Source organism: Triticum urartu, chromosome 5A, assembly GCF_056163025.1.
Source record: "Triticum urartu cultivar PI428250 chromosome 5A, HENAU_Tu73, whole genome shotgun sequence".
NCBI lineage: Eukaryota > Viridiplantae > Streptophyta > Magnoliopsida > Poales > Poaceae > Triticum > Triticum urartu.
In genome coordinates, this window is record NC_141877.1 from 93,716,996 (window position 1) to 93,788,818 (window position 71,823).

At 49.7% G+C, this 71,823-nt stretch overlaps 1 protein-coding gene and 1 pseudogene across 2 annotated transcripts; both read left to right on the forward strand.

Moving 5' to 3' along the window:
* The first annotated feature begins 7,586 nt into the window (after positions 1 to 7,586).
* DCL2 (dicer-like 2) lies at positions 7,587 to 46,100 on the forward strand. 2 transcript variants are annotated; one of them, XM_048672562.2, is made up of 20 exons: positions 7,587 to 7,877; positions 7,954 to 8,380; positions 8,827 to 8,914; positions 9,024 to 9,085; positions 9,187 to 9,327; positions 28,779 to 28,904; positions 29,068 to 29,203; positions 29,647 to 29,737; positions 30,457 to 30,649; positions 30,734 to 30,894; positions 31,739 to 31,957; positions 32,062 to 32,285; positions 32,974 to 33,248; positions 33,366 to 33,784; positions 33,857 to 33,960; positions 38,678 to 38,874; positions 39,299 to 39,508; positions 42,347 to 42,760; positions 44,437 to 44,715; positions 45,393 to 46,100. In XM_048672562.2, the coding sequence occupies exons 1-20, from the start codon at positions 7,789 to 7,791 to the stop codon at positions 45,732 to 45,734; spliced, it is 4,197 nt and encodes a 1,398-aa protein (XP_048528519.2). In that variant the 5' UTR covers positions 7,587 to 7,788; the 3' UTR covers positions 45,735 to 46,100. The 2 variants fall into 2 exon arrangements, with proteins under 2 accessions (XP_048528519.2, XP_048528520.2); XM_048672563.2 differs by lacking the exon at positions 42,347 to 42,760.
* Positions 46,101 to 47,468: 1,368 nt separating this feature from the next.
* LOC147970442 (uncharacterized) lies at positions 47,469 to 49,912 on the forward strand (annotated as a pseudogene).
* Positions 49,913 to 71,823: the final 21,911 nt, after the last annotated feature.

A 71,823-nucleotide genomic window follows, 5' to 3' on the forward strand; every position in this document is an offset into this window, starting at 1 on the left:
ATCCCCCAAGCGCCGTAATCGATGGCGCGGTTGGGTTACCCACACCCGTATTGATGAGAATCCCGTGGTAAGGGGACACGATCTCTGCTTTGACAAGACGTGTCAAAAAACTGCCTCGCATTATGTGCGGGGCTAGTTAAAGGAAACGGTTCAAATAATTACCGGGCCATGGCATAATGTCGTGTTGCCGAAACAAGTCAGCAAATAAGATTTGTGGAAATATTATTCTCTCTACGGTGGTATGTGGAACTTATTTTGCAGAGTCGGACACTATCCTTGTATTCAAATTCTTCCATGGTGTATTCGGAGGAGGAACCCGCCTTGCAATGCCGAAGACAATACTGCGCGCCGAACTCATTGTCATTGAAGCCTGGTTCAGGGGCTACTGAGGGAGTCCTGGATTAGGGGGTCTCCGGATAGTCGGACTATATCCTTTGGCCGGACTGTTAGACTATGAAGATACAAGATTGAAGACTTCGTCTCCTGTTCGGATGGGACTCTACTTGGCGTGGAAGGCAAGCTAGGCAATATGGATATGTGTATCTCCTCCTTTGTAACCGACCTTATGTAACCCTAACCCCCTCCGGTGTCTATATAAACCGGAGGGTTTTACTCTGTAGAAGAACATACAATCATACCATAGGCTAGCTTCTAGGGTTTAGCCTCTTCGATCTCGTGGTAGATCAACTCTTGTAATACTCATATCATCAAGAATAAATCAAGCAGGACATAGGGTTTTACCTCCATCAAGAGGGCCCGAACCTGGGTAAAACATCGTGTTCCCTGCCTCCTATTACCATCCGCCTTAGACGCACAGTTCGGGACCCCCTACCTGAGATCCGCCGGTTTTGACACCGACAGGCACCGAAGGTGGGCATGGGTGAGCACAACCCACCAGGGCGTGCCTGGGCTCCCTGGCGCGCCCAGGTGGGTTGTGCCCACCTGGTGGTCCCCCTATGGTACCTATTGGCTCCAATATTCCTCATATATTCCATAAAAATTCTCCGTGAAGTTTCAGCTCATTTGGAGTTGTGCAGAATAGGTGGCCTGACGTAGTTTTTCCAGGTCCAGATTTCTAGTTGCCGAAATTCTCCCTCTTTGTGTATACCTTGCATAATATGAGAGAAAAAGGCATTAGAATTACTCCAAAAAGCATTATTATGGATAAAAACATCATAAATAACAGTAATAAAACATGATGCAAAATGGACGTATCATGTCCCTCCCCGCCAGATCCACATCCCCTACTCTAGAGAGTCGCAGCCTAAGCCCGACCATGTATCCCGGGGAGTCTGACGAGCGTTCGGCCAAAAAGAGGTTTATCATGGCTTCTCCGACAGACGTTGGGCCGTTCGTCCCGACCTGTCGATTCCGAAGCAACACTTCATTGCGGAAGCCGACGAGGATGTTGACTATGTTGCCATGTCGAAGGCTTCACGTCAGCGGGCTAGCGTATTACTGTATCTCGGGAAAGCTGACTACGACATCAAGCTTGTCAACAGCGATGGCTTCACGTGGGCCATGTCACAGGTTAAGTGATCCATCCCCAAACCCTCTGGTTCAACCGCCGTCGATTTCTTCGAAGGCCCTGCCACTGATCTCCTCCGCCACATGGTCAAGGATTTGCGATCCTTGTACTCCATCGATCCTATTTTGTCATTTCTAAAAGACACATTCTACAGCGGCGGCTTGGGATCCTCAATTGCCAAGCCAGATCTCATCGACCACGACCACGAGGAGGGCACCCACAAAGGGTCTTCCAAGGTGAAACAACCCATCTGCAACATCAGAGAGTGATGACCCACAAGTATAGGGGATCAATTGTAGCTCTTTTTGATAAGTAAAAGTGTCGAACCAAGGAGCAAAAGGAAGTGACAAGTGGTTTTCAGCAAGGTAATGTCTGCAAGTGCTAAAACTGTAAGTAGCAGACTAGTTTGATAGCAAGATAATTTGTAACGAGAAAGTAACGATAGTAGTAGCAAAAGTGAAGCAAGGTAGCCCAATCCTTTTGAGGCAAATGACATGCCAAACGGTCTCTTATGATAAGCAAAGCGTTCCTGAGGGTACACGGGAATTTCATCTAGTCACTTCACCATGTTGGTTTGATTTGTGTTCGCTACTTTGATAATTTGATATGTGGGTGGACCGGTGCTTAGGTGATGTTCTTACTTGAACAACCCTCCTACTTATGATTAACCCTCCCGAAAGCATCCGCAACTACGAGAAAAGTATTAAGAATAAATTCTAAACATAGCATTAAACTTTTGGGTCCAATCGGTCCCTTACGGAATAACGCATAAACTGGGGTTTAAGCTTCTGTCACTCTCGCAACCCATCATCTAATTGCTGCTCCACAATGCATTCCCTTAGGCCCAAATATGGTGAAGTGTCATGTAGTCGACATTCACATGACACCACTAAGGGAATCACAACATACATACTATCAAAATATCGAACACATATCAAGTTCACATGATTACTTGCAACATGATTTCTCCCGTGACCTCAAGAACAGAAGTAACTACTCACAAATGATAATCATGCTCAAGATCAGAGGGGTATTAAATAGCATATTGGATCTGGACATATAATCTTTCACCAAATATACCATATAGTAATCAACTACAAGATGTAATCAACACTACTAGTCACCCACAAGCACCAATCTATAGTTCCAGTAACAAGGTTGAACACAAGAGATGAACTAGGGTTTGAGATGAGATGGTGCTATTGAAGATGTTGATGAAGATAGCCCTCCCCGAGATGGGAGAGTTGTTGGTGATGATGAGGACGATGATTTCCCCCTCCGGGAGGAAAGTTCCCCCGGCGGAATCGCTCCACCGAAGGGCAAAAGTGCTCCTGCCCAAGTTCCGCCTTGAGACGACGACGCTCCATCCCGAAAGTCCTCTCCTTATTTTTTCTAGGTCAAAATTGACATATATACCAGAAGATGGGCACCGGAGGTGGGCCTGGGTGAGCACAACCCACCAGGGCGCGCCCAGGTGGGTTGTGCCCACCTGGTGGGCCCCCTCTGGTAGTTATTTGCTCTAATATTCCTCATATATTTGATACAAAATCTCCGTGAAGTTTCAGCTTGTTTGGAGTTGTGCAGAATAGGTGACATGACGTAGCTTTTCCAGGTCCAGATTTCCGGCTGCCGGAATTCCCCCTCTTTGTGTATACCTTGCATATTATGAGAGAAAAGGCATTAGAATTACTCCAAAAAGCATTATTATGAATAAAAACATCATAAATAACAGTAAGAAAACATGATGCAAAATGGACGTATCAAAGAGCGCACCATGGGTCTTTGCTCTTCCAACTGGAAGGATACCGTCCACGACAAGTGAGGCAACATCCTATTAACAAATCTTACTTTTTTCTAGCTAGCCAACATGTACCCTTTGTTGTAGTAGCTTTTGCCATGCGGTGTTTTAACTATGTCGTGTTTAATTATTTCAGTTATGCAGAAATGTAATGTTCAATAGGGCTATGTGATGTTTAAGTATGAATTATCCACTTCAGTTTCATGAATGGCTATATTTGGTTGTTTATAGTGAGTAGATGCCTTATTTATCTATATTTGGTTGTTAGGTTGGTTGTAGTGAGCATTTGTCCAGTTATCAAGCAGATGCCTTGTTTATCTGTATTTGGTTGTTAGGTTGGTTGTAGTAAGCATTTGTCTAGTTTTCAAGCAGATGCCTTGTGTTATCTCTATTTGCTTGTTAGGTTGGTTGTAGTGAGTATTTGTCCAGTTTTCAAGCATATGCACTGTTTATCTATATTTGCTTGTTTGATTGGTTATAGTGAGCCTCTGTCCAGTTTTCAATGACTATATTTGGTTGTTACACCAATCATTTATGCCTTGTTTATTCAGTCATTCACAATGTGATGTTCATTATGTGCAAGTCGAAACTGTGCAGCTCGATTTCATCAATACCAGTTTGAACGGCTATATTTGGTTCCCGTTATGCCTGGTGTAGTTAACACATGCTCTTTATTTCAGTTTTACACATTTATCTACTGTGATGTTTAAGCATGAGGTACATTATATTCATTTTCAACAATACCTGTTTGAATTGCAATATTTGGTGGCTGTTAAGCCTGTTGTAGGTACATTCCCTTCCATTTTATATCCGCATTAACAGCATGCTGAAACCAACACATTCAAGCTATCATTTGGAGATGATGTTGTCTACCTTGGCTATATTTGTTTAATGTTAAGGTTGTTGTGCTTATCATGCCTTTACACTACTTATGCAGGACAACAATGGGAGTGGCCAGCATTTTCAGACGAGGTTAGTTCCACCGCTCGGCTTGTACTCTCCCCGTCGTTCCTTAATGTAGTACATATAGATCTAGGCCTGGACACTTTTTAGTTTCTAATATTGACTTTTGCTTGTAGGTACATATGTCTTTGGCAAAGATCCACGCATCAACCCTTTCAGCGTATGGGGCAATGAGATATTTACGAACCAATATCAAGTAAGGAAACTGATAAGGATTATTAGCAAAAAGATATGAACGGTGGCAATCAAATTATTTGTTTACACTCTAACCAATACAACAGTGAGCCGTAGGATGGTAACTACAAACTCTGTAGCCTTCTCTTTTTACTGTCCATAATGAGTTGTTAGATAACAATGTCTGAATCTTTTTTTCATTTGCAGTGGTTCCCAAAGCAGTTTACTCAAGATTACCTCACAAAGTACATGATTGGTGGACACGCAATGAAGGTTAAAGTATTTCATTGAGACTACAATGAGCATCGAGAAGTCCTAATAAAGACAATGAAGGATGGGCGGACAACCATCACAAGGGTTTGCCTAGAGTCGTGCGCGCATTACGCATGAGGAGGGCATAATATGGGCATTCCACTTCACCTTCTCCAGCAATCGGAATGTCTTTCGCCTCGCTCTTTACAGTCTTTAGTACAACTGTGGTTCATCATTGTTTAGTTGGTGCTTATGTAGTTCTTCAGTATATGTACTTGTGCATCAAATTATGCGTTTGTGTTTGAACCTATATTTATAATAAAGATGGTTCGATATGAAATAAGTGATTGCCTATTTTCAAATCAAAATTTGTGATTTTTAAATGCAGAGATTAAATTAGCGATAAATTAGGTTCTGCAGGCCAGTACACTGCATACGGTTTGTGAAAAACGTGGGGATCAGACACGTTTCTCAAACCCACTATGTGTGCGATGAATCTCTACTGCACATACGATCAGCCAAGGAAAATACGTGTGAGATTAACAACAACAACGCACATAGTTCCTTATTATTAAATGTTTGCGAAAGTCACCTTATCACACACGCTTTGCAATTATGGATTGTTTATGATGTCGTGCACATCATAAATGTTTCCTCATAGAAGAACGTGTGCAATAGATCCTCATCCAACATGGGTACGACAGATGAATCGTGTGGGATATATTCAAACTTCGCATACAGTTTTATAGGGATAATTGTATGCACTCTTACATCGAATTGCATACAGTCGAGAAAAAGTAAATGTGTGTGATTGTCTGCTTACCATACATGTTCTATAATGATGAATTGTTTGTGATGTGGTGCGCATCATAAACGTATTACCACGGAAGACCGATTGCAATGGTAATGCAAGCACAAACGGGTAGCAAGGATGGAGCGTTTGGGATATGCGAGATATCATAAATAGTTGTCTGAAGACTCGTGTTTGGGATACATGCTCGCAATGCATACGCTTAGTTATGCAAAACGTATGCATCGCTACTCCCTATCCCGACGGTTTCTGGGTCATGTGGGAAGGACCCCCATATCGCCCACACTGTCCCGATGACGGTTTAAAACTCCATCGCGAAAAAGGGGTTAAAAACCGTTTGTATAGCAGCTCATTGTACCAGTGATATCTTTGGTTTACATCGTGACCCGGAGCTGACATGTACTCATATCCATGAATACGGTCTTAGGTGGGTCCCCTACGTGTACGTGCCTCCTATCCCATGCTACACGCGACCTGTGGTGTATTATTTTTACCAGACAAGGGAACCGAAGACGTAGAATGAAGGGATGGAGGCGACAGTTGCTCCAGAAGGACGTCTAAATAGCACCAAAGTCCCTCGGCTTCTCCGGTGCACGACGGTTGCGATGCAGGGTGCCACCGCCGGCAGAGCCAACTCGTCAAAGACCGTGTCCAATGGCACAAATGGATTCCTGTGACGAAGCCCCGGAGAGGATTCACCTGACAACGATGACGACCGCCCTCACCTCCTCCTTGTCCAGCGCCGCCCCACCACCGCGTGGAGACGGTTCAGCTCCTCGGAGATATAGGTGAATAAGAAGACCAGGTCAGAAAGCCACAGCTCGTTGAAGTCGACAGGTGATCGAATCGTGTTTAGCCCGATGGCCGGCATGATCGCGTTGGCACGTCGGTAGGCATCCCGTAGTCGTAACATGTGCGTGCCAGTATGGTCCAACAAGCAGTTGAGACGATCCTGGACATCGTCACGATCGGCCCGCTCGCGCTCCAGCCGGCTCGCCATCACGACAACCTGACCGCCTAGCATATCCGCTGCTTTCTGCGACAACGCCGCCGACACCTCAAGCATCTTTGTGGTGGATTCCTGCCGCTTTTGAAACTTCGTGAACTCCCGCTCATAACGGAGGAGCATGTCACTCTTCTCCTCCCCGAGCTCACGAAACTCTACGTCCTTGGCTTGGAGCTCCTCTGCTAGGCGCCTCACCTCAGACTCGGTGATCTGTTACACCGTCATGGAACCCGGTAGAAGCAATAAGGAAAGGAAGTAAGGGGGCGAAACGGTTGAAATACAATGCAATCTACGAGAAGGCGGAAGAAGCTAACGAAGTACCCTTAATGAAGTACCCTCTAGTTTTTAAAGTTTGGTTACCAACTATGGACAAGTTAACACTCGTGATTACTCCCTCTGTCCGAAAATACTTGTCATCAAAATGTATAAGACTAATCATAGTGGGGAGTAACTTACAGTAGTAACATGCATATGTTACTAGTCTATGTTACTACCTCCATAGTGGGTAGTAACATATGTGTTGTGTCATGCATCACTTCATTTATTACGTTGTAGACTCATCTTTTTTTGATGTGTGTGTTGTTACAGTAACTAGCTATGTTACCATATGCCTCTTTTTTTCCATTAATTACATGCCACATCATCTATTTTGCCTAGATAAGTGTGATGTTACCACCTATATTACTCCCACTGTGGGTAGTCTAAACAGACACGTATCTAGAAATAATAAACGGAGGGGGTACTATTTAACTCTACAATAAAGTAGGAATATTCTTAAAAAAATAACTATTGGCTATTACCCATGGGGAATGCACAATTTCCAAGAGAAGGAAAATGCCAAGGAAAGTGAAAAATACGGAGGAACAGATGGAATCGGAAAAGATGAAAAACAGCCCCACCGTGACCGGAGAAGGACGACGCCACTATTCCCACCCGTGAAAGCGAGATTCCCTCCCCTGCCGCTTCGTCTGACGCCGAACGGCAATGGTCCCGAGCAGGTCTCCTCCGTTCCTCCCCCCCCGCCCCCCCCCCCCCCCCCCGCCCCCCCCCCCGTTCGAGTCAAAAAGAGCACCCGAAGCGGCCAAGCAGCCAAGCAGCAAAACCTTCGCCCCTAAGCCTCGCCCCGCCTCGCCAAATCAAACCCCACGGGCGCACGACACAGATTCACCCCTGCGCCTCCGCCGCAGCCAAGCGCCGCCGCCGCCTTGCCCCCGATTTCGTTCTCGCGCCACCCCAGAATCTCACCAGTCATCACCATGGGTGACGCCGCCGCCGTCGCCGTCGCCGCCGTCGCCGCCGCGACAGAGGAAGCACATAAGGAGGATCCGGAGATTGTAGCGAGATGGTGAGTGTTGGTCCACCGCGCGGGTATGAACTGCGACAGGAAACGCCACTGAATGTGCGTGCGTGCGTGCGTGCAGGTACCAGCTGGAGGCGCTGGAGCGGGCCATGAGCGGGAACACGGTGGCTTTCCTGGACACGGGGGCCGGGAAGACGCTCATCGCGGGGCTGCTGCTGCGCGCCTACGCGCACCGCGTGCGGAAGCCGGCGCGGGACTACGCCGTCTTCCTCGTCCCCACCCGCGTGCTCGTGGAGCAGCAGGCACGGGTTATCGAGGCGCATACCGACCTCCGCGTGTCCAAGTTCACCGGCGACATGGGCGTCGACTTCTGGAACGCCGCAATCTGGCGCCGCGTGGTGGACGACGCCGAGGTGCTTGTCATGACGCCGCAGATCCTCCTGGACAACCTCCGCCACAGCTTCTTCAGCCTCCAGGACATCGCCCTGCTCATCTTCGACGAGTGCCACCGCGCCAAGGGCAACTCCCCGTATGCGTGCATTCTCAAGGTCCCAATAGTTACAACCGCTTTGTTCCCTTCTCGTTTTGTTAATTTAGAAGCTTTCTCTTTTCTGTCGCACCCACCAACACACTCCGTCCGTTTCTAAATATACAGAGCAGTATTTTACTGTCCAAATCTAAACGACCGGGACTTTTCATACAATACTCCGTTACTGGTTGCAAAATCACAATCATAAGAAAGCTCTACTGGGTACGAATCCAACAATGTCAGTTTTCTGTAACCATAACTCACATTAGATTAATTGTATGTCAAATCACGATTTTGGACAGTTAAAAACACCCTACGATTTTATACTGAGTATGTAATAGTCAGTTTGAAACGATTTTATACTGCTCATTTTACCACCTGTATATTGGCCACATTTACTGTTCCAGTTGAAGTCTTGGTCCACTAACCAATTTAGTAAAATCCTTCAGTTTACTTTCATTGTAGGAATTCTACCACCCTGTAATGAATTCTAGACCACGGGGCCCTCTGCCGAGGATATTTGGGATGACTGCTTCGCCCACAGATTCAAAAAGTAAGGACGAAGCTGTGAACTTGTATATGTGTTTTACATCCTCAAATATTATTTTTTGAACAAACATCCTCTCAGTTCGACCAAATCTGTCACACTATTCCTTGCATAGATCTGCTGCAAGAGAGCTATTCGAAACGAATCGTCGAACTGGAGAATCTATTGAATTCAAAGGTCAGGCCATGTATAGATTCACATGTACCCTTTACCTATGATAATCATCATTCCTAATTTTTTCACGCATGAGGAATACTTTTGTGTATTTTCTGTTGAAGGTGTACACGGTTGACAATGAATCGGCTTTATCGGAATACATACCATTTGCCACTACGAGGATTGTGCAGTACGATGATTATATCATCCCATCCAACTCACATAACCATATTAAGAGTTGTTTGGACAAGTTGCAAGAAAAGGTATGCTGTTTGTCCCTTTCTTTCTTTGAATTAAGGGGTTTCCGCCGCCCAATTCCATTTCTCAATGAAATTGATAATGCGGAAGTCAGGGTGGACCGTTCCTTCAGGATGGTTCCAAACTTTTAACACAATCCACATGCTGAAAATATAACAGGAAACCACCAGGCAAAATTCTACCACAAAGTTTCTCAAGGCATCATTACAAAACATCTACGTAAAAGCATAAAAAACCGCCACAGTTCAGCAACCTCCTTGTGTTCACCCAGCTGGCCTCACGACCGCCGGCGCCCAACCTTTATTTCTACTAAAAACTTTAGCTGCCACCTGCAGTAGCGTTCTTGCACCTTTGGCTTGCATTCCTCATAGTTCTCGTCTTGTAAGCCAGACCAATATTACAGTGGTTGGATCATAAGAGAAAACGTTCTCAAAGGATGCCTTATTCCTAGTTTTCCATATAGCCCCCAAAATTGCAGCTAACCCTACTGCAACCACACTCCTAATCTTACCAGGAACCCCAATAATATAGCTACAGATCCTTGCACAGGAGGAAGTCCGTTTTTAAACAAAGCCACTGTCCACCACCCCCAAGACATATCTTGCCACCGAGCAGTGTATGAACAGATGGTCAACTGTCACATTAGCATTACAGAACCTACATTTCGGACTTCCAGTACACCCCCCTTTTAGCAAATTGTTTCTAGTAAGAGCATCTCCAATAGAAAATGCAAATTTGGAGATGTAAAAATTTACATCTCCCAAAAGTGCTTTTTGCATCTCCAAAAAAGTGCCAACTCCAACAGAAGATGCAAAACGGAGATGTAAAAGAGTAACTCCAATAGAAGATGCAAACTAGAGATGTAAAATTGGCCGCCGGCCGCGCGGCTGCTGTTCAGCTGCCGCCGGCCGCATTTGCACATCAAAATTTCGTAATTATAGCAACATAAGTGCATCATTGACCATAGTTTTAAATCCTACAAGCAAAAGTCAATTGTCTCAAACGAAGTTGTTGGTCCAATAAATGAAAATGCACATGGACATCACTCAATTTGCGTCCTCTCCGTTGTCACTAGTGCCATTGTCGACGGTGGTATGACCATCATCAATGGCTTCTTTCTCGACGTTTTCTTGCGTTGAAGTCTCATTGCCGCGAACTCCATCGGAAGCGCCTTCATTGCCATCTCCCATGCCGCCCATGTTGCCACCGAAGCCACCTCCCATGCCACTCATCATGTTGCCGCCGAAGCCACCTCCCATGCCACTCATCATGTTGCCGCCGAAGCCACCTCCCATGCCGGTCATGTTGCCGCCGAAGCCACTTCCCATTCCACCTCCCATTACTCCGAAGCCACCATCCATGTTTCCACCAAATGCACCATTCATGGCACCACCCATCATGTTCATGTACCCTCCCATTCCTCCTCCCATGGCACCTCCCATTCCTCATCCCATCATGCTTCTAATGAGCATTTGCTTCTTCATGAGCATTTCATCGCGACAAAGTTTGACATACGCCTTTACCTTGGCATCAAGAGTAGATGTGTCCATGAACATAAACTTGAGTGCCTTCTCCTCGACTATCTTCATCTCCTCGGCCGCCGCCTTTCTCTCCTCAAGCACAACCTTTCTCTCCTCGGCCGCTGCCAATCTCTCTTCGGCCGTCGCCCTCTTCTCCTCGGCTGTCGCCCTCCATCGCTCGGCTTCACTGCTCTCATCAATTTCTTTGAGCTTCAACAATTTTTTTCTTCCGCATACCCTTTCCTTGCCATGACAATGGCATCAAATCCATCCTTGAGATCATTGTCTCCGGCCTTGGATCCCTTCACTTTCTTAGTTCCATCGGGCCTATAGGATTTAGTCGCTGAGTGAGGAATGGGGCTCCTTCTCTCCTCACCCGAGTCATCTTCTTCATCCTCCGCCACCACACTTTCCTTCTTCGAAGCATCGAAAACTTCTCTAGTTTTCCACTTCTCATCCTCCACCACCACACTTTTCTTCTTCGAAGCATCGAAAACTTCTCTAGTTTTCCACTTCTCCTCATCCTTGAGCTCTTCCATTCTTCTTCCTCTTCTCTCCTTTGTTGTTCCTCTCTTGAAATAATCCTTGCGCAATCATTTTCTACAAGAAAACAATCAAGATGTCATCATCAAATTAGTGAACATTTCAATATTTGCGGAAAGTGGAGAAAGCACACATGAATAGCAAATGATTATTACCGGGTCACTTTCACCGCAACCACTTGGGTTCATGCGATTAACATTTGCAAGCAACCCGCTCACTTTTGACATTCGGCATTGATGGTGCCCCAACGTTGACGAAGGGAGTCACTTGAGCGATAGTGGCCGCTAGTGTTGCGCGCATGGAAGAAATCCTTGATGCGTTGCCAATATGTGACGGCGGATTGGTTGGTCCCAACGGTTGCATCTTGAGAGACTTTCTTCCAAGCGATGCAAATCAACACATCTTCGGCGTTGGTATAATTTGCGGTTATTCCCTTCAAAACGAAGCCCTCATCATCCATGTCAAGATTGTCATTACCATATTGTGGAGTTTCATATTCTTGTGATGCATACTCATGTGAATAATCATCATTTGCGGTTATTCCCTTCAAAACGAAGCCCTCATCATACCAAGACCCTCATCGACGGCGGCGGCCTCAACATCCTCTCCGTCGAGACCTTCGAGACGCTCCAAGTGCCCTATGACCAGCTCGTGCCCACCAGGCCCTTCTCAGAGGTGACCGACGGCTCTATCGCTCCCCTGCGGCAGGTACGCCTCGCCGTCACCTTTGGCACCATCGATAATTACCGCATCGAGCTCATTGACTTCGATGTGGCCCGCATCGGCCTTCCGTTCAACGCCATCCTGGGATACCCCGCGCTTGCCAAGTTCATGGCGGTGAGCCACCCCGGCTACAACGTAATCAAGATGCCCGGCAGCAGAGGCGTTATTACTGTCGCCGAAAGCAAGGAGGATGCGGTCCGGGCCCTCAAGCGCGCCTACAGGGCTGCGGCAGCCTCGCCTGGGCTTCGCAGATGGGGGTCGGGCCTTCGGAGGTTGCTCCTGCGAGGAAGAAGCAACTGTTCTCTCAGGACCGCGCCGAAACAAAGAAGGAATTGGTTGACGGCAGCGGCGCAGGTCCTACCTTCACCATCGGCGCCGATCTTCCTCCTGAGCAGGAGGACGCGCTCGTCGCTTTCCTCTGGGCGAACAAGGATGTGTTCGCCTGGAAGGCGTCTGATCTGACCGGTGTCCCGATGAAGTAATTGAGCACCATTTGGCGGTGTCCTAACGCTCGTCCCATCAAGCAGAAGGCGCGGCGCCAAGCGCCGGAGAAGCAGGCATTCATCATCCAAGAGGTGCACAAGCTGCAGGAAGCTGGGGTCATTCAAGAGGTGCGTCATCCCGAATGGCTCGCCAACCCAGTCATCGTCCCCAAGAAAGATGGAAAGGAGTGCATGTGCGTCGACTTCACGAGCCTTAACAAGCCCCGACATTGAGCACAAGAAAGCCCCGACATCAAGGGACTCCAGGTGAAGAGACACCCCCCAGGACCCTTCCCGCTCCCACGCATCGACCAGATCATGGACTCCACCATTGAATATGACCCGTTGTGCTTCCTGGACGCATTCTTGGGCTACCACCAAATCAAGATGGCAACGGAAGATGCGGAAAAGACAGCCTTCATCTCCCTGTGCGGCGTGTTTTGCTACACCTGCATGACGTTCGATTTGAGGAGCGTCGGTGCTACCTTCCGGCGGCTGATGCGCATCACGCTGGGGCCACAGCTAGGGAGGAACGCGGAGGCCTACATCGACGACATCGTGGTCAAATCGCGCGAAGCCAAGATGCTAATCAAGGACCTGGAAGAAATGTTCGCAAATCTGCGCGAGGTTAGCCTGAAGCTCAACCCCGACAAGTGTCTCTTTGGAGTCCCCTTCGGCAAGCTTCTAGGCTTCCCCTTCAAGTGGCCTTGGGGCGCTTCATCTCCAAGCTAGGCGAGCGCGCCTTGCCCTTCTTCAAGCTAATGAAGAGGACATGCTCCTTCAAGTGGACCCTTAAAGTGGACGCGGCTTTCGAAGACCTCAAGAGGTACCCCACGAGTCCGACGAGTGGCTCCGCGTTTTCATGAGCCCTTGGTCCTATACCTGGCGGCCACCCTGCAGACGGCCAACGCTGCGCTCGTAGCGCCGCGGGAGGAACGTGTCGACATCAAGGAAAGGCTTCCCGAGACTCGCGAGCCCTCCAAGCTCCCTGGACCTTCCAAGCCTCGCGAGCCACCAGAGCCTCGCAAGCCCTCCGTGTCTCAAGCCAGCGTCCCAAGCCTCGCGCGCCCCTTCAAGAGCAAGCCCCTGCTGAAGCCACACGCCTCGTCGAGCACCCCGTGTACTTTGTGAGCACGGTGCTGAGGGATGCATGAGCGTGCTATCCTATGCAGCAGAAACTTGCCTTCCTGGTCGCCTCTAGGAAGCTGCGGCATTACTTTCAGGGCCACCCCATCAAGGTCGTCTCAGCTTACCCACTGGAGAAAGTGCCGCATAGCCCTAATGCCGCGGGACAGGTCGCTGACTGGAGCATCGAGTTGCAGGCACTCCAGTTGGAGTTCTGCACCACCAGAGTCATCAAGGGAGCGGCTCTTGCTGACTTCATGGCGGAGTGGACGGACACATGCGGGGAGGAGCCTCATGAGGACAAGTGTCGGAGTAAATGACCACGGGTAGCCTAGCCGGCTCCCCCTGGCCCTTCTGAAAAAATTATGAGCCGATCCGGCCCTCAAGAATCCAAGACGTGGGGCCGCCTTCCCCTTGCCGGCTGTCTCCCAGGCCGACTATCGGAAGGCGGCCCGGCTTTAGCCCTCATGAAGAAAGCCGCGGGAGGGCCGACTCCAAGAAGCCGGCCGCGAGAAGGCCGACTCCAAGAAGCCGGCACCCACAAAACGGTCAAGATCGTACCCTTGAAGTCTTCATCCACATAACGGCGATGTGGCGGGGCGTGGCTACGGTAAAGCCTGCCACCCCCGAATCCCGGAGCACGCCAGGCACAGTGCGCCGTACGGGGTGGCCATGACCCGTCCGGCGCGGCACTGTTGCCATGTTGACCCTGATGCCACCCACGACGGGCTGTCAGCGCGGCCCACGGGCGGTGGGCCCCTTCAGGCAGAGAGACACCCGAAGGCGGCCAGGCCTCCCCCAGTCGGCCAAGACAGGGCCGGCTCCCCACAGCCAGCTTGCTTCCTCCCTCGAAGGAGACGCCCCATTAAGGAGACAAGACGAGGTGAGGCTACAGCGATCGCCCGCCGGGCGGCGGCATTGTAGCCACGCTTACCTCGGCGAAGCCCTCGTCACCAGGTTTGAGGCAACAGTAACCAGCCACTGACAAGGCCCTTGACAGTGGGGCCTGCATGTCGACCAAGGAGCCGGCAGCCGGTGGGACCCACCAGCCGGCGGGCCCCAGCAGCCGGCGCAGAAGCTGGCGAGCGTAGACACAGACGGCTAGGGCCCACGCCCAGCCGGATTACCATTGTACCCCCGGGGGTGGGCCTATATAAACCCCCCGGGGCACCCATGCAAAGGGTTGATCTGAGCTAGTTTTAGACACCACATAGAGAGGAGAGGAGAGCTAGCCATGCCCTTCTTCTTCTCGCCAAACAGCTCAAGGAGCATCTTGTAGCCACTTGTTCATCTAGTGATCATGCGAAGACCCCGCAGAGCAGCAGTAGGGGTGTTATCTCCACGGAGAGCCCTGAAGCTGGGTAAGATTCGCCGGCGTGCATGTCTTCGCCTCATCCCGCTTCCAGGCACCGGCGACGTCTTACTGGCTCCCACAATGATAAGCCACCCGTTGGCATATGTTGCACCTACCACCCGACATTTGGCGCCCACCGTGGGGCCAGGTGCATCGTCGTCCGGAGACCTGTTCTGGACGGGAACCCTCTTCCTCCCCAGCGAGCGTAGCCAGTCCGGCACGCCCGATGGCGCTTGCCACGACGCGCTGCAAGGCGTCACCAACGTCTGCGCAGCGAGCGGCCTCGCCGATCTCCTTGACGAGACCCTTATCTCCGACGAGCTCGCCTCTGACGCGGGCACCGACCACCTCATCAACCTCCTCGGCCAGCTCCACGTTTCCGGCGAGCCTGCTGTGGACTTGGAGTCTGTTGGCTTCACCGATCCGATGCCTGTCGACTCCGACACGGCCTCGCTCGACGCTTTCCCCACCGACGTCGCGATCTACAACGACCCGCTTCCCCGGGCCGATGGCTGCGACGGTGCCACCACCGAGGTGATGGTCATCGGGCACGGCGGCGCTTCTGGCGAGAACGCCCTTGACGTCCCGCATGCGGCGGTCTACGACTTGTCCATCCCCCTCCCGGCCGATGCCGACGCTGAAGCACTGGAGGCTCGCCGCCTCGCCCTCGTCGCGGAGGGCCGGAAGTTGGCTTCCATGAGACGCCTCACTGAGGCCCACCAGCGCGAAGCCGACTGCGCCGCCTTTGGCACGCCGCCCCCAGGCGGGCCAAGCCGAGCCGACGTTATCAGACAGCGCGGCGCTGCCCTCGCCGACACGCTAGGAGTCGACCGCCCAGTCTACACCACTCCACTCGAGAACCTGCGCGCCGCCCAGGCGGCCGTAGACGAGCTAGACGGACTCGGGGCCGAAGAACTCCCCCACATGACCAGACGCATCCAGCAGCTAATCAATGCAGCCGCACAGCGGCACGAAGCCGACGCCCGCGCGGAAAGCCCTCCCTCGCGCCGAGAGCACGGCGCGACGTCCCGGACGCCGACTGTGGGTAAAACCCGCGCGCGACACGAGAAAGAGCCGGCTGCGAGCCGAAGCCGAACCCGGATCTCCATCGAGCGAGACGCAGAAGGCCGTCCCCGGGCCGTGGAGCGGCGGGGCAACCCGCCTCCGCCTCCGCCTCGTGGGGAGAGATATCCCACCCCACCGCCTGTCACGCATCCGACTCTCAGCGGCCGCCTCGTGGGGAGAGAACGACGCCCGCCATCGGATCGACCACCTAGCGCGATCCCTGGCGCTAGAAGAAGATGATGTCGGCGCGCCTTGCTTCGGCCCCCGCATCCGCGACGAGCCTTTCCCCAAAGGGTTCTCGCTCCCAAGAGACACGCCCAAGTACAACGGCTCCGTGAAGCCGGAAGATTGGTTGATCGACTACTCCACAGCGGTTCGCATAGCAAACGACAACAGGCGCGTTGCCGTGAAGTACGTGCCCCTCATGCTGCAAGGCACGGCGCGGACCTGGCTCAACAGCCTCAGGCCATACAGCATCAACAGCTGGCTAGACTTCACAGAAGCCTTCGTCCGCAACTTCACCAGCACCTACAAGCGGGCTCCCAAGCCCAGACAGCTCTCCTTGTGCGTACAAGGCCCTGCCGAATCCACTCGCGACTACCTCACGCGTTGGGCCGAGCTCCGTAACTCTTGCGAAGGGGTGCACGAGGTGCAAGCCATAGAATACTTCACTGCCGGGTGCCGAGAAGGCACCCTCCTCAAGCACAAGCTCCTCTGCGACGAGCCGACTACCCTCGATGAGTTTCTGGTCATAGCGGACAAGTACGCCACCGCCGACTCCTCGATGAAGACTGAACTCCGGGTAGACGCGTCCGGGAAGGTACTCAACCCGACGCCCAAGACGCCGGCTGGGGACTCCGGCCGACGCCCGTACCAGAACGACCACAAGCGCAAGGGCCCCATGCCGCTCTCCACCAGTCGACAGGTGGCCACAGTCGAAGACGAGCAGCCTGAAGGGCGGCCCGCACCCAAGAAGCAGAGGGGCGGCAGGCCGGCTTGGCAGCCGGCCTTCTCCTACGAGCAAACTCTCGACGCCCCATGCAAGTTTCACAGCGGCGCGAAGCTGTCCAACCACACAACCCGGAAGTGCCACTGGCTCACCCGAATCTCCAAAGGCGAAGGGCTCGCGCCGCCTCCGCCTGCTGGTCCGCCGCCTCCGGCTCCGCAGCTGCCGACCGCTCGGCCAGCAGTCGGAGCTGTGCACGATGAGTTCCCCGACGAGCATGCCGCCTATGTCGTCTTTACAAGCCAGCCCGAAGGCCGGCGCGGCAGACGCCGAGAACACCAGGAAGTCAACGTGGTCGCTACCAACCCCGCCGAGCACATGCACTGGTCAGAAAAGCCTATCAGCTGGAGCCGGGCCGACCACCCAGAGGTGATGCCATCTCCCGGCTCTTATGCGTTGGTTTTGGATGCCACCCTTGCAACGGACAGACGCGCCGCCCGTTTCTCCCGCGTGCTGATAGACGGCGGGAGCAGCATCAACATCTTGTACCGTGACACCCTGGAGAAGCTGAACGTCAAGACGAAGCAACTCATGCCTACTCGGACTGTGTTCCATGGCATTGTACCTGGCCTGTCCTGCGCCCCCATTGGCAAGATCAAGATTGATGTTCTCTTTGGGGACAAGGATCATTTCCGCCGGAAGCGATCTGGTTTGAAGTGGTGGACCTGGAGAGGCCCTACCATGCATTGCTTGGCCGTCCTGCCTTGGCCAGGTTCATGGCTGTTCCCCACTATGCTTACCTCAAGATGAAGATGCCGAGCGCCAAGGGCATCATCACCATAGCCGGCGATTACAAGAAATCTTCCGAGTGCGCAGCAGCCAGCAGCCGGATGGCCGAGTCCCTTGTGATTGCCGAAGAAAAGAAGATGTTGGACCGAGTCGTGGCCATGGCCGGCAAACAGCCGGCCCTGTCCCCCGATCCCAAGGAGTGTGATGCCCAAGGATCTTTCCAGCCGGCCAAGGAGACGAAGAAGATACCTCTTGACCCCGAGCACCCAGAAAGATCTGCCGGCTGACGAAACAGAGGCAAGACAAGTCCAACGCCGAGCCGGAGCATACACAATCGTCAACAGAGAGCTCGTCAGGCGCAGTGTCACTGGAGTTTTCCAGCGACGCGTCGAGCAAGAGAAGGGCATTGCAATCCTCAGAGACATCCACCAAGGAGAATGCGGCCACCATGCGGCCTCAAGATCACTCGTCGCCAAAGCTTTCCGCCATGGGTTCTTTTGGCCGACTGCTTTGGATGACGCCAAGGAGTTAGTCAAACATTGCAAAGGGTGCCAAGTCTTCAGCTCCAAGCAACACATGCCGGCTTCGGCACTCAAGACCATTCCCCTCACTTGGCCCTTCGCCGTTTGGGGACTAGACATGGTGGGCCCATTCAAGATGGCGCGCGGCGGCATGACACATCTGCTTGTCGCCGTGGACAAATTCACCAAATGGATTGAGGCAAAGCCGATCAAGAAGCTGAATGGGCCGACTGCCGTGACATTCATCGCAGATATAACAACTCGGTACGGCGTGCCACACAGCATCATCACCGACAACGGCACGAATTTCGCCAAGGGAGCATTGGCACGTTTCTGCGCGACGCAGGGCATCCGGTTGGACTTAGCGTCCGTTGCCCACCCGCAGTCAAACGGCCAAGTCGAGCGAGCCAACGGCCTCATCCTTTCCGGCATCAAGCCTCGACTGGTCGTACCACTGGAACGTTCGGCCAGCTGTTGGCTCGATGAGCTGCCGGCCGTCCTCTGGAGTCTGCGCACTACCCCAAACAAGTCAACCGGCTTCACTCCTTTCTTCCTCGTGTATGGTGCCGAGGCGGTCATCCCAACTGACATCGAGTTCGACTCGCCTCGGGTAACCATGTACACGGAGGCGGAGGCCAAGGAAGCACGAGAAGACGGCGTCGACCTGCTGGAAGAAGGCCGGCTGTTAGCCCTCAGCCGGTCCGCCATCTACCAGCAGGGCTTGCGCCGCTACCATAGCCGGAACGTCAGACCAAGATCTTTCCAAGAGGGCGACCTCGTGCTCCGGCTGATCCAGCGAACAGCCGGGCAGCACAAGCTCTCGGCCCCTTGGGAAGGCCCCTTTGTCATCAGCAGAGCGCTGGGAAATGACTCCTACTACCTGATCGATGCACAGAAGCCGAAGGTACGAAAGAGAGACGACTCCGGCAAGGAGTCGGAACGACCATGGAACGCCAACCTCCTCCGAAGATTTTACAGTTGAAATGCAGTATGTATCACGCTAACTTTTGTACTAAGTACGAGACAATAGGCCCCCCGAGGAGAGCTCGGGGACTGCCATCTTTTATCTATGAATGAAGAGTATCATGCTTATGATCATGTCATTACATTCACTTTTTTCGTCCGGCACCGGGTTCGACTAGTCGGCCCGGGGAGTGGCCGCCTTGAGTTATATTAGAAGTCCTACCCGCGGTCAGACAAGTAGTGTGCCGGCACCTAAGCCTTCTCTTGCCAAAAGTCGTAGTTCGAAGAACCGGCTGTCCGGCTGGCAAGAGTTAAAGGCAGGAAAGGACGCCCACACGAAAAACGGCTAGGGACTAACGGACTAATATAACAAAAGCCGGTTTTTCTCCCATCACCGACCGACTACCAGAGTAGCCGGCCGGCAGGCTTCCATTCACCTCGCTTCAATCTAAGGAAGCTCGAGTACTTGCCTTCCCCAAAAAAATAAAAATAAATATAGCCAAGTTCTTCCCCAGCCACAGGCTGTAGAGCAGCTGCTGGTTGGGAAGGCAGCAGCCAGGGGAAGGCGGCAAAGGAAACGGCCTAAGGATAAAAAGCATACGCGAATGGAAGCCAAACACACACACGATCATATTTACACAAAAGACCTTCGAAAGGCCAGCATTCAACATAGTTTGAATACACCCCCAGTGGGTGGAACTGCGCAAGTTTAATAAAAATTGTTCAAAGAGTAACAAGCAGGAAAAGCAAGGACGGCAGATTAAGCCAAGGGAACGACTGGCGAGTCGGGCAGGTCGGTAGAGACGGCAGTGCTGGCTGGAGGAGTGGCCGGCTGGCGAACCTCGGCATGATCACCACCTCCCGCAGAGGGCGCGCTAGCACGCGCCTCGTTGCTGGAGGCACGGTCAAGCTGAGGCTGGCTGGCCGCTTCACCGGCCGGCTCGACGTCTTCGCCTTCCTCTCCTTCGTCGTCTTCACCTTCATCGCTGGAAGCGATCTCCTCCGCTGAGTCCTCACCCTCTGCCGGGTCCAGCCTGAACCATTCCTCCGGCTGGGCAACGCTGTCGTCATTTATCTCAGGAGCAAAGGCGCTGATGTCAGTGCACTCGGCGATCGTCGAGGCATGCTGAGCGATAGCCGGCCGCACCTCCTCCATCTCCTCGTCGGCTTCCAGCCGTCAGGTGCGCAGTTGGTCCAGGTTCAGCCCGGGATACCAGGCTCGGACGAACTCCAGCGCCCGCCCAGCTCCAAGCCGGCTCCAAGCCGGGCTGCCGATGCCTTCCAGGCCTCGAAGCGGCCAACCGCAACCTCCAGCCAGTCGGCAGTCCGACTCGGGGTGCGGGGAATCGCTACACCTGGCCAGAGGGCGGCCAACACCTGCGCCCCGGCGCGCTGGAGGCGGCGGAGCATGCGGTGAGCCGGCTGCAGCCGGGCTTGGACCGCCAAGAGTTGCTCCTCAAGCGTCCGGCTCGCGTCCGGCGCGATTTCAGCCCCCGCCTGCCGGCGCGCCTCGCGGTGGGCCTCGATGGTCTGGGTGGCAATGACGGAGTAGCCGGGGAAGTAATTTGCATAAAGAACAAAAAGCAGCACAAGTCAGAACACAAATCAGGGGGCAAGGGGCAAGCAAGGAATGAGGAAGGCGGCTTACCATCGATCAGATCCTCAACCCGGCCGTAGCCCTCGCTCAACGCTTGTTTTGCCTCAGCCCAGCCCGCCGCTTCGGTCTTGAACTCAGCTTTGAGGGCGTCCTCGCTGTCCTGCGCCTTCTTCAGGGCCGCCTTGTGGCTCTCCTCCTGGTCGGCCAACTTCTTGGCCAGGCGGTCACGCTCCAGGACTAAGGCGTTGCACTCGGCTTCCTTGGCGCGAAGGGCGGTCTGGGCCCCGCTGAGCTGCTCCCTCAAGTCGGCATTGGCTCCTGCAAGCATGAAGACAAAGGAAAAATCAATAAGGAAGAAGTCGTCAGGGAAGATCCGACCCAACTGCTCAGCAGTCGGCCTGAATCTCGGGGACTACACCCAGTGGGTGCGCTGACGCGCCCCCACAAGAGATGAACGAGACAAAGCACGCACTCCGGCTGTTGGTCAGGTCCTCGGTTTTTTGGCCCAGCTCCTGAGCCTGGGAGTTGAAGGCAGCAGCGCGGAGGTTATGGTATTCCTGGAAGATCAGACAGGATGCAAGAATAAGATAGCCGTCAGGACCTAGTAAGTTCCAAGCCGCCTGCTCAGCAGACCGCTTTGGCCCGCTCCAGTCGGCGCCGTCTGCGGCACCTCCTCCACGAAGACCACGTGGTCCTCCCTCCTCTCCATCACCGGTGGGTCTCGGTCGACCTCCTCCGACGGGGGCACGGGGATGTCGGGGGCCACGGCGCGGAGGGGAACGACGAGCTGCGGAGGCTGGTTGCGCGAGGCCTCCGCCTCCTTCTCCGCGGCCGCCGCCTCTGCCCGGGCCTTGGCCGCCGCGTCGGCCTACTCCTTCGCCGCCTGGGCGGTCCTTCGCTCCGCCGCCTCCCGCTCCTCCCGCGCCTCCCGTGCGTTCCGCTCCGTGGCCTCCATGAGGTCGGCGCGGGGATCCACGCGGCGGGAGCCTGAGGACCCTCCAGTCGGCCCGACTACGGAGCCGCCAGGACCTCGCTCGAGGGAAAGCGGTGCCCTGCCCGGCGAGAAAAGAAAAGTTTAGAAGAGTCTCAATTGAAGAGGACAGCAAAAAATACAAGACGTTTGACGCTTACGCCGAGATCGCCTGCGGCTGTTTCACCGCCTTGCGGAAGTGGGCCACCTTCACGGCCGCCTCATCCCGCTTGGTCGCCGCCGTGGAACCCTTGGATTTCTTCGGCCGGCTGCCGAAGTAGGTCGACGCGGCCCGGCGTTTCTGCGCGCCGCCACGGGCAGCCGGCGCAGCAGACGGGCCCGCGCCTTGATGATCAAGCGCCGGCTGGCGGTGCGGAACGACTTCGACCTCGTCATCGTCCGCCTAGTCCTCGAGGCCGGCCCCGAGCCCCGCGCCGCCTGCCTCGTCGCCTTCCCCCACGACGGCATCTTCCATGGCGGCCGCTCCCAGGTCCGGATCATCGACGTCGTCCACCGTGCGGTCGGGGAGGAGCTGGCGCTCTACCCCTGCGGCCCCGGCCGTCGGCGGAAGAAGAGGGTTCTGCTGAGGACAAACCAATTGATCGGAAGTCGGCCATCATGAGGCCGGCTACAAAAAGGAAGAAAAGAAGAAAAACTTACAGCAGGCGGAGGGTTAGCGCGAGAATACGGCCCCTTGCCGTATCGCCAATCCTCGGCGAGCTTGCAGTTGGAGATGTAGTTCACCATGTAAGACACCTCGACATGAGGCATCTCCCTGGTGCTCAGCCGGCACGGGTCGAAGCGGCCGCTCATCTGACAATTCATGTGAGGCCGGCCTTGGAGCGGAAGTACTCGGCGCTCCATGAAGGCGGCCACCAGGTCGGCTCCGGTCAGGCCCTCCGACTGGATCATCACCCGGAGCCGGGCGACGGCTGCGTTCCCGGCCTGAGACAACGACCTGGCCCGGTAGCTCCACGAGGGTTGCCTCCCAGCCGGCGGGCCGGCTACGTAAGCCGGCAGGTTGACGAAGTCGCCTTGCTGGGCGACGTTCTTCACGTAAAAATAGGACTTCTGCCAGAGCTTCACCGACTGGATCAGCGGGATGGGCGGGAACGGATTGTTCTCGCCCGTCCGCCTCATGGCGACGAAGGCTCCGCAGGGGGCGGGCACGCCCGCGACAACGGTGCCGAGCTTGCACTGGAAGAATTCTCTCCAGAGCTCGAGAGTGGGGAGAACCCCAAGAAAGCCCTCGCATAGGGTGACGAAAGCCGACAGCAGCATCACCGCGTTGGGTGTGAGGTGATGCGGCTGGAGGTGGTAAAACTCAAGAAAAGCGCGAAGGAATTCGCTCGTCGAGAGGCCGAAGCCGCGCAGGCAGTGCGAGCGGAAGATTACCCGCTCGCCCTCCTTCGGTGCCGGCGAAATCTCCCTCGCCGGCGCACGACGAACCCGCACGTAGTTCTCGCCCGGCAGACGCCGCGTCCGGCGGAGGAACTCAACGTGGTCCTCGTGGACGTTGGAGCCGTCCCACGAGCCCGACAACGCCATGGGAGCGACGCGGCGAGGAACAAGGCGATGCGACGGCGGAGACGCGCACGACCCCGCTACGACAGGACCGAAGGAACCGAGAGGTCCGACGGCGGAGCGGCGCGGCAATGGGTCGCTGCGGCGGCGGAAGGAAGGAGAAGGAAGGTGAGAAAGGGTGGAGCGAGGGAAAGCGTGCGAGCCTCTGCCGCTCCCTCTCCTCCCCCTACTTATAGACCCGTGCGGCGGAGCCGAGGAGGCGTGGTGTGGGGGAATGTGGGATCAACTGCGCCCACTGCCCCACGTCCCGCGACTATTGCGCCCTAATGACGTAATAAAACCGCCGCGGGAAGGCGAGCGGTCCGTTGTGGGCCGCAGAAGATCCGCGCTTGGGCCGAGGCCTAGAAGTGGCGGGCCCGTGCCTGCGGCGGCGTCCCATCACGCGCGTGCGTTGGCAGGTTCTCCTTGTCACGTGGCCCGCGGGGTGGCGCGCGGTCAGCTCGTAGGCCGACCCACGTTCCCGCCTACAAGATATGGAGCTTTCCGAAGACGGCGCGCATAAGCAAAGCCGGCTCAGGATAGGAAGCTGACCAAGCTTCTCGTCCCTTTGTCAGCCTCAAAGCTCGATCAGCTTCGGGGACTACTGTCGGAGTAAATGACCACGGGTAGCCTAGCCGGCTCCCCCTGGCCCCTCTGAAAAAATTATGAGCCGATCCGGCCCTCAAGAATCCAAGACGTGGGGCCGCCTTCCCCTTGCCGGCTGTCTCCCAGGCCGACTATCGGAAGGCGGCCCGGCTTTAGCCCTCATGAAGAAAGCTGTGGGAGGGCCGGCTCTAAGAAGCCGGCCGCGAGAAGGCCGACTCCAAGAAGCCGGCTCCCACAAAATGGTCAAGATCGTACCCTCGAAGTCTGCATCCACATAACGGCGATGTGGCGGGGCGTGGCTACAGTAAAGCCTACCACCCCCGAATCCCGGAGCACGCCAGGCACAGTGCGCCGTACGGGGTGGCCATGACCCGTCCGGCGCGGCACTGTTGCCATGTTGACCCTGATGCCACCCACGACGGGCTGTCAGCGCGGCCCACGGGCGGTGGGCCCCTTTAGGCAAAGAGACAACCCGAAGGCGGCCAGGCCTCCCCCAGTCGGCCCAAGACAGGGCCGGCTCCCCACAGTCGGCTTGCTTCCTCCCTCGAAGGAGACGCCCCATTAAGGAGACAAGACGAGGTGAGGCTACAACGATCGCCCGCCGGGCGGCGGCACTGTAGCCACGCTTACCTCGGCGAAGCCCTCGTCACCAGGTTTGAGGCAACAGTAACCAGCCACCGACAAGGCCCTTGACAGTGGGGCCTGCTTGTCGACCAAGGAGCCGGCAGCCGGCGGGACCCACCAGTCGGCGGGCCCCAGCAGCCGGCGCAGAAGCTGGCGAGCGTAGACACAGACGGCTAGGGCCCACGCCCAGCCGGATTACCATTGTACCCCCGGGGGGTGGGCCTATATAAACCCCCCGGGGCACCCATGCAAAGGGTTGATCTGAGCTAGTTTTAGACACCACATAGAGAGGAGAGGAGAGCTAGCCGTGCCCTTCTTCTTCTCGCCAAACAGCTCAAGGAGCATCTTGTAGCCACTTGTTTATCTAGTGATCATGCGGAGACCCCGCAGAGCAGCAGTAGGGGTGTTATCTCCACGGAGAGCCCTGAAGCTGGGTAAGATTCGCCGGCGTGCATGTCTTCGCCTCATCCCGCTTCCAGGCACCGGCGACGTCTTACTGGCTCCCACAATGATAAGCCACCTGTTGGCATATGTCGCACCTACCACCCGACAACAAGTCCCTCCTGCCTGGGGATGAGGTGCCTGCCGGGTGGGTCATGCACTTTGATGGTGCCTTCTCCAGACAGGGCGCGGTGGATGGGGTCGTGCTTGTTTTCCCAGCGGAGGACAAGCTTTACTACGCCGTCCAGCTATGCTTCCAGCATGGCGAGAAGGTCTCCAACGACATTGCGGCCTTAAGGCTGCCGCGGCCTTGGGAATCAAGCGCCTCACCATCAAGGTGATTCTCATCTCCTCGTCAACTTCTCCAACAAAAAGTACAAGCCAAAAGACAAGCACATGGCGGCCTACCTAGATGAGGTACGTAAGCTCGAGAAGCGCTTCCTGGGTTTGAGTTGCAGCATATTCCGCGCGGCGTCAACAAGGAAGCCGACGACATCGCCAAGCGAGCGTCCTCCGCGAATCCTAGAGCCCAGGCGTCTTTGAAGAAAGGCTCTTCAGGCCATCAGCTGCGCCTCTTGCCACCGGCGCGACGCTGCTCCTCGAGAAGCTTCCGCCTGCACCATCCACGGGTGCGCCCGACTGCGGCCCGACCTCCGGGGCTCGCTTGCTGTTGGCGTTGGAGCCTCAGGATGATAGCTGGGTCACGGAGTTCAAGGACTACTTGCTCCATGGCACCCTTCTGGAAGATGCAGAAGCAGAGCGCGTGGCTCGGCAGGCCACGGCCTACTGCTTACAAGACGGCGAGCTGTACCGCAAGCACCCCAATAGCGTCTCGTTGCGGCGCATTTCAGAGGAACAAGGGCGTGAGTTGCTAGCTGACATCCATGGGGGAGACTACGAACATCACTCCTTGTCGCGTACTCTCGCGGGTAAGGTGTTCCGCATCGTGTTCTATTGGCCCACGGCGCTCCGCGACGCCACCAAGCTGGTCCAGTCCCACGAAGCTTGCCAGTTCCACGCCAAGCAAATCCATCAGCCCGTGCAAGGACTCCAGATGATCCCACTCTCGTGGCCCTTCGTGGTATGGGGGCTGGACATACTGGGCCCTTTCCCTCGCGCGGCTGGCGGTTACCACTACCTCTACGTCGCCATCGACAAGTTCACCAAGTGGGCGGAGGTGGAGCCCGTGCGCACCATCTCGGCGGGTTCGGCTGTCAAGTTCATCAGGGGCCTCGTGAGCTGGTTTGGTGTTCCCAACTATATTATCACTGATAACGGCTCCCAGTTTACGAGCGGCCTCTTCACATCATACTGTGCTAACCTTGGAATGCAGATACGCTATGCGTCGGCGGCGCACCCGCGGAGCAATGGCCAGGCCGAGCGCGCCAACGCGGAGGTCCTCAGGGGTCTCAAGACTAGGAGCTTCAAGAAGAAGCTTGAGGCCTGCGGCAAGGGCTGGCTGGACGAGCTGTAGTCTGTATTGCGGTCCATCCACACCACCGCGACGAAGCCCACCGGCGAGACTCCCTTCTTCCTCGTCTATGGGGCCGAGGCGGTCCTCCCATCCGAGCTCAAACATGGTTCCCTGCGAGTCCTGGCATTCGATGAGGCTAGGACGACTCGCGGGGGGCCGACCTTGTGCTCCTCGAGGAGGCCTGCCGTCAGGCCGCCCTTCGCGCCGCAAGGTACCAGCAGGCCTTGCGGCGCTACCACAGCCGCAACATCCGCCCACACATTCTCGAGCTCGGGGACCTCGTTCTGAGGCGGATCCTATCCAGGGAGGGCCTCCACAAGCTCTAGCCCATGTGGGAAGGCCCTTTCAGGGTCGCCCACGTCTCCAGGCCAGGCGCCGCACGCCTGGAGACGGAGGTGGAGTTCCTGTGCAGAACGCTTGGAACATCCAACACCTCCGCAAGTTCTACCCGTGACCCTCTCACGTAAGAATGAGGTGGGGCTGTACACGCCCTAGAGTCTCCCTGTGCGCCACACCACGGCCTCGCGGGAGCTTCCACCCACACCCAAGTGGAAGCCCCATGCTCTGCGCTGGCGGAATGATCGAACAATGATCATGCCGACGCCCAAGTGGAGGTCCCATGCTCCGCGCTGGTGGGAAGATCAATGAAGGTGCCGGACGCGGTAGCCTTTTCCTTTTTGCTTGTAAGCAAGTTTGCAGTTTCTCTAAGTAAAGACTATGGTTTTCGCGTCTTCTCTAGGAAAGGAATTTGTTTTTCTTGTGGCGTTTTTCTGGGTTTCATTCTTTTCGTCAACTACGCATGCCCAGAGCCTCATGAGCCACGCGCGAGCGGGGATTGGGCTTGGTGCTCACGCTTGGGTCAAGTCCCAACGGCACTAAGAGCCCAAGTAGCCGGGCCCTGGGCCGCGGGCCTGCACCTGTGTGCACCACCCCACCAAGGCCTTGGTGTCCAATGTCCTTGTGCGACGCACATGAGCGAGCCAATGAGCACGCTGCCCCCAAGCTTTTTGCCTCAGGAGCACTCCCTAGCCCTGGCGCTCTCACCTCCTGGCCTTGCCCAGGCATCGCGACCTGGCATACCAGCGGCGGTCAAGCCCCGCGTGGGGCTGTCTTCTAATGACATAAAGCGCGAAAGCGAAAAGCAAGCCTCAGGAGAACACAAAAGTTGCTCGATACATCATTAAGGATTTCAGCAAATGTTCCTCACGCCCCCATGGGGTCATAATCAGGTACCGGCAGGAAAGAAAAGAGGGGCGACCTAAGGAGACGTGACGCTGCTGTCCTCGCCATCGTCGCCCTCGTGTTCCTCGGTTCCGCGTCGGTCTTCGCGGCTGTCAGGGGCGAAGCGTGCGCTCAGCGCTTCCACGTGGTCTTCCACCCATTCCGCGAGGGCGTCGTAGATCACCTCAGGCACGGGGGCTATCACGGCCTCGAAGTCGAAGCCGGGGTTGGAGCGGAAGAGATGGCTGAAGACGCGCGTCGAGGCCTGGGCTAGGAGGTCACGACTTTCCATTGATTTGACACCTGGGAACAAAGAGCACAGAGATTGTGACGCTCCAACCTATCGACTGTCAAGCAGTGACGTTAGAGGTCCAGCCACAAGTACTTGTAAGAAAGCAATGCATCGTATGAAGAGAGCCCTAACGGTTCTCCATACATGCAAAGTATTGCAAATCAGGGGACTACCACTGGCATGTACACTAAAGCTTGCTGACATTAGGTCCTGGTCAGTTTAGGGCCCAGCGCTTAGTTGCATGGTTTTGATATTTGAGGGATGCAAGTTTAACGGCCTTGAAGTTGAGGGTGTGAGTTGAGCAGAGGTAAGGTAAACAGCTCAAGGACCTAAAGTTGGTTTTTTCTTAAATAATATTGGCATAATTTTCTCTATTTATGTAACATAATAAACTATGATCAAATTTAGCATCTATATTTAGTCCAAGTGGAAGTTGAAGTAATAATTATATCGCATGATTTGCTTTTCTTATTAAATACAGCCATGTCTGCATACTTGGAAAGTTGCTATACAATTGTTTTCACATTTTGTTTTTCCCTGGCATTCTGTTTGTGTTGGTGTGATATAGTAGTTTTTTGTATATGCATGCCTTGTCTTCTAACACATTCAGTAACCTAACATGTTTACATTCTCTTAGCATTTAGAAGTCCTCAAGGCAAATCTACATGGATTGTCTCGGAAAAATGCGAAGAAAGGGATATCAAAATTACACAAGGCATTCTTATATTGCACAGCTAATCTTGGAGTATGGCTAGCAGCAAAGGTGTGAGAACATACAATGATGCATGCTTGTATTACATTTGTGTAGCCCTGAAATGCCATAACCTTTTTTATTATTATTTTCAGGCTGCTGAGATACACTCAACAACTAACGAACAATTCTTATAGCCCTGAAATGCCTTAACCTTTATTATTATTATTTTCAGGCTGCTGAGATACACTCAACAACTAACGAACAATTCTTATCTTTCTGGGGTGAAGAACTGGATAAGAATGTTGAAGGCTTTGTTAGAAGCTATAGTGAAGAAGTATACAGGGAACTCTCATGTTTTTCAAAGAGAGGTAGACATGCAGTTGTGATTTTTCGTTTTGTCTACTCAGCTTATATATTCCTGAAAGTCAATTTTGTACGAGTTATTTGGTGTATGACTATTCTTCCAATGCTGCTACTGTTAACTCGTAATCATTATTTGTCGGTAAAGCACTGTACCGATTCGTAAGTTGTGTATACCTGGTGATGGCACAGCACATGGTTGTGCTTTTCATGGTGTATCATATCACATCTGGTATCTGTCTGTCAAATCGTAAATGGCTCTGCTTTTAATGTTGTATCATATCACATCTGCTATCCATATATCAAGCAAAATGTTATACGACAACAAATTAAAATCCACTTGTGAATATATCATCCTAACTTGAAATGAGGTGAAAGATACCATCGATCTCTTTAAACACAAAGTTAACTATTATACCATGGTTTTTTTGACCCTCTGCTATTTTCATAGGTCATATTGGTGAAGATTTTGCAGCTGATTTGCAAGATGGGTTATTGACACCTAAAGTTCATTGTCTTGTTCAGTTTCTTCTGGAATACAGGTGGTAAAATACTTGGACCTTATATTCAGTATGCCAATTTAGTTCACATATTTACTCCCTTGATTGCATTGGCTTTGCTACAACTGTCATGTGCCCCAGTAATCCGTTTAGGGAATAATATCCCGGTAGTTAGGAAAGATAGGATTACCTGAGATCCAAGTTATCTATCTCCATATGTACGAGGACTTGTATCAAGGGTTTAGTTTGTACTTCCTCCGTCCGAAAAAGCTTGTGTATCAAATGGATGTATCTAGCACTAACTTGATGCTAGATACATTCATTTGAGGGACAAGCTTTTTTGGACGGAGGGAGTATCTCTTAGTCTAGCCTATTTATCCTGGATGTTCCAAGATCGATCTAATTAGAATGTGGTGAACAATAGTGCTGTACTCATTTTGTCTAATTACATTTTCCCCAAAACATCAACTTTCAGCCTCAGTCCAGTGAAATGACCAGTAAAAAGTGGGACATGGGTATAAATGAAGTTGAGATTCTGAAAAGTAACATCCAAGAAATGGACCAGTAAACAGAGATATTGGACAAGGGGATGGCTATGGTACAGTGCATAACTTACATAAACATGTCACATGGTCACTGTCAATGTGATTAGTTCCTTCGTTCTACACGAATTTAGTGACTAAAACAACACTTTTTTTGTGCATGTGTAGTTTCTCATTAAGTTCATTTTGTTTTAGTAGAATAATCTCTCTCTCTTTCAGGCACATGCAAGACTTAAGATGCATTGTATTTGTCGAGAGAGTTGTTACAAGCATTGTATTGGAGTCTCTCCTGTCCACTATCAATCAAATGCCTGGGTGGATTATTAAACACATTGCAGGAAACAGACCTATGTTTCACAACCAGAGTAGAAATAAACAAACGGAAATTGTTGACGCCTTTAAAGGAGGAAAGGTTCGCCATTAATACTGTTGTCCTGTGCTCACATTCTGTTAAACGACATGATAATTCTCTGATAGGAAAGGGATGTTCCTGTAGGTACATATAATTGTGACCACACAAGTATTGGAGGAGGGGCTGAATGTGCCAGGTTGTCACTTAGTAATTCGCTTTGATCCACCAACAACTGGGCGCAGCTTTATACAGTCACGTGGTCGAGCTCGGATGCCAAACTCTGACTATGTTTTGCTTGTTAGAAGGCATGTCTTTTGATTTTTGTTGCTATTTTTTTGTTTCCAGCACAAATTTTATTTAATTGTTCATCTTCATGCAAATTAAAATCTTTGTCTTCTATATTGTGGACATTATCCACCGCTTTTCCCACTTCATCAGTTGAATAGCATGTGCTCAGTATATAATCCTTGGTTAATAGTACCAGTAAATTGTTGTTCGCCTATATTACTCAGTGCGTTTCGTTTATCAGTTGAATTGTTTATATTGGATTAAGCATACCTGGTTAGATGTTAAATGCTAGTGTTCACTTAATATTGTGAGATGGCTTGATGGGACTGCCGATATGACTCCAAATCCTGATATGTTCAAATCTGAAACAATCAATAAAGGCCAAGTTCAAAAGCCACTTGTTTGCTTTTTCATTAAGAACCCAAAATTGACTAGTGTTTCCTAGTGTTCACTTAATATTGCAAGCTGGCGCGATGTGAGTGCCGGTATGATTCCAAATTCTGATATGTTTTCCTGTCAGATCTGTATGGAAACCGCAGGTAACCATAACATGGTATGGATCTGTTTTCAATCGAGATAACTATATTTGAGTAGAAAACCGTCCGATTTTTTGCTCGGTTATTGGTGGAAACTAGTCAGTGCCTATTTTATTATCAGTAGTCTGATCAGATCTGTTAATTCTATTCCTACTGATCACATTTTTCTATTTAGCTACAAAATGTGGATTCATACTACAGTGAAAAAATTGATATACTCAAGTTGTGTCTTAAGTTGATTTATTAGTACAGTTTCCTCTTGAATTGCAAGCAACCCCTACTTTACCTTTGTTCTCATCATAACTTCTAGTTCTTTCTGTATCAGGGGGGATGCAGAGGCCCACTCTAAGACACTGAAGTTTCTTGCAAGCGGGCAAATAATGCGGGAAGCATCTCTGAAGCTTGCATCTACTATGTGTCAACCACTTGAAGACACCTTGTTGCAGGAAGAATATTACCGTGTTGAATCCACTGGTGCAACTGTGACTATGAACTCCAGTGTCCAGTTGATTTATTTTTTCTGCTCGAAGCTCCCATCTGATGAGTCTGTTCTATGTATCTTAAATTATGGTTCCTTCTGTTTCATATTGCAAATCATTTTCTGGCACAAGTATCTTATGTTTCTCATGGATTATATGTCTGTCCCAGATACTTTAAACCTCTACCGAGATTCATTATTGACAAGGAACTACGTACTTGCACCCTGTACCTTCCCAATAGCAGCCCTGTGCAGGCTGTTAATACAGAAGAAGTTTCTGCCCTCAAAAAGGCAGTTTGTCTTAAAGCCTGCCGAGAATTACATGCTGTCGGCGCTCTAACAGATTATCTGTTACCAGAATTTGGTTTTCCATGTGAAGAAGAACCCGACATTGGTATGCTTATCATTAAAAACTAACTAATTCACTTGGTCCAGCTATTGTAATTTATGCATATTTAGCTGTGATGGATTATGCAGGGAGTTTACTATGCAGGTTGTGCTGTTTGATTATGTAGGTTATTGTGCAAGTTGTGATGGTTGATTATGCAGGCTGTGCTAGTTCATTGTGCAAGTCGTAATAGTGGTAATTTAATTTGTAGTGTTGGTGACTAAAGAGACTCTTTCCTGACAGCCTACCACGAAGAGAAGAAAGTGCTCTCAGGGTAGAGTTGATAATGTTGAGTTGATCTACTTTGTAAAATTTCTTGCAGTTAGCAACTTGGGCCTTCTTTGGGTTCTTAAAAACTGCAAAATTCAACCTATGCCAAATGATTCCTAGATAGTCATGGTACTCATGTTGCATGGTAGGTTAGGCTCATAATTACAATTGGCTCTTCTGGTACAAACATATTGAAATATATTCAACTGTACAAAGTTATCTCACATGAATTATACTTGGTACTTGTTGATTTTGCATTTTCATTATACTTGAGAAGTGTAGGCTAAGAACTCAGATTGAAAAATACAATGTTACTCGTCGCAAACGTATTCCCTCTTTGCCGCATAATATTGTTCAATATGAATATGTACATGCTATTGGATTGGCCTCGCGCATTAACATTGCTTCATCGTTCCTCTTGTAGTTGTTGAGAAATACCAACACGAGCAGCCTGAGTACTTTCCAGAGGAATTTGTGTACAATTGGTTATCCTTTTCTCGTCTTGGAATATATTATTGCTACAAGATTTCAGTAGAAGGGTGCTTGAAAACAACTTATTGTCCAAATGATATACTTCTAGCTGTGAAATGTGATTTGGGACCAGACTTTGTCTCTACCTCACTAAAAATTTTTGGTGAGCAAGACAATGCTAGTGTTGCCATGAAATATGTGGGAATCATTCATTTGAATCAAGAACAGGTAAGTTGGGGCTTATGTTTGATATTATCATTCTTATATAGTCCTTCCTCCGTTTCATCAATGGAATTTTTTCTGTGCTAGTCTTCGTGATGAATAGCATAATGTTTGTTTCTTCAGGTAGTTATGGCAAGAAGATTTCAGACTACTATTCTTTCTTTGCTTATTAATAAAGACCATTCTGAGGTCATTAACGCTGTTAAATACTCCCATGAGATGCAAGTGTCCATTGGAATTGTCTATCTACTGCTACCCTTGGTTTCTGGCAAAGTTGATTGGTGCAGTATCAAGTTCTCGACCTCGCAAGTATATGATGCCAGTAACAAGGATATCAGACATTGCCATTCTTGTAAACAAGTTGATTTACTGCAAACAAAAGATGGTCCTCTGTGCAGATGCATGCTTCAAAATTCCATTGTTTGTACCCCTCACAATAGCAAATTCTATGCTGTTAATGGGTTCCTTGACTTAAATTCCAAATCTCTTCTGCACCTTCGTGATGGCAGTGCCCTTACCTACATAAACTATTTCAATACTAGGTATAAGTTTGTCCTTTTAGTGTTAATCTATCTGCACCCGAATATATATGTCCTCACTGATTGCTTTTTCAGGCATGGACTCAGTCTAACACATGAAAGTCAACCCCTGTTGGCAGCCAGGAATCCTGTTGAAGTGCGGAATTTCCTCCAGAAGCGCCATTATAAAAATAAAAAAGGTTAGTTTTGACTCATGCATGCTTTATTAGAAGCGTATTTTTAGTCATTCTTTCATATTACATGGGTGCTGCCAACCGCTGTCTGGGCATTCTGCAGATGCTGATTTGCAGTTTCTGATCGTCTATAACTGAGTATGACCCGATTATTATGTGGGTCGTGGCAAACCTTCAAGCTGTTTTAACTTTGAACTTGGTGTGTGTTCATGCTGTAAAATCAGAGTGTACTACGCACCCTTCTGGGGTTCTATACAGCTAATCATATCCTGTCCTAAAATGTGAATTCTCTTAACAATGAATTTTAGTATGTGTCAACTTTCACAAATCATGCATCCTCCCCATTGTGTCTGCGAAGACAAGACGCCATCCGGCAAGCCTTTTTGCATGCACAATGGGCTCCTTCCCTTTGCATACCTGGGTCTTCCCCTGCATCATCTGGCTGTCCTTTCTCGATGCAAAATTGACTGCTTTCCTTTTGCTACCTTGGTCTTCCCCTAGGTCTCACCAAACTAAGAATCAGACACTTTCTGGCCCTGAATGATCGAGTTGAGCATCGCCTCGCTGCCTGTTCATACTTTCTTTCCCTTGGTGGCCGGCAAAGAAAGTGTGACGAGTAGAATGTGCGGTGTAGTCATATGACTTAGACAAGGCCCATTCCACATGAGCTGATCTTTGGTGTCAGGTATTGGGGATTGGGCGTTGATGACCTCGACTATGTCGATGAACTCCACGATCCCTTGCGTGTTGAGAGCTCCTGAGATATCATGGATCCATCCTACCTCCCCAGGGCTTCAGGCAATGTCCTTCTTTTCAATGTGCGTGGCAGGGCCGCGGCAACTAAGACCGGCGCGAACCGTTGATTCACCTTTCAGTCCAGAATCTGGCTCGTGTTCCATTGCCAACAATGACCTTCAAGGCGGCATGAACCAGCCCAGCAACATGACAATTTTCCATTTATCCTTCAGCAGAATTTTTGTCGAAGGCTTTGAAGGTTCACCTAGACCAGCGCACCCTAAGTGTCCGGCCGAACTTTTTGAGCTCTTTTATACCAAGACCAAAAAATTCAGCTAGGCAACGTACGTCATGCCACGCCACCGCACAGCTGCCCCCATTGGCCTCTCTCCGACGCCGCCAAAGAAAATTCTTGATTTTCTTGATCATGGCGCCGCACATCCAGTTTACTATGTTTGACAAGAAATGTTTGAGTCAGTGCTGCAAATGGTGCTGCTAGAAGGAGGGCGCAAGAGGGCCGGCCGGGGGCCTTTTGCCCACGGCCGGGCAAGATGGAAGGGATTTCCTTCTTAATTCTTGCTTGATTAGATTGGTACATCTCCTCTCTTTATATAGAGAGGTTTACTTGACTCCCAAGCAACGCTTACTTGACCCCTAAGCAAGCGACCCTTATCTCTAATTAACCCTAAGACTAACAGGCTATACCGCCAGCCCAGGCCATTAGGCCCATTACGTACTCTAACACTACACCCCACTTGGACATGCAGCTCGTCCTCGAGCTGCAGCCTAACCAACTTATAACCATGACTCGACGCAACACAAACCTAACACCTAAAAACAAGCCTTTTACATCTCGGCTTGTTTTATTACTCTCAACCTGAAATGGACTGGGACGATTTATTTTGGACCCCTTAACAAAATGTGGACACCATCCGCATGTCAGACGTGCACGTGTACAGCCACCTGGATCCCATGGACACCATCTAGACAAAAGGAGTGCATGTGTATGGCCACCTGGAAGTGGTCGCAAGAGCGACCAGCCGAGGCGCCCTCGCATCGGCCGGCGGAATGCAATGGTGCTACGCGCGCCCCTGTCGGTGGCACCCTGCCTTCTCCCTGCCGGACGGCTGTTGGTCTGCACCGCACAAAGAAGAGTGGAGGGCTTGCGATGGAGAATGACGAGGAGGGGTGCGGCCCCCAACCGCCGATGTCGAAGACTTTGAGGTCGCTGCTCGCGGGGGAAACAGCATGCCCAAGATCCCTGACGCAGCGGACGAGATTGAGGTCCTTTGCGCAGCGAAGCGCAGCTGGGAGGAGCGGCAGCTGCAGACCACGCATCTCCCGCACACGCCGACGCAGTAGGAGGCCGCACGCAGCAGCCTGCAGCCTCACCGTCACTGACACGTGGCGGGTAGTGATCCAAGCCGGAAGCGCTGACGGCGATGGCAGGAACTTGATCTGCTGGATGGGGACGCCCTGGGGAAGCGGTAATGGCAATGGCGGGAACTTGATCTGGTGGATCGGGACTCCCGCCAGTGCGGTCGATGCGGGGCCGGAGCTGACCGGCGGTGGTTGCTGCAGCGGAGCGCTGGGCGTGGCGGAGGCCGCCAGGAGCGGCGGCTGCCACTGTAGCCAGGGCGGGGCGGTGGTGGCGGTGGATGGTAGCTGTAGCGGCTACTGCAGCGGCCCTGCAAACGTGGCGGGGACGCCCTGGGGCAGCGGCAGCGGCTGCTGCGGCGAAGCGCCGGGCGCGGCGGAGGCCGCCAAGAGCGACGGCTGCCACTGCAGCCAGGGCAGGGCGGTGGATGGTAGCTACTGCGGCCCGGCAAGCGTGGCGGAGGCCGCCTGGTGCAGCGGCTGCCACGGCAGCCACGGTGGCGCGGTAGCGGCGATGGGCGGCGCAGCCGGGTGCAGCCTGTAGGACCCGGCCAAGAACAGCGGATCTCTTGGACCGCCTAGGTTAGGTCCCGCAGCGCCCCGGACACCTCCGGGGTGAGGACGGCGGGGGCGGGCGCAACGGAGGATCCCGGCAGCGGAAGAGACGGGTTGGGCGGCGGTGAAGACATGATCGAACCGAAGCTAGCTGATACCAAATTGTTATGGCGCTGCTAGAAGGAGGGCGCGAGAGGGCCGGCCGGGGGCCTTTTGCCCACGGCCGGGCAAGATGGAAGGGATTTCCTTCTTAATTCTTGCTTGATTAGATTGATACATCTCCTCTCTTTATGTAGAGAGGTTTACTTGACTCCCAAGCAAGGCTTACTTGACCCCTAAGCAAGCGACCCCTATCTCTAATTAACCCTAAGACTAACGGCTATACCGCCAGCCCAGGCCATTAGGCCCATTACGTACTCTAACAGTATCATGATGATTCTACTGCCTTTGGACACGGTCTTAGTTATCTAGCCTGCAAATTTGCTGACCATCTTGTTGAGAAGGGGCTGGAAACCACTGCTGTTGAGTTGCCAAATTGATACGAGCAACTCTAGCAAAGTTGCCATGTGCAGTCGCCAAAATGCATATGGAGCATGCTCCATGAAATTTTGGAGACGTGCAAACTGGTCAGTCACCATATCTCAGCCTCCAATTTTTTTCGTACTTCATTCAAACACTTGGATTAAAACGTTTCATATCATTTCAAAAGCAGTCATGGACAGCTTTTTTAAACAAGTTGCATGAACAAAAGATAAAGCATCATGCACATTCAACTGACATATACAAATAACATGTCGCCGGCTCCGGTGTGTGCACCACTCCCTCCTTCGGCGTGTGCACCGTGCCCTCCTCCGGCGCGCTGGGGAGTTGTGCGTGCGTGGGGAGGAAAAAACCCTAGGCTCTAATACCATGTTAGGGAAATTGCAACTTGTATTCCAAGTGGCCATAGGTCAGTATATATACACGTACAAGTGTGGTAAAAAAACCCTAGGCTCTAATACCATGTTAGGGAAATGTCAACTAGTACTCCGAGGTGGCCATAGGCCAGTATATATACACGCACAGGTGTGGTACCGTTAAGCTTCATGCACTAGCCAACCCAACCAAAAGTCTGAACTGATGGAAAGGGCACACTTCAACACCCCCTGTCATGTGTGGCGCGGGAAGGAAGTCAACACTTCGATAGAATCAGAGGTATGGCTCAAAAGGCCTAAATGTGGACACAGAGGGGCGCAGCAGCAATTTTTGGATAAATTGCTTTCTGGATAGGGGTTCTTACAGAACTTGGTAGTGACTGGCTTCAGCCTTCACCATCCTCACTCCCCAGAATTAGCAGAGGCTGCCCCCTATGTTGGAATGCTTGAAGGTGATAAGCATCTTGAGTAGGGTCATATGTTTTTTATTTTTTAAGCTCGTGCTTAACAACAACAACAACAACAACAGCAACTAAGCCTTTAGTCCCAAACAAGTTGGGGTAGGCTAGGGCTGAAATCCATAAGATTTCGAAACCAACTCATGGTTCTTGCACGTGGCTAGCTAACTTCCACGCAGCCCTGTCCATGGCTAGTTCTTTGGTGATATTCCAGTCCTTCAGATTTCTCTTTTACTGACTACTCCCATGCTATGTTTGGTCTACACAGACCTCTCTTGACATTATCAGCACGCTTTAACCACCCGCTATGCGCTGGAGTTTCTGGAGGCCTGCGCTGTATATCACCTAAATTAGGTTTCATGGGCAGCATGCATATCTTTTTGCATAACTATTAATGAAACATGCACAATGAGTTAGAATTAAACCCTTATCAGTAATTGATCATACTATTTACCAGAGATTGGTTGTTGCAGCTGCGATCATGAGATCATACTTTGTTACAGAATCTAGCCGTTCATGCTTAAGCCCTCCCAAAATAGGGGCCTTAGGAAGCATGTATATTTTGCATAACTATAGATTGAATATGCATAATGAGTAACTTACGTTGACCATACTTCAATTAGAAGAGCTTGTTTGTTACAGCTGCGCTCATGACTGACTTGATCATACCTTTCCTTGTTGTAGAATCGCGCACTTCACATGGTGTTGAGTTGCCACCTGAGCTCTGCAGACTAGTCATGTCACCGGTGTCTAATAATACTCTGTACAGCTTCTCGGTCATTCCTTCTGTGATGTACCGCATCCAATGTCTGCTTCTTTCAGCAAAGTTGAAAGATCAACTGGGCCCAACAATGCAGCAGTTCGCCATACCAGCTCTGAAGGTTCCTTTTCTGATCAAAATTTTCTGTTTGATTTCCAACTTATAGCTAATATATTCTTACATGTCAGAAGGGAACTTGTATTTCCCCCCTTTTTAAGTTTTCAGAATAGATATTTCATGTCAATGTGAGTGTGCTACTTTTCTAGGTTTGGAGCAAGAATACCAGCTTTGAGTTTTCCATTGTGGAACATAAGTTCTTTTTTACCGAAAGCTATTGGGGAGGCCCTGACAGTAGTGAAACATAAGCTCTAATTTTTCATTGTTGTTTATCATTACAATAATATATAGGGCTGAGACTGGTTAGTCCATAGTGGAGTGCCTTGATGCTGTAGCCAGTATACATGGGACTCTGAATATTTAACTTGGAATTCTTCCGTATTTCTTATACTTGGAATTTTCTTTATATATTTACAACTCACTTACAGATTCTAGAAGCAGTAACAACCAAGGAATGCCAAGAGGAGTTTTCACAGGAATCATTAGAAACTCTTGGGGATTCTTTCCTCAAGTACGTCGCCACACAACATTTGTATGGCAAATACAAGCTTCAGCATGAGGGAACATTAACCAAGATGAAGAAAAACCTGATCTCCAATGCAGCTCTATGCCAGCTGGCCTGCAGCAACAATCTTGTGGTAATTTTGTTTTTAAGCTAGTCATTTTGTTCTGAAGTATATTTGCTCTTGCAATGTCATGCTGCATTATGGAGCCCAAAATTATTTCACATCCATTATTTAATTATGCATACCATGTTTGGACATACCTAATTGCTGTCTCAACATTAGGCAGTGTTCCGCATTAGCCCACAGCTTAGGAAAAATAAGGGAAGTGCTGTTTCCAGTTGTAATTCGTAGGCCAAAGGAACAAATATATAGAGCCGACACATCACCTTGTGCAAAAACTGAAGGTTGGTCCGACCTATGTTCTCTCACTAGCATTGGTGGGTCTGGGGTTTCCCTTATCTGTTCCACTTGCATGCACTATCTGAGCAGTGGCTCAACTGCCAACGAGTGAGCTGGGCTGTTCCTGGAGGGTATCGAGGATACAATTTTCTTGTCATCTTTTGTGCAGATTTTTCCTAAGCTGGGGGCTGGGCAGCGAACGATTTGCTAATACATTCAATTCGTGGCATTGCTATATCTGTTCCTACTTTCTGGTATGACATGGCTAAGACCAGGTTATGCAATGAAACACAAATTCCATGTTTATGCAAACAAATATAAATTCCATGTGAACAAAAAATATTCACTGCTAAAGTTGCATGCTGTTTGTTTTCCTTTTACTGAAAAAGGCTTCCGCCCCACTGTTATTTTCCTTTTACAATATACTAGCAAAACATGCCTGTGCGTTGCAACGGGAGAAAAACAATATCACACATCCCTGACAAGCATTGCTTAAGACCTCACGAATGTGCACCTCTCTATTTCAGCACCACCCCATTTTGAAAATAATATCTAGCTCAATTTTATTAGGTCAGATTCTAACTGGTCAATTATTTTTATGTGTGATAAACGATTTAATACCTCTGAAAATTATTAATAGTTTTTTTCATCATTTTGAATAGGAAGGCTTATTTTTAATGATGCTTGGATTGGGTGGCAAACTTCAAAAAGTCACGGCATATCTTTTTTCTAAATCTACCCCTTTGCTAGTTTCATGAAGATGAGATCTTGTTTTAATTACTGAATTTAGCACCAGTCGAAAGCACCCATATGCATGCACATGTGCTCACACTTAATAATCTCAGACCACCATTACATCAACATCCAATTGTTTTCAGTCTGCTACACAAACTAACTTTTTTGGAATAGAAATATATATCATAAGATTAGAAAAATTCCAGTGTAAAAAAACCCATCAAACTACTGGAAGCGATGAATTGCTGTAAAATCTAGGAGAACTATTCGATTGAAGCTACCGGAAATGATTTGCGAAGATGCCATATGTCAAGTTGGCAAAAAGGAATAAAATCATACAGTAGTTTGGTTCACATGAATTAAATCCGCATATTTGGCATGTTGCGGACGGTTTACCTTTGGTAACTAAGAAAATGATATTACCAAATAGTTGTATTTTTTTCGTCAAGGAAAAGCAAACAAAATCTTACCACGGGGAGGTTACTTTCTGCAAAGAAAGAGAAATATGAGATTACTTCCTACAGAGGAGAAATTTGTGGTTACTTTCTGCAGAGGAGAAATCTGACCTCAAAAGAACAATGCCATGTAGCGACTTTGATAAACTAAGCAATTGATTTACTTCATAGGCAGCAACATCAAGGTATTTTACTGTCATACCCTTGAAATTAGTAAATCATCTCGAACACCGTCACCATCCCTTCATTCCCTATTGTACAGTAGGCGCAGTGCACGCGAGTAGACGATCTCCGGCTCGCTCCGGTTTTGCACATACACAGGCTGATTGATCTTTGCAGCCGGTCGGAACACACAACCACGCACGCACATGAATACGCCAAATTGATCCTTTCATTTGCAGCACACACGTAACTCCATCTTTCCTTTAATGTGCAGCGTACACACATTCCTTCTGAACTCCATCCTTTAATTAAGGATAGCCAAGACGGGCTCAATTCCTTCCTTTTATTCCAAATCCATCTGTCCTTTCCTTTAATTTGCAGCGTACACATCCCTTCTGAATCTTCAATAATTCTGAAACTTTAATACCTCCTGAAATCAAGTAACGTCCAAAATCCCTCCCTAGGATTCATCTTTCTTTCCTGTATGATTTGGAGTGTGCACAATTCACTCCTCAAGGATTCATCTTTCCTTCAATTTCCGGTCCTTTTTAGGCGTCTTGCTCATATTCTGGGCAACTCTCTACTGTATATAAATTGATGAAAATTGCTTTGAAGGAGCGATGTGGGACTAATAATGTGAGGAATCATTGCTCAGTTGGTAGTCAATAATAAATACAATTCCTATCTTCATACGTGAACATTGGATGGATGAGATGGTTGGTGGGTCGAAGCTATGGTTGAACCAGCAAGGTTCGAGTCCGGGTTCTATTCTATTGGAATTTTTTATCAGGACGTGGCTGCCGGCCCAAGGCCCAATAGCTCAGCTATCGATCGGTCTCACTTACGACGGACGAAATTTTCTTGACGTACGAAACGGACGAAAATTTAGGAGGAAGAAGCGATCACCCTTTTATTATTAGGTAAAGACTAGCATGGAAGGGGAGCATTGGCGCAGTGGTAAAGCTGTTGCCTTCTGACCATGAGGACACGGGTAATCCTGGTAACAGCCTGTTGCAGAAATGCAGGGAAAGGCTGCATACAGAAGACCCAAAGTGGTCGGACCCTGTGCAAGCGGGAGCTACGTGCACCAGGCTACCTTTTTTCTTTAATATACTAGCATCTTTTTTTCTCACACTGCACAGAATTAGGACTCATATATGCTCATTATTTTTTTATCAGTTGCTAGATAACATTAGTTCCCCTTCTGTTTGGTTGCCAGGGTTACATTCAAGGGGAAGAGTTTAACCCAAAAGGTTGGATCATTCCAGGGCTTGGTTACGACATGTGTGGTAACAGCAAAATTTCATTTTTAAGCTCCAATGATATGCACACTTTGAGAAAAATGTCTGTTAGAAGTAAGAGAATAGCAGATACAGTTGAGGCGTTGATTGGAGCCTACCTTGGTGCTGCCGGAGAACAGGCTGCATTTGTTTTCTTAAAATCATTAGGATTGGATATAGAATTTCACAGCAATATTCCACTTGAAAGGAAGATTGTATTAAAATCCGAAAAGTTCATCAATGTGAGAAGTTTGGAAATGATTCTTGGTTATGAGTTCAAGGATACCTCATTGCTGGTGGAAGCATTGACACATGGGTCATACCAGACTGCTGGCGCTACTGCATGCTATCAGGTTGATATGAAAACCTCTGGACCTCTCTATCTTAGTTTCAGTAGCTCCTTATTTTATCTTTCATAGAACTTCCTTCTTCATCAAGTACAAAGATATAAACACTGTTGCTACACTGGTAAGTGGTAACCGTGGCACTACGTGCCTGCATGTGGGATAAATTGGCTATGCAACCGCACTAAGTTTCTTTAATGCATGAAGTCTATAGAAAATAATATTTGATGCAGTTTTTATATATTGTGATATACATGAATATAATCTACTAGTAGTTAATATCCAGCTGAACTATATCCATACAAGACTAAGCATAATGAAATATATGACATTATTGTATTATATTAACATTTTAAAAGTGTCAGGAAACACAACAACGCATATGTATGCTCATTCAAGAAGATAATTATTGAGGATACAAGACTAAGCCTAGTGAAATACTACTCCGTCTCATAGTATAAGAACGTTTTTCAAGCTTAACGTTCTTATACTATGGGACGGAGGGAGTACATGACAGTACTACCTCCGTCCTGGTTTATCAGTCCCCTTCGTATTTTGTGCCAAATTTTGACTAAAGATTTAAACTGACAAAATATTAATGCATGTCAACAAAAATAATATAGTTGGATTTGTATTTGAACATAGTCTTCAATGATATAATTTTTGGTGACATGCATGAACATTTTATTTGTTAAATTTATGGTCAAAATTTGACACAGAATACAATGGGGACCAATAAACCAGGACGGAGGTAGTATTATATTATATTAACCTTTTAAAAATGTCGGGAAATACAACACATATTTTTGCTCATTCAAGAAGAGAATTATTGACTCACCTAACAAGTTTGCTTGATGGATAAATAACTGTGAACGGTAAGTAACGGTGTCAGTGGCGGAGCTATAGTATCGAATCTGGGCGGGCCAGTACAAAGGAAAGGCCACTATTTGTCCTCTCATGACCCAGTCTGATCTTAACCCCTCACTGTTTTTGCTATTGGCTGGGCGGGCCATGGCCATTTGGCCTGGCTGTAGCTCCGCCAGTGAACGGTGTCATGTGCAAGCTGCAGTGGCTCTGATACTGTTGAAATAAGCAGTACCTTGTGGAATTCTTGCATGCAGATCCTCCATTTACATTGTTCATAAGTAAAATCATTTAGTTCAGATTAGAGATAAGATTAGTAGTCTGCGAGTAAGATCTTTTTGTTACTACACCATGTCTGGCTTATGTAATCACAAATTTAGATTTTGCATATTGATGTTTCAGATATAACTAGATGCACTTAAAATGTTTTAGTGGGCTGGACTGAAACTGAGGTGCCAGAAAATCGACCCAGCTGATTTATGGTAGCCCACTTATACAATTGGGGTGCCAAAAAGTGGACCCTTCCAGTTTATGGTAGCCTACACTTCTACAATCTGATGAAAGAATGAGAAGTTCTTGTTCTTGTTGTCTTGATGACACCACAAAAGTTTATATTAGTCATTTTGAAGACTAGCGACTAGCGAGAACGTGAGATTTGATAGAAACTTTTGGTTGCTATGGTTGACTCTATTGGTATGCAAATTCAATTGTAGCAGTCTGAAGAATATACACTGTAGCTGAATTGAAGTCTATATCAAGCTGTATAAATAGTTGGGTAATTTCTTTGAGTGATGTTCTTACAATTTTATGCCCTTGTGCAGAGGCTTGAGTTTCTCGGTGACGCTGTGTTGGACTATCTCTTCACTATATATTTCTACAATCAGTACCCTGAATGTACTCCAGAATTGTTGACAGATCTTAGATCTGCTTCCGTCAACAACAATTGCTATGCGCATGCAGCTGCTAAAGCAGGACTAAACAAGCACATTCTTCATTCGTCATTACAATTGCACGGAAGGATGGCTTACTACTTTGAGAATTTTAAGCAGCCATTTACAGGTCCATCACATGGTTGGGAAGCTGGCATTGGTCTACCCAAGGTGCTCTTCTTCTGTTTGATGATTTTGATCCGTACAGTTATTATTCATTCCATGCTTTCTTGCACTTCTGCTTTTGCTTGGTCTGGTATTTGCCTGTACTCTTTCAGTAACCCCTCAAAACATATGTACCAGTCATTCCATGGTTGCAAGACAGGGATACAAAATCACCAGACTCACAGCCAACCTAGGCTGGTACTGGTTACTGTGCAGTTCCTTATTTTAATCTGTAAAATATCACCTTCCAACTTTTGAGTGCGACTGTAGGCGACCTATTACCGATCCAAATTTGCCTGTTGGCTTACATTTTTGTGTATGCAAATACACATCATTGCCTGGATAACAAATATTCGATTCAGGTTATTGAATCACGTATCTAATAGGGATAAGGCAATGGCTGATGACAAAACTATCACCTCTTTTCCTTCAACATGCTGTTTGTTCATTAGCTTTGGACTAGAATATGAGTTGAAATACAAATTCAAGTTCTAAAACTGTGCAGGGTGTTCGGAACAACTATTGTTGAGAGTCTTGAGACGTGGTTGCTCTATAGGCTTTCTATAATCTGGATACAGTGTCTAGATTTTCATATGCATCCTATATTTTTGTCCACTTGTGGATTCTTTTCATTAACGTCACATACTGACGTTTTGCCTGCTGCTTATTTGCAAACAAAACAGGTTCTTGGGGATGTTATTGAATCATTAGCTGGTGCCATTTATCTTGACAGCAAGTATGACAAAGAGGTGGTTTGGAAAAGCATGAAACAGCTATTGGAGCCTCTTGCGACGCCGGAGACGGTTGAGCGTGACCCAGTGAAACTGCTGCAGGAATTTTGTGCTCGCAGGTCTTATAGCAGTTCTTACACAAAGGCCCACAAAGATGGAGTATCTTCGGTGGTTGCGGAGGTACAGGTAGAAGGCACTACCTACACAGCAACAGAAACTGGCCCTGATAAGATTGTCGCCAAAAAGCTTGCAGCGAAGTCGCTGCTAAATAATCTGAAGGCTATAGTACCATGACACGCTGCATTTGCAAATGATCTAACACTGTATAGCTCCTTCCGACTTCACTTGTATTGTAACTAGCCTGTAGGTAGCCTTTTCAAGTTTTTGTGGGAGTAGCGTGTACTTGACAAATGTGCAGCTCAATTATTGCTTGTGAATATTTAGATCATGAAATCTGGTTTGTTCATGATCTAGGAAGCATCTATTGAACTGCACATCTGTACCCCGCAAAAAAAAAGAACTGCACATCTGTAAAGTACGGGCATAGTCTCTCAGAGCCATGGTACAGACGCCAATGCTATAGTATTCCTACTTTTCTACTTGTACAGTTGTAAGCACAATCTTGACTCTTGAGTGAGACGCTGGAAGATCTTTTCTCTCCATCGGGCACTGCAGTACACGTATCTTTTTTAGAGGAGGCAGATAAGTGCAGGTCATTGTATTATTATTTTTGAAATGGCAGGAATCCTGCAAGAAGAAAAGAGTTGTAAAGTTAATTACGAAAAACCGAGCAAAAATTAGATTGCCTAGTTAATTATGAAAAACTGGGTGAAAAACCGTCACGACCGCTGAGTGGCACACAAAGATACCCACTCAAACCATTACAAAGAGGGCCTCACCAAGACAGCATGCATGTCATCGTCATTTCTCTTCTAGTGATGTCATCACCATTAAGTAAACGACTTTGACTTTATGGTAGGCGAACGTCGACTCAATCCACACTGTAGAAGTCCCATGGAGCTAAATGAAGATCAATGCTAGGACTTAGCCACTTGCAACTAGACATCGCAGCCATTACTCTGACAAAGAATTGCGACAGAGAACTAGGCATGGCTGCCGTCGCAGAAGAACCGAACAAACAACCTGCTGCCCGTCATCTACACCACCGGGCATCGCCATTGTAGCTTCGACTACAGACCAGTTGAGGCAACACGCTGAAAAAGAGCCGACTATTGCAACCATTGTCGAGTTTCCGACACCGCTCGGCATTGTATTATAGAAAACACCAAGCCGCATTGTATTCGCTAAAAGATTGGGCTTTTATAATGGTTTTAAAGGGAGTAGAGCGTTTTGGAGTTCGGCCTCCATGGAGGCTGAAATTTTCGAAAAATTCAAAATTTAAACTTCTCGGTTAAAAAATATATATGATTTACCAAGTATAAATGTGATGTGTATATGTGTAATTTTTTTGGATGAAATACTTTGAAATGCGAGTTGTCCAAAAAACACTAAAGGGTCCTCTAAATTTTTGTAATGGCTTTATTGTGGGAAGTCAAATTCCCTGAACTAGCACCTTATAAAAAATTCCCATATTTTATATATTCATTACTCCTTCTGTCTTATAATGTAATACTTTTTTTGACAGGGAGTATTTATAAGACTCCATTTCAGCTCATTTCACTGATATGCAGCACACTTTCACACAATTTAACTGAGTAGCAAATTACAGTATGAGGCTCTGAGCATGATTTGTGGCTCACATTCCCCAACTACGAGTGGTGCACACGTGTGATGGACACGTTGATGCAGGTCCGGTGCGTTGGCGCCTGGATCAAGTTTGGCCGATGGAACCAAGCAATGCACACTTCGGGTGCTATGGAGTATAAGATGAACACTTGGCGTGACAAGGTGTACAATACAATCAGGGGCGGAGCCAGAATTTGAGTATGGGGGGGGGGGGGGGGGGGGGGGGGAGCCACGTTGACTAAAGAAAAGTGGTCATTGCGAAAAAATAAGCACCGTAATATTATTAATAACTAGATGTTTTTTTACATCAATAACTAGATGTTTTGCTATATTTCGATGAGGTTTTGGTTATATGTGTTAGAGTTATAATATAAGTCATGTACCCCTTTGTATTTATCCCGTTGTATAAAGGGTTTCCTGCATATGTTCCACACCTGTACATGTATATATATATCGGCCTATGGCCTCATGGGAATACAAGTTGCTTATTCCTAACATGGTATTAGAGCTAGGTCAATTTTTTGCACGCTGCAACTCGTGCTATTGATCCGTCTCTCTTCCCCGATCGACGGCGCCGGCCTCGATCTCCCAGCATCCCCTGATCTCCCGCTCGAAGCTGCCCCGTCGCCAGCGCCGATCTCCCGCTCGAAGCTGCTTCGTCGCCAGCGCTCTCTCTCCCGCTCGGATCCCGTCGCTAGCGTCCTCTCCAGCGGACGCCCGATCCAGTCTCCAGTCGCCAGCGCCGTCCCGATCAGGTCGCCCGCGCCGGCCCGCCCGATCAGGTCGCCCGATCCACCAGTATCTCGCGCCTGATTCTGTTGTTCCCGACTCTGCTGTCGCTGGTGCTCTCGTTGGTTCTCAAAAAAAATGTCTGCTGCATCGGGCTATGTTGCTATCCCTCGCCGTCCGGTGATCTTTGATGGTACTAACTACACCGAGTTTACTGGCTTCATGCGCATTCACATGCGTGGCATCCGTCTTTGGGGTGTTCTTTCTGGCGAGGTCTGCTGTCCGCCACGTCCAGTTCCTCCGGTGGCCCCTACTCCGCCAACTCCATCGGTTCTTCCTACGGATGCTAATCAGGCCGCCAAGGATGCGGCTAAGGTTGCTGATGAGGCTGCTGATCGTGCTTATGATGAGAGGGTTTTGGCTTATGAGGAGGCTCTTCAGACGTATCATGGTGCTCTGTCTGTTTACACCTAGTGGCTTGATGATGATGCTCGTGCTGCAGCTGTTCTCACTGCTAGTGTTCTGCCTCAGTTCGCTTCTGAATTTCTGGGTCTTTCTACTGTCTTTGAGATGTGGACCCATCTTCGTGAGCGCTATCAGCCCTCTGGTGATGCCTTATACCTCTCTGTGATCCGTCAGGAGCATGCTCTTCAGCAGGGTGACTCCACTGTTGATGACTTCTATGCATAGAGTTCTGCTATCTGGCGCCAGCTTGATTCTCTCCGTAGTGCTGGGTGTCGTACCTGCCCCTGTTGCCAGGCTGTCCAGGCCAATTTGGAGTTTCATCGCGTCTATGAGTTCTTGTCTCGGCTCCGTAAGGAGTTTGAGCCCCGGCGTGCTCAGTTGTTTGCTCGTGGCCGTATTTCTCTCATGGAGGCGCATTCTGAGATTCGTGCTGAGGAGACTCGCTTACGTGGTGCTGGTTTGCTGGAGGTTCCCTCTGTGCTCGCTACTCGTGCTCCTACGCCACTTGCTCCACCGACCCCTTCTCGCTCGAGTGCTCCGCCGCTCTTGCCCACTCCTTCTGGAGGCTCAGGTCGCCCCCGTCCACATTGCGCCTATTGCAACAATGATGGTCATCTTGAGTCTCAGTGCTACACGAAGAAGAAACACCTGCGCAAGGCTCGATCATCATCTTCAGGGACTTCGTCATCTACCTCGACAGCTTCAGCCATTGCTTTGACTGAGCAGGATATTCTGAGACTTAAGCGTCTGCTCGCGGCTTCAGGTTCTTCCTCGACGGGTACTGCCGGTTCTGTGACTGATGCTTCCCGCACTGAGCAATTACCCTCTACACAGTCAGGTACATCCCCCTGGGTTCTGGACTCTGGAGCTTCTTTTCATATGTCTTCTCATTCTTCCACTTTGTCCTCTCTTCGATCACTGGATTCTCCTATTCATGTCTTCACTGCTGATGGTACTCCCCTTTCTGTTGCTAGTAGAGGCAATCTTACTACTCCTTCTTATTCTGTTCCTGATGTTGCTCATGTTCCTTGACTTACCATGAATTTGTTTTCTGCTAGTCAACTTACGGATTCTGGTTGTCGCGTCATCCTTGACGTTGACTCTTGTTCTATCCAGGACCGTCACACGCACACTCTGGTTGGGGCTGGCCCTCGCCGCCGTGATTCTCAGGGTCTTTGGGAGTTGGACTGGCTTCATGTTTCTTCTGCCACCACCATCGCCAGTTCTTCCGCTTCTGTCGCCTCTGTCACTGGTTCTTTCCAGCAGTGGCATCATCGACTTGGTCATCTGTGTGGTTCTCGGTTGTCTTCTTTAGTTCGTCGAGGCCTTCTGGGGTCCGTCTCAGGAGATGTCTCTTTAGAGTGTCAGGGTTGTCATCTTGGCAAGCAGATTCAGTTACCATATTCACATAGTGAGTCAGTGTCTAAGCGTCCTTTCGATTTAGTCCATTCTAATGTATGGGGTCCGGCCCCTTTCGCTTCGAAAGGTGGTCATAAATACTATATTATTTTCATAGATGATTTCTCTCGTTACACATGGCTTTATTTCATGACTTCTCGTTCTGAGGTGTTGTCTATTTATAAGCGTTTTGCTGCCATGGTTCATACTCAGTTCTCTTCACCCATTCGTGTTTTTCGTGCTGACTCCGCTGGCGAGTATATCTCTAAGGTGTTGCGTGGTGTTCTTGCTGAGCACGGGACTCTCTCTCAATTCTCTTGTCCTGGTGCTCATGCTCAGAATGGTGTGGCTGAGCGAAAGCATCGACATCTTCTTGAGACGGCTCGTGCATTGGTGATTGCTGCCTCTCTCCCGCCTCATTTTTGGGCCAAGGCCGTCTCCACATCCACCTACCTTATCAATATACAGCCTTCCGCTGCTCTACAGGGTGGTGTTCCTTTCGAGCGACTTTTTGATCGTTCTCCCGATTATTCGATGCTTCGCTCGTTTGGTTGTGTTTGCTATGTTCTTCTTGCCCCTCGCGAACGCACCAAACTGACCGCTCAGTCTGTTGAGTGTGTCTTCTTAGGCTACAGTGATGAGCATAAGGGCTATCGTTGTTGGGATCCTATTGGTCGTCGGATGCGTATCTCTCGAGATGTGACTTTTGAAGAGTCTCGTCCCTTCTACCCACGCCCATCTTCCTCGACTTTTTCAGTGCAGGATATCTCTTTCCTCACTTTTCCTGACTCACCTATCACCCCCGCCGAGACTGTACCTCTCCGTTCCACTTCCTCTCCTTCTCCACATCTAGTTGATTTGCAGCCACCATCCTCCCCGGTCTCCTCGCCTAGCATGTCACCGGGTTCTCCACCTTCATCTCCGGTGACTTCCTCCCCGGTCTCCTCTCCTAGCCTGTCACCGGATTCTACACCTTCATCTCCGGTGACTTCTTCGTCGCCACCCCCTGATTCTACCTTGCCGATTCCTCCTTCTATTATTCCATCTTTTCCTCAGCATTACACTCGTCGTCCACGACCATTCGATGCCTCTGTGGATGGGTCGTCATCTTCCTCTCAGCCTACTTATGGCTTGCGTTCTCGTCCTCGTCCGCCTGTTGATCGCTTTGGATTTCCCACCGCTGGTGCTGCTGTTCTTGAGCCGACTTCTTACCGTCAGGCTGTTGTTCATCCTGAATGGCAGTTTGCGATGGCAAAGGAGATTGCTGCTCTTGAACGCACTGGTACCTGGGATCTTGTTTCTCTTCCTCCCGGAGTCCGTCCGATCACTTGTAAGTGGGTCTACAAGGTTAAGACTCGCTCCGATGGTTCTCTTGAGCGTCACAAAGCTCGTCTTGTGGCTCGTGGTTTTCAGCAGGAGCATGGTCGTGATTATGATGAGACTTTTGCTCCTGTGGCTCATATGACCACTGTTCGTACACTTCTTGCCGTTGCCTCTGCACGCCACTGGTCTATATCTCAGCTTGATGTTAAGAATGCCTTTCTTAATGGTGAGCTGCGTGAGGAGGTGTACATGCAGCCACCACCTGGGTATTCTGTTCCTGATGGCATGGTATGTCGTCTTCGTCGCTCTCTCTATGGCCTTAAGCAAGCCCCCCGCGCCTGGTTTGAGCGCTTTGCCTCTGTGATCACTGTTGCTGGTTTTTTAGCAAGTGCTCATGATCCAGCATTGTTTATTCACCTTTCTCCTCGTGGTCGGACTCTTCTTCTTCTTTATGTTGATGACATGATCATCACGGGGGATGACCCCGAGTATATTGCCTTTGTCAAGGCCCGTCTTAGTGAGCAGTTTCTTATGTCTGATCTTGGACCTCTTTGCTACTTTCTTGGGATTGAAGTCTCTTCTACCTCTGATGGCTTTTTTATATCCCAGGAAAAGTATATCCAGGATCTTCTTGCTCGTGCTGCTCTTACTGACGAGCGCGTTGTTGAGACTCCTATGGAGCTCAATGTTCACCTCCGTGCTACTGATGGTGATCTTCTCCCTGACCCGACGCGTTATCGTCATCTTGTTGGCAGTCTTGTCTATCTAGCTGTCACTCGTCCGGACATCTCTTATCCAGTTCATATTCTGAGTCAGTTTGTCTCTGCCCCCACCTCGGTTCACTATAGTCATCTCCTTCGTGTTCTTCGATATCTTCGAGGCACGATCTCTCACCGTCTATTCTTTCCTCGCTCCAGTTCTTTACAGCTCCAGGCCTATTCGGATGCTACGTGGGCTAGTGATCCTTCCGATCGCCGTTCACTTTCTGCTTACTGTGTTTTTCTTGGTGGTTCTCTCATTGCCTGGAAGACGAAGAAACAGCTTGCAGTTTCCCGTTCGAGTGCCGAGGCTGAGTTGCGAGCAATGGCTCTTTTGACGGCAGAGGTGACTTGGTTACGGTGGTTACTTCAGGATTTTGGTGTTTCTGTCACTACACCGACTCTGCTTTTATCTGACAGTACAGGTGCTATCAGCATTGCACGCGATCCTGTGAAGCATGAGCTCACCAAGCATATTGGTGTTGATGCTTTCTATGTGTGCGCTGCTGTGCAGGATCAGGTTATTGCTCTTCAGTATGTGCCTTCCGAGTTACAGTTGGCGGATTTCCTGACGAAGGCTCAGACTAGAGCACAACATGGCTTTTATCTCTCCAAACTCAGTGTTGTTCATCCACCATGAGTTTGAGGGGGGTGTTAGAGTTATAATATAAGTCATGTACCCCTTTGTATTTATCCCGTTGTATAAGGGGTTTCCTGCATATGTTCCACACCTGTACATGTATATATATATCGGCCTATGGCCTCATGGGAATACAAGTTGCTTATTCCTAACAATATGAAACATGAATATTTAATTAAATATTAGTGATTTCACGAGTAGTTAACCTGCTTGCTAGCAATTTCCTTTCATTATAGATTATCCTATAATTTCGAAGCAAGTCATTCCCACTGAACCGGGATTGGTAAAAAAAATGCGCATTAGCCTCATTAACAGTATTACTAGGTCGAGAACTCGAAACAACATACTCTGTCCGTTCCAAAATAAGTGTCGGAAACAAATTGAAACTAAATTAGAATCATAAATCACACCATCAATCAAAATAACTAAAACTGAATGTACAATTTCAACACGCACAAGATTAGAGATGATAGGGATCAGTAGAGATAGATAGTTCTCAATATATAGTGCCAACCTTAGCTGAACCCCTAGAGGATTGACAGAGTGCAGTCTGGATGATTCGCCAGTTGCAGAGCCGGTGTCGCCTGATTTTAATCGACTTCGCGAGCAGTGAGGGCATGAGGCAGCGGCCGCTGGCAGCGCTAATCTCCCAAGGTCACAAGTTAATCACGTTGGAGTTGGCTTGATTTAGGGTAACGCCAGGAGCCAAGTACTAGTCTATGGCCACGAGTGGGCTTTTGTATGGGCCTTTTCCCCCAGAATTCTTCATAATCTCCGTTTGGGTTAAGGGGGGCCAGGTACGTAGATTTCTCAGTCTAGTCGCTAATTACGCATCGCTTCTGAATAAATCATCGATCGTTAGGGGGGGCCAGGCCCCTGCTCGCCCCCCCTTGGCTCCGCCACTGTGTACAACACCGAACCTCGCGGTGACGGTGTTGGCCCTGGTGCGAACTGAACTTCATTGAAGTGCAGTTGGTTTTAAGTGGATATGCCTACTTTCAATTTGGAACCCAGCATCTCCCGAACATTCGGCGGGAGCCCTTCCCTGATCGAACGAAACGTTCACTGGGAATGAGTCCCGAATGAACGTGCGATGTCCTACTTCTGGCCCATCAAAAACAATCTGACTTGGGCCTCCTGGCCCAACACAATCCCCTTTACCCAAAAGAATTAAAAAGTGAGAAACTGTACCAGAAAAGGAAACTATTATGTATAAAAAACAGGAAAAACAAACGAACGAGATATGAGTGAGTTTTTGCCATGTAGGGTACAAACAATTTGACCTGTTATGTAGTATACAAGTCTTTGCCATATACAAAACAACAATTTACAAATTGTTACTATAGAATGCCAAGAAAATCATGCAAATGCTAAAAATTGCCGTGGAAAAAAATAAATAGTAAAGAGACTTTAATTTTTGCGGTGTTGTTAATAAACATGGCAAATATGGAACATATTACAAAATGGACAAGGCAAAAAGCATGGCAAAAAATCCTTGGAAATTTGCCATCTAAAAGCATGGAAAAAAGTTTTGGAAAAAAATGAAAAATCAAAGATCAAAATGCAAAAGGTTATAAAAAAATGTTTATAAGTCACATTACATATATCTATTTGGCATGATGGCAACAGTATGCACAATTCTTTTGCCACATGGTCGAAATTTTCACGGTACATTAGGTAGGTTTGCCATGGTAAATATAAAATAAATTTGCCATGGGCTGTGGAGTTAAATTGCTATGGGATTTATAGTTAAATTTCCCATGGTTTAAAGGTTAAGTTTCCATGGACTTTAAATTAAAATTGCCATGGGTTTTTAAAATAAATTGCCATGGGAAAAGGTAAAAAAAATGCCATGGGCTATGAGCAAAACTTGCCATGGCTCTAAAGTTAATTTACCATGGCTGCAAGGTTAATTTTCCGATGCACTAAAAATAAACCTCCCATGGGTTGCGAAAATTAAATTGCCATGGATGTAAGGTCAAATTTGCCATGGACTATGATCAAATTTTGCCATGAGTTGTATAGTTAATTTGCAATTGTTGTAAGGTTAAATTTGCCATGGGGTGTGAAGTTAAAATGCCATGGGGTGTGAAGTTAAAATGCCATGGGTGTAACATAATAGAATTTGACATGCCCCATAAACTACATTTGCCAAGCTCCGTGAACTTAAGTTGCCATGTTCCATTAGAAAGTATTTTCTTTGTCATTCTTGCAAAAGAGAGATAATTTGCCATGATGCATAAACTACAAATGTCATCCTCCATGAACTTAAATTGCCATGGTTGCATAGAAAGTAATGTTTTGCCATGTTGCAAGAGAAAATATTTTTTTGCCATGATCTACAGTAAAAAAAAGCCATACGTGTATATATGGACACAACATCAGCACAGTGGTGCTGGTACATAAACCGGATGAAGAACTGCTTGGGGGTAGTGCTTCACCACCTCGACATCGGCCGGACGCACTGCTGGTACATAAACAGGATGAAGAACTACTCAGGATAGTGCTTCACCACCTCGACGTCGGCCGGACGTGCTGCTGGTACATAAACAGAAAGTGTGTTATATCGACTAGAGGGGGGGTGAATAGGCGATTTTTATGAAAGTCTTCAAAACATGGAAGTTTCGAAGACAAATGATAGAAATGAACATATTTCCATGCAGCGGAAGATAGACTACACTAGACAGACAATAGTCAAGCATTCAATGAAGTGAAACCACACTGACTAATAGTAGCTAGGCAGTAAGGATCATGTACACAGTGAAGACAAATAGATAAAGCAAATAGGCACTGACTTTACAAGAGCCAACTGTAAATAAAGAGATGAGAAGGATAGAACCATTGTGCGTGACAAAGACAAAGGTTTGGTAGATCAGTTCCAACTGTTGTGACAGTTGTACGTTTGGTTAGGGCGGATAGGTATTTAAACCTGAGGACACTCAGTCCCGAACACTTAGTCCTGAGCACACAGCTCAGAGCACTTAGTCCTCTCCGTATTCCCTTTGAGCTAAGGTCACACAGACCTCACTTAATCACTCTGGTAAGTCTTCAAGGTAAACTTCCAAACCTTCACAGACTTCGTTCACCGGCGATTCACAATGACTCTTGGATACTCAGAACGTGATGCTTAACCGGCTGGAGGATTCACAGTCCTCAAGTGTAATAAGTCTTCAGATCACACAGACAAGAAGACTTAAGTGATGCCTAACACTCTTTGGCTCTGGGTGGTTAGGGCTTTATCCTCTCAAGGAATTCTCTCTCAAAGGCTTCGAGGTGGGTTGCTCTCAAACGACAAAAGCCGTACTTTAACTCTGAGCAGCCAACCGTTTATGGTTGTAGGGGGTGGGCTATTTATAGCCACTAGGCAACCCGACCTGATTTGTCCGAAATGACCCTGGGTCACTAAGGAACTGACACGTGTTCCAACGGTCAGATTTCAAACACACACGGCAACTTTACTTGGGCTACAAGCAAAGCTGACTTGTCCAACTCTGAACAAGATTCCCTCTCATAGTCTTCACTCGAAGACATAGGATTTTGGTTAAGCATCACTTCAGTCATTCTGACTGGTTTTCTTGGACCCCACTTAACAGTACGGTGGTTCCTATGACTCAACAAAGAAGAAAAAGAACTACGAAAGATCTAAGTCTTCGCGCTCCATAGTCTTCATGCAATGTCTTCTCTTGTCATAGTCTTCAAGGTGAATGTCTTCACTTATCACCTTTGACTTCAATGTCTTCATACATTTTTAGGGGTCATCTCTGGTAGGAAAACCGAATCAATGAGGGACTTCTACCTGTGTTATCCTTCAATTCTCACAAACACATTAGTCCCTCAACTAGGTTTGTCGTCAATACTCCAAAACCAACTAGGGGTGGCACTAGATGCACTTACAATCTCCCCCTTTTTGATGATTGATGACAAACTAGTTGAAGTTTTCAACGGGGAATATAATATGTGAAATTGTAAAGGATAATGAATTGTCTTCATAAGTTGCAAGGGCTCCCCCTGAAGACGTGCATATAAGTAATTTGCTTTTGGAATGCAAATGCACATGGCAGGTTGTACTTGTGGAGATCCTCTTCAACTTATGATGGCAATTCATCATGCATGAAAGGTGTGTGAAGATAATGACATGCATAATGAAAAAGGAAGTCTGCAAAATGATCTGAGTGCGGAATTTATCGTCGCACATGCGGAATTTATCATCGCATCACAAAATAGCAAATAAGTAGCAGACGACCATCGAGTTTAAGTGTTACAACTCAAAGAACCAAATGTATCAAAACGAGAGTTGTAAACACTAGGCAAAACATAAAGTAACCGCCCATATGGACCCGCTTGAAGACTATCAAACTCATATGCTTCTCCCCCTTTTGTCAGTGAGGACCAAAAAGGTTTGAAGACATAGAGCATCTACTCGTTCCCATGAAGAGTAGGTGAAGCAGCAGGGTCGTCGGTGGTGTTCGGCCGTGCAGAAGAACTTGGGGCAGTGTCGAGGCGTGCAGAAGTAGGGGGCGATGAAGTGGCATCATCTTCGTCCTCGATCACTCTGGCATTCACAGTTGCCGCAGAGGAAGAGAACTCAGAGTCTTCAAGAGATGGAGTTCGTCGCAGCATAGCCCTTCGGGGAGGTGTGGAGTCAAACTTGAAACGTTCAGATAAGCCATCCTCTTGAAGATCATCCTCAGAACACATAAGCGTCAGCCCTTTCCATGTACGCCAACAGGTTTCATGGGCAACAAAGGCATTCTTGGTGGCAAGATTGCGAATGCGGTTGACATCCACCAAGAGGCCTTGCATTTGGTGCTTCAGCCAGTCATGATGCCTATCCTGTTTCTGATGAAGAGCAACCAGAAGTTCTCGGTCATTGAGAACACGAGATCGCTTCTTGGGTCGTTGGGCAATAGTGCTTTCAGTGGCTTCAGTAAGAGCACGATGAGGTGCACGTGTAGTACCAGCCAGAGGATAAATACGAGTGACTGCTTCAACTCCTTCAATGTTCTGAGTGAAATTTTGATGCTCCGCATTCTGAAGACTAAGAGGTTCCTTGGCAGGCTCTGGATAAATGGCTTCAACGAACATATCCACATTAGGCAGAAAGATCCGATGATTGCGAGCAGATGGCTGATATGAGATAGCTGAGTGGAGTTTAATCAGCCGCATTATCCATGGAGCGTAGAACTTCAAGCCAAAGAGATCAGATCCTGATGCAACAAGTTGGCGGATGAAGAAGTCTTGTGTATTGAAGCATTTGCCATGAAGAATATAGAAGACCAAAGTCTTCATTGCACCTTCCAGCTTTGCATGTGGAGAATGTCCTTTGATGGGCCAGAGAGTTCGCCTTATAATGTGATAGATGGTCCTTGGCAGATACTCCATGTCTTCAACAAAGAACTCCTTAGGATATGCAGCGTCTTGTGGCAAAGGCTTCATCATACTGAGCATCTGACTCATGTTCGGTTCAGCCTTCTGAAAGATGCTCTCCATAGCTTCACTGTGAAGCTGACAGCCAGGTTCATAGAGATCTCCAGGAGTGGGCAGACCAGTGAGCTCAATGATATCAAAGGCTTTGGCTTCGTGATGAACATTTCCTGTCATCCACTTAAGGACCCAAGTCTTCGGATCTCTGTTGTAACCACGTATGTGAAGTGTGGCATAAAATTGGAGCAGCAACTCTTCATTCCAGTGCTCTTGGTCGGTGACGAAAGGCAATAATCCAACCTCTTTGAAGCAATCCAGAGCTTCTTCCAAACAAGACAGACCAGCTATTACTTTGGTGTCAAGACGCATATGTGGGAAGATGCGACCTTGATTGTACAGAATGCAGGAGTAATAGCTTCGCTGCGGATAGCTCCAGAACCGATTAGAAGATATTCGTTCCCTTGAGTAGGGTTCTTGGAGCTATTGAAGAAGGTGTTGTCTGCTTTGAAGTCATTGACATTGAAGGATCTAGGTGTTGTTGCAGGACCTGGAAATCTGGGCAACCTTGACATTGGCTTCCGTACCTGAGGCCTATGCTCAATATGGTAGTCAAACTGAGGACCAGCAGCAGGCGCAGGAACAGAAGCAGTAGCATCATTGACTTCGCTGACTTCTGGTTCTTGGGTTGGTGTAGGCTCCACATTTGCTTCAGCCATGACAACGTCAGTGGCTTCATTGGTGTTGGTGGTGGCAGCCTCAAGATTTTCTACCTCCACTTGATGAGCTGGAGGGTCGGGCACAGACACGTTCTCCTCGAGAACAGCTTCTTCAGTAGTTGGGGGAGTAGGGGCATGTTCGTCTTCTTGGGTGTCGTCGGCTGATGCAGCCGGAATGTCTTCAGTAGCTTTAGCCTCAGACTCGGTGACTTGAGACCTTGGTCCTTTGCGAAGCCTGCGTAACGCTGGCGACGCTTTTGGAGATGGAGTTGGCTGGGTCTCAAAGTCATCTTCTTCTTCTTGCCGGGGTGGTGTGACTCGTTGTTGTGGGTGATCAGCCCATGATGCATCCTGAGCAATTGGCGTCAGAGGACGACCAATGCTGATGAGTTCGTTGTGCGTAAGCACAGGCGATGATACTTGTTGGTGCTCGATCAGAGGAAGAACTAAATCATTGTCAATATTGTCATGGTGACCAATGTCTTCAGCAGCGGTGGGATCAGCTGCTGGAATGTCTTCAGCTTCATGAGCCTCTGTGAAAGCAGGCTCATGGACAGTCAGTTGGCGCTCTTGATGTTCAGCGGCAGGGCGTGATGAAGCTATGTACCTAGGGTAGGGGCATGGACCTATCCAAACTGACCTACCCAAGGACATCTCCAGAAGAAATCATCTTTCAATCGACTTGGAGGTGTTCCACTCGACAGACTCGAAGATACTCGACCAAGAAGCAACCACTCGACCAAGACCAAGCCACTCGACAGTCAGGAGACCTAAAGGCACTCCGCATGCTAACGGTCGGTTATTAAGTAGCTTTTATGGTCATCATAGCATTTTATTACTAGCGTTACCAGTAACGCCCTGCCTTAATGTACATTGAACCCTTTGTAACGTGGGCTGGCTGGGGTCCTGACGCACTCTATATAAGCCACCCCCTCCTCCGAGACAAGGGTTCGCACCCCTGTAATTCATACACGCATAATCCAGTCGACCGCCTCCGGGCTCCGAGACGTAGGGCTATTACTTCCTCCGAGAAGGGCCTGAACTCGTAAACCTTGCGTGCTTACAACTTCTCCATAGCTAAGATCTTGCCTCTCCATACTTACCCCCCTACACTACTGTCAGACTTAGAACCACGACAGTTGGCGCCCACCGTGGGGCTGGTTCTTTAGCGTTTTGTTGGAGGAGTTGCGATCTATTCCAACCCGAATCATCATGGTTTTCGGCGGAGTTTTGGTGGAGGGCCGCGAGATCCGTCTCGGCGCGCTCACGTTCATCGCCGACGACTCCGCTTGGCTTCAGGAGGCTCCGCTCGACGTGGATGCACTCCCTGTCCGCGGGGCAACACACTTTAGCGCGTGCGTCCGCGGCGTTCTCCTGCGGCAACCGTCGACCCCCTACCGGTCGGCTCCTGTGTTGTCCTCCCTCCCTGTTTCCCGCCGGCGCAAGCGCTCCGGTCGGTCGAGACTTCAGCGGTGGGTGAGACACGCGGTGGCACGCCAGTCGGCCACCCCTCAAGTCACGACGATCGAGCCCAACGAATCCCTCCACGGCCTGTTCGACTGGCTCCGCAGAGACTGCATCCGAGTGCGACAGCAGCGATCCGGCGGTGGAGGTTCTGATGGTCGATGGACCGCCCAGTCCTCCCGGTTGTCCCCGCACCGACGGAGGCGTGGGTGGAGGCGACCCGTCGCATCCCCATGAGGAATATCTTCCCGAGCCTCTCACGTCACTGCAGAGAGGAGCACTTCGCCGCCGGAACATGGATGCACTGCACACTCCTATCGTTGGAGAAACCCCCGAGGCTCGTGCCTTGGAAGACGCGCGCCTGGCAAACTTGGCCAAGCACACTCGACTGGAGAACCTCCAGCGAGCACTCGACGAGCGTGCGTGACAACGGGTTCCCGAATCCAGTCGACATCAGCTCTTCCCGCCCCCGCAGGTATATCGAACTCCGATTCAGAATTTAGCAGCTGCAGCCCATGTAGCAGAGTCGATTCAGCCTTCCCAGTCGAAGGCTGGCAGAGGCTTGCTGCAGATCAGAGCGTTACTCCGGGCAGCAGGAGACCAGAATTCCGTTGTTTCTCAGTCGCGGAACAGGATTCACAGCAGATCCGTTGCCGCAGACACAGTCCAGTCGGCTCATAGCCCAATATCGCCCCCGAGGCGTGAAGGACGTGGGGACCGGCATAATCAATATGGGAACCATGAGCAATATGATCACCGATTCGATTGTGATGATCGACGTCGAGTGCCCACCCCTCCCCCGAGGAGCGGGTCATATGCGCCTCGACAACAGGATGACAGGCGCCCTCGTAGTGTTGGGCAAAGGATTCCAGTCGACTCCAGGGAGCCAGGCTTTGATGCGAGATCCATTCTTGTTCAAGGTTTGGTCGACAAGAACAGAGCTCACCGGGAAGGTCACGACAGAGATGCTCCTGGCAGCAGCAGAGCACATGTTTCGGGGCCAGAGTGCTTTAGTAGAGCCATCAGGGCCGCTGTGATTCCTCCCAACTTCAGGTTGGCGACTGGAGTCAGCAAGTTCACTGGCGAGTCCAAGCCCGATACTTGGCTTGAAGACTACCGAGTGGCCGTCCAGATTGGCGGCGGCAATGATGAAGTGGCCATGAAACACCTGCCTCTCATGTTAGAGGGCTCGGCCAGAGCATGGCTGAACCAGTTAGCACCCAGCAGCATTTACACTTGGGAAGATCTCGCCCGAGTGTTTGTCACCATATTTGAAGGAACATGCAAGAGGCCGGCAGGGCTGACGGAACTGCGGTCTTGCGTGCAGAAGCCGAATGAAACCTTGAGGGATTACATTCAGAGATGGATCACGTTGCATCACACGGTAGAGAATGTGTCTGACCACCAAGCAGTCTGTGCCTTCAAAGAAGGCGTCAAGTACAGAGAACTGAATCTGAAATTCGGTCGGACCGGAGATATGTCTCTGAACCGGATGATGGAGATTGCCACCAAGTATGCTAATGGTGAAGATGAGGATCGACTCAGGAGTGGCAAGCTCAAATCAGTCGCCCAAGAAACCGGAGGAAATCCTAATCGGAAACAGAAGCGGAAAGCCGAGCCGGCTGCTCCTGGGGAAGCCTTAGCTGTAACCCAAGAAAAGTTTAAAGGGAAACCTAAAGGACCTTGGAACCCCAAGAAAGTTAAAGACCAGGACGGAAATGATGTGTTGGATTTGCTATGTCTCGTCCACACCAAGAAAGATGAAGAGGGTAATTTCATTTACCCGAAACATACCACTCGACAGTGTCGACTCTTGATCCAGCAGTTCCAGGGCAAGCAGCCCAAAGATAAGGAAAAGGAGTCGGACAAAATTGAGGACAAGGAAGATAGTGATGACGGATACCCTCAGGTCAATTCCACTCTGATGATTTTTGCTGATGTTGAAAGCAAAAGTCGACTGAAAGTTATCAACCGAGAGGTGAATATGGTCGCTCCGGCGACACCCAGTTATCTGAAGTGGTCTCAGGCTGCCATAACATTCGGCCGGTCCGATCACCCAACGCACATCGCCACCCCTGGGAGGCAAGCTTTGGTGGTCGACCCAGTTGTTGAAGGCACTCGACTGACCAAAGTCCTGATGGATGGTGGCAGTGGTTTGAACATATTATATGCTGAGACGTTGAAAGGGATGGGCATTCCGATGTCCAGACTCAGTGCCAGCAACATGAGTTTCCATGGAGTCATTCCTAGGAAGAAGGCTGAATCACTCGGCCAGATTGCTCTTGATGTGGTTTTCGGTGATTCCAAGAATTACCGCAAAGAAAAGTTGACATTTGAAGTTGTAGACTTCCAGAGTGCCTACCACGCTATTTTGGGCAGGCCGGCTTATGCACACTTCATGGCCCGACCATGTTATGTGTATCTCAAATTGAAGATGCCTGGCCCCAAAGGTGTGATCACTATTACGGGCAATCGGAAGAAAGCGGAAGAATGTTTTCAGAAAGGTTCAAAGATCGCCGATGCTCAGATGGCAGTGGAGTTGCAGGAATACCAGAAGACTGCAAACCCGAGTGATTTGTTGCGAGCCAAGAAGCCCGCTACAGAATCAGCTTTTCAGTCGACTGGCGATACGAGGACAGCTCACATCCACCCGACCGACCCCAGCGCTGCTCCAACTCATATCTCGACAACACTCGACTCCAAATAGGAAGAAGCGCTCATCCAGTTCCTCCGTGATAACTGAGACATTTTCGCATGGAAGCCTTCTGACATGTCGGGTGTTCCCAGGGAGCTGGCTGAGCACCGCCTAAAAGTCGACTCAAAAGTAAAACTTGTCAAGGAACATCTCCGACGGTCCGCCGTCCAGAAGAGAAAGGCCATTGGCGAGGAGGTGGCTCGGCTCTTAGCAGCGGAGTTCATCCGAGAAATCTACCACTCCGAGTGGCTCACCAACGTTGTTATGGTCCTCAAGAAGGACAAGTCACTTCACATGTGCATTGACTTTAAACATTTCAATCGGGCATGCCCGAAAGATCATTTTCCTCTCCCCCGCATCGATCAGATAGTCGACTCGACTGCGGGATGTGAGCGACTCTCTTTTTTAGACGCCTATTCCGGGTACCATCAGATCCGTCTGTATGGACCTGACAAGATCAAAACAGCCTTCATCACTCCATTTGGGTGCTTCTGTTATGTTACCATGCCGTTCGGCCTCAAGAATGCCGGAGCCACATTCATGAGGATGATTCAGAAGTGTTTGCTCACCCAAATCAGTCGGAATGTGGAGGCGTACATGGATGATATTGTGGTCAAGTCACGAAAGGGTTCCGACCTGCTGACTGACCTTGCTGAAACCTTTGCCAACCTCAGAAGGTATGATATCAAGCTTAATCCATCAAAGTGCACATTCGGAGTTCCTGGCGGAAAATTACTCGGTTTTCTCGTTTCCGAACGGGGAATCGACGCCAATCCAGAAAAAGTCGGTACTATACTCCGAATGAAAAGTCCTGTGCGAGTGCACGACGTCCAGAAGCTTACCGGTTGCTTGGCCGCCCTAAGTCGATTCATATCTCGTCTCGGTGAAAAGGCATTGCCTCTTTACCGATTGATGAAGAAGTCCGGCAAGTTCGAGTGGACTCCTTAAGCTGATGCAGCGTTTGCAGAGCTCAAAGCTCTGCTCTCCACCCAGCCGGTGCTTGCTGCCCCAATCAGCAAGGAGCCTTTGCTGCTTTACATTGCAGCCACAGGACAAGTCGTCAGTACGATACTTACGGTCGAGCGGGAAGAAGAAGGAAAAACCTTCAAAGTTCAACGCCCAGTATATTATATTTCTGAAGTCTTGACCCCATCGAAGCAAAGATATCCTCATTATCAGAAGCTTGTATATGGGATTTAAATGACCACAAAGAAAGTTGCTCACTACTTCTCTGATCATTCCATTACAGTCGTCAGCGACGCTCCATTGTCAGAGATCCTGCATAATAGGGATGCAATTGGTCGAGTGGCAAAATGGGCGATTGAACTCCTTCCTCTAGATATCAAGTTTGAGACAAAGAAAGCTATCAAGTCCCAGGCAATCGCAGATTTCGTCGCCGAGTGGATTGAACAGCAACTGCCGACTCAGGTTCACTCGGAGCATTGGACCATGTTCTTCGACGGCTCCAAGATGCTGAATGGTTCCGGTGCCGGAGTGGTGTTGGTCTCCCCCAGAGGAGATAAACTCAGATATGTTCTTCAAATCCACTTTGATTCCTCCAATAACGAGGCAGAATACGAAGCACTTTTATATGGGTTGCGCATGGCCATTTCACTCGGCGTCCGTCGCCTCATGGTCTATGGCGACTCAGATTTGGTGGTTAATCAGGTGATGAAGGAATGGGATGTCAGAAGTCCAGCCATGACTGGTTATTGCAATGCAGTGAGAAAGCTGGAGAAAAAATTCGAGGGGTTAGAGCTTCATCACATACCCCGACTGAAAAATCAAGCAGCTGATGATCTGGCAAAAATAGGTTCCAAAAGAGAAGCCATTCCCAGCAATGTGTTTTTGGAACACATCTACACACCATCAGTTCAGGAGGATCCCTTCACTGAAGAGGCCCCGCAGCCAAAAAGTGCCACGGATCCGACTGAAGTTGAAATTCCAGCTGTGGTCGACCTGATCATGGAAGTCTTGGTCATCACTCCCGTCTGGACAGTACCGTACATCGCGTACATCCTAAGGAAAGAACTCCCAGAGGACGAAGAAGAGGCTCGACAGATCGTCTGTCGATCCAAGGCCTTTACAGTCATAAAGGGACAATTATATAGAGAAAGCGCGACTGGGGTCAGCCAGAAGTGTATTACACCAGAAGAAGGTCAGATGATCCTTGATGATATCCACTCGGGGACCTGTGGTCATCATGCGTCCTCTCGGACCATTGTGGCTAAAGCATACCGAGCGGGATTCTACTGGCCAAGAGCCAATGAAATGGCAAAAGAGATAGTCGACAAATGTGAAGGATGTCGGTATTACTCCAATATGTCGCACAAGCCCGCGTCAGCCCTGAAAACCATTCCACTCGTCTGGCCCTTCGCTGTTTGGGGGCTGGACATGGTTGGACCACTGAGAACGGGTAGGAGCGGCTTCACTCATGTACTGGTAGCAGTCGACAAGTTCACCAAATGGATTGAAGCCAAGCCTATCAAGAATCTTGATGCTTGCACTGCTATCGGTTTCATCAGAGAGTTGATATTCAGATATGGAGTTTCGCACAGCATCATCACTGACAATGGGTCAAACTTCGATTCCGACAAATTCAGGGCCTTTTGCGCCTCTCAGGGCACTCGGGTCGACTATGCTTCGGTCGCTCACCCCCAGTCGAATGGGCAAGCAGAAAGGGCAAATGGCCTAATTCTCAAAGGACTGAAACCCCGATTGATGCGCGATCTCAAGCACGCAACAGGTGCATGGGTTGACGAGCTTCCATCAGTCCTTTGGGGATTGAGGACAACTCCAAACCGATCGACCGGAAGAACCCCATTCTTTCTGGTCTACGGAGCCGAGGCAGTCTTGCCGAGTGACCTGCTTCACAACGCTCCCTGAGTCGAGCTCTACTCTGAAGATGAAGCAGAACAAGCCCGGAAGGACGCAGTCGACCTCCTGGAAGAAGAAAGAGAAATGGCCATGATCCGATCGACCATCTATCAGCAAGACTTGCGTCGATTCCATGCCAGATACGTTAAGAGTCGAGCCTTCCAAGGAGACTTAGTCCTCCGAATGGATCAGCAGAAACCACACAAACTCGCTCCTACTTGGGAAGGCCCCTTCATAGTCACCAGAGTCCTCCACAATGGAGCATACCACCTCTACAATGTCGATCGCCAGATTGATGAGCCGCGAGCCTGGAATGCGGAGCTCCTCCGCCCCTTTTATACTTGAATTCTCACTCGGATGAGATGTACTAAGAAAAAACTCCTGTAGTTTATTTATCAAAGACAAGAGCGTTATAATTTTCCCAGTGATTATTATTGTTTTTGTTTGCGTGAGAAATCCCCCAGTGGGTGGCTTAGCTGCGAATCCGCTTCGCCTAAGTTTGTAAAAATAATTTCCTACCGAGTGGCGAGCAAGCCTCCCACTCGGGGGCTTAGCTGCGAATCCGTTTCGCCTAAGTATTTAAAAAATCCTACCAAGTGGAGAGCAACCCTCCCACTCGGGGGCTTAGCTGCAGTCCAGTACTCGCCTAAGATTCTCTCACTTGAAGACTTAGCTGCAGTCCGGCACTCGCCTAAGTTTGAAAAAATCCTACCGAGTGGAGAGCAATCCTCCCACTCGGGGGCTTAGCTGCAGTCCAGTACTCGCCTAAGTTCTCTCACTTGGAGACTTAGCTGCAGTCCGGCACTCGCCTAAGTTTGAAAAAAATCCTATCGAGTGGAGAGCAATCCTCCCACTCGGGGGCTTAGCTGTAGTCCAGTACTCGCCTAAGTTCTCTCACTTGGAGACTTAGCTGCAATCCGGCACTCGCCTAAGTTTGAAAAAATCCTACCAAGTGGAGAGCAATCCTCCCACTCGGGGGCTTAGCTGCAGTCCGGCACTCACCTAAGTTTGAAAAAATCCTACCGAGTGGAGAGCAATCCTCCCACTCGGGGGCTTAACTGCAGTCCAGTACTCGCCTAAGTTCTCTCACTGGGAGACTTAGCTGCAGTCCGACACTCGCCTAAGTTTGAAAAAATACTACCGAGTGGAGAGCAATCCTCCCACTCGGGGGCTTAGCTATAGTCCAGTACTCGCCTAAGTTCTCTCGCTTGGAGATTTAGCTGCAGTCCGGCACTCGCCTAAGTTTGAATAAATCCTACCGAGTGGAGAGCAATCCTCCCACTCGGGGGCTTAGCTGCAGTCCAGTACTCGCCTAAGTTCTCTCACTTGGAGACTTAGCTGCAGTCCGGCACTCGCCTAAGTTTGAAAAAATCCTACCGAGTGGAGAGCAATCCTCCCACTCGGGGGCTTAGCTGCAGTCCAGTACTCGCCTAAGATTCTCTCACTTGGAGACTTAGCTGCAGTCCGGCACTCGCCTAAGTTTGAAAAAATCCTACCGAGTGGAGAGCAATCCTCCCACTCGGGGGCTTAACTGCAGTCCAGTACTCGCCTAAGTTCTCTCACTGGGAGACTTAGCTGCAGCCCGGCACTCGCCTAAGTTTGAAAAAATACTACCGAGTGGAGAGCAATCCTCCCACTCGGGGGCTTAGCTGCAGTCCAGTACTCGCCTAAGTTCTCTTGCTTGGAGATTTAGCTGCAGTCCGGCACTCGCCTAAGTTTAAAAAAATCCTACCGAGTGGAGAGCAATCCTCCCACTCGAGGGCTTAGCTGCAGTCCAGTACTCGCCTAAGTATCTGAAAATCCTACCAGTTGTGAGCCAGCCTCCCACTTGGAGGCTTAGCTGCAGTCCAGTACTCGCCTAAGTACGAAACACATCTGAATCCTCAAGGACGACGAGGTGCAGGTCGACTGCCACCTTCTCCGTGAGAGCTTCGCCACAAATACAATGTGCGCTCCATCCTGCTCTGCAGTAACAAGGTGCAGGTCGACTGCCACCTTTTCCTTGAGAGCTTCACCACAAATACAATGTGCGCTCCGTCCCGCTTTGTAGTAACAAGATGCAGGTCGACTACCACCTTCTCCTTCGGAGCTGCGCCACAAATACAAAAGTTGTCTCGAATGAAGAACGATTCCCACTCGACGGGGGATTCATGAAGATATTTAACGATAAACCAAGTTCAGATAAACCCTAAAGGTTCCGGACCACAGATCGAAGTGCTTGGGCTTTCAGCCCGAAAGAGTTTAACGGTTACAAAAACCACTCGGCATCCCGAGGCAAATTTAAGGTGAGGCATAAAAGTTTGTTCACTCCACGGGAGGAGGACTAGCAGGCTCGACGAACTCGTCTAGGTCGACGCCGTCGGCGATCCGAGTGGCTGCATCGATGAAAGTCTCCATAAAAGATCAGAAGTCATGCTTCTGGGTGTTGGCGACCTTGATTGCCGCTAGCTTATCTTGACGCACCTCCTTGCAATGGACGCGAACCAGAGACAGGGCCACATCAGCTCCACACCGGGCAGAAGATTTCTTCCACTCCTACACTCGATCAGGGATTTCGTTAAGTCGAGTCATCAGGGACTCGAGATCATTCTGGGGCGTGGTCTCTGGCCAAAGTGCCGGGTCGATCCGCGACATGGCGACCTTCAGTCGAGCCAAGTAGTCCACGACACCGTCGATGCGGGATTCCAGTCGGAGCAGATTCATGGCAGTTTCATCTTTTACGGGAGAATTGATTGGGTCCAAACCTGGCTCAATCCGCCCAGTCTCCTCCTCGAAGTTCTGGCAAAACTCTGCATTCACGATCCAAGGATAGGTCAATTTTCGTACACCGAGTCGACATAAAAAAATCAGTCGGAACAAAATGTGCACCTTCAAGCTTGATGAACAACTTCTTGGCAAGGCTCCTCAGATAGCTCTCCAGATCGTCCCTCCTGCGAGCAATGCTTTCCATCTTCTCGCCCAGGATGAGATTCTCCTTCCAGCGCGAGCACTCCTTGTTGGCATCATTCAGAGCAGATTTCAGCCTGGTATTCTCTTCTTCCAACTGGCCGACCGAAGCCAGTTTCTGTTCAGCTAGAGCGGTTCTGTCGTCAGCCTCCTTTCGAGCAGCATCCAAATCCTAATCCTTCTTCGCCAGAGCTTCTCTCAGTTTTTCTACAAAGAAATGATGCCTGATTCAAAAAGAGCAGAAGGGTACTCAAGCCTAAGACAGACCAGTCGACAAATTCGTTTTACTAGTGGCGTCGTCCTTGACCCTTTGCAGCTCTGTCTTGGCCAGCTCCAAGTCAAGGTTCAGTTGGATCTGCTGTTTCTCCAAGTCAGCAAAGTGAGCTCCAAGATCACAAGATTTCTGAAATCAAAGGGGAGAAGTTATTTTTACAGCAAAAAACAACAAAGTCAATAAGTACTAAGGCTACGGCCGACTGCCCGCAGTCCACCATAGCCTCGGGGACTACACCCAGTGGGTGCACTTTGCGTGCCCCCACCGGTTCTGATCCCACTCGACCGGCCCGCCGGAGTCGAGTGTAGGGAGTAAAAAAAGAAGAAGAGAGAAAGAACTCAGACCACAGTCGACTGCCAGCAGTCGACCACGGTCTCGGGGACTACACCTAGTGGGTGCACTTGGCGTGCCCCCACCGGTTCTGACCCCACTCGACCAGACCGAGTGGAAGAGACAAACTATCAGTTCGTTTTACACTCGACAAAATACAAAGACTACAGTCGACTGCCCGTAGTCCACCGTAGTCTCGGGGACTACACCCAATGGGTGCACTCAGCGTGCCCCCACTAATTCAAAGTTCAATCAACGCACCAAGTGGGTGTACTAACGCAAAGATTTTCGGAGCAAAGATTTTCGGAAAGAGTCTTCAGATATCGTATCCTAACAGAACAAGCGGTGATCAACTAACCTGAACGTTGCTTTGGAGAGCTAAGCTGGCGTCGTAGACAGCCTGACTGGCATCCCGCACCATCTTCATCTTCTCCATCATGATGCCCGCCTGGCGTATAGCTTCCCTGGCAGCATTCACTTCGTCTTCTGGGACATGATGGGTCGCAAAAACTGAAGGTGGGTCGACAGGGGCCTGAGCAGTCGACGAAGAAGGCAAGGCACTCGACAATGGCACGATGAAGGTAACAGAACCCCGATTGGCGTCGCCAGTGACCTGAACGACTGGTTCCGCCCTCGGCGTCGACTGTAGCGCCTCGCTTGCGGGAGCTTGCCTATTCTTCCTCGTCAAAGACCTCTCGGGCTCTTCATCATCATCGGGGAGGTCAATAATGTTGGGAGCTGTGCAAAGTTCAATTGCCAAAATCACGTCACCCAATGATGCACATTGCAGTTGAATCGACCGAACAAAGACAGTATGGCAGAAATCATACCCAGATTAGAAGTGACCGCATCCTCCATCACCTCATCATTGTCCCTGTAAGCTGAGGTCCCGGAAGTGGTAGCGCTGAAGGTTCCAAAGTTTGTCTAGTTAAAACAAGAAAAACAAACAGCGCGGAGCATCGAGTGAATACAAAGAGAGACACTCACGCGGAAGCGACGGGGATATCAATCTTGATCTTTGGCAACGCCTTCCGAGTCTTCGGCTCTGCAACTTTGGGGTGCTTTGGCGCCTTCTCAGTCGGGGTTGGTGAAGAGATCCGAGGACGCTTCGAAGACTAACCAGCCTGAGCAGTTGCCTTTTCGCGGGCGCTCGATCGTTCTTGGTCAAGGTTGGATCGCCTCTCCCTGCGAGGGGGCGACTCGACTTCTTCTCCATCGCTTGGGCCGTCGCTTCCTCCATCCCCTTCACCGTCGGAAGTCCACTCGCCACTGTCGCCGCCACTCGCCTCGCCTTCCAGAGCTTGCTCTTGCTCTCCGTTGGGCATTGAATACATTTCAATAATGGCCTGAAAGAAAGCAGGGAGAACAAAGTCAGTCGACGCAGTATAGGCAGCTGCGCGAGCAAATTCAGATTACAAGCAAAAACTCAGAATCAGACCTTCTCTGGTGCATGAGACTGGTCGAATGGGGGAACTCTCATGGCTCCCCTGGGGTTATCCTTATTCCCGGTAATGCCCGACAGGCACTTCTCCAGTGTGTCGTCATCGACCTCCTCCGGGTGAATCCGAGTGGAGTCTTCAAGACCCGAATACATCCACATCGGATGGTCTCGGGCTTGAAGAGGCTGGATGCGCCGCTGAAGGAAGACCTCCAAGAGATCCATACCGGTGACCCCGTCACGGATAAGCTGGACCACTCGCTCGACCAGCACCCTCACCTGCGCTTTCTCCTCCGGGAGCACCTTCAAAGGGGATGGTTTCCTCACTTGGTCCATGGTAAAGGGAGGGAGGCCAGTCGACTGCCCTGGCGTCGGCTGGTCTTTACAGTAAAACCAGGTCGACTGCCATCCGCGAACCGAGTCGGGAAGAATCATGGCCGGAAAGGAGCTTTTCCCTCTCATCTGGATACCAAGACCCCCACACATCTGGATCACTTGAGTCCTCTCATCACTCGGATTAGCCTTTTTCACTGTCTGGGAGCGACAAATGAAAATATGCTTGAAAAGACCCCAGTGAGGCCGGCAACCCAAGAAATTCTCACACAAAGAAATGAAAGCGGCGAGATAAACGATTGTGTTGGGAGTAAAATGGTGGAGTTGTGCCCCAAAGAAGTTCAGAAATCCTTGAAAGAAAGGGTGAGGAGGCAAGGAAAATCCACGGTCGACGTGGGTGGCAAGAAGAACGCGCTCACCCTCCCGGGGTTGCGGCTCGGATTCCTTCCCCGGAAGCCGCGCCGAGTCATAGGGGATCAGCCCTCCCTCGGCCAGGTCGTCAAGGTCTTCTTGGGTGAGCTTCGAGTGGATCCAGTCGCCCTGGATCCAGCCCTTCGGCAGGCCGGTTCGCGAGGAGGATCTGCCCCGACTGGTCGCCTTCCCCTTCGACCTCGCCGTCACCTTCTTTGCCCGCTCCAGAGCCGTCGTCTTCTCCTTCCCCATCGTCGCCGGCGAGATGCGTACGGAACGGTGGCGCGAGGGCGAGAGCGAGCGCAGCGGAGGAGCGTGAAGAGGAGAAGAGATAATGGGGACGCACTGTTCGGGAGACCTCGGTCCAACGCCTTATATGAGGCCGCTTCCGAGTGGCTGACTGGTAGGCCCGGGCG

Bases quoted from the DNA above. Each gene is read 5' to 3' on its own strand.
- DCL2 (XM_048672562.2), top strand. From the start codon at position 7,789: ATGGGTGACGCCGCCGCCGTCGCCGTCGCCGCCGTCGCCGCCGCGACA. The intron at 8,915-9,023 runs GTAAGGACGAAG...TTCCTTGCATAG, and splicing joins TTCGCCCACAGATTCAAAAA to ATCTGCTGCAAGAGAGCTAT. The intron at 32,286-32,973 runs GTATGCTTATCA...TTCCTCTTGTAG, and splicing joins TGAAGAAGAACCCGACATTG to TTGTTGAGAAATACCAACAC.